This window comes from Setaria viridis, chromosome 3, assembly GCF_005286985.2.
Source record: "Setaria viridis chromosome 3, Setaria_viridis_v4.0, whole genome shotgun sequence".
Classification (NCBI taxonomy): domain Eukaryota; kingdom Viridiplantae; phylum Streptophyta; class Magnoliopsida; order Poales; family Poaceae; genus Setaria; species Setaria viridis.
Window position 1 is genome coordinate 18,550,459 of NC_048265.2, and position 69,148 is coordinate 18,619,606.

General features: G+C 46.3%; 6 protein-coding genes and 1 non-coding gene across 9 annotated transcripts; 2 read left to right on the top strand and 5 right to left on the bottom strand.

Annotated features, from left to right (window-relative positions):
• Positions 1-25,823: 25,823 nt before the first annotated feature.
• LOC117850271 (peroxidase 2) lies at positions 25,824-27,320 on the bottom strand. The gene is made up of 3 exons (XM_034732091.2): positions 26,659-27,320; positions 26,373-26,535; positions 25,824-26,260 (listed from the first exon to the last, which is right to left on the bottom strand). The coding sequence occupies exons 1-3, from the start codon at positions 27,115-27,117 to the stop codon at positions 25,908-25,910; spliced, it is 975 nt and encodes a 324-aa protein (XP_034587982.1). The 5' UTR covers positions 27,118-27,320; the 3' UTR covers positions 25,824-25,907.
• Positions 27,321-28,127: 807 nt separating this feature from the next.
• Positions 28,128-30,895, bottom strand: LOC117847367 (uncharacterized). The gene is made up of 3 exons (XM_034728567.2): positions 29,907-30,895; positions 28,801-29,311; positions 28,128-28,553 (listed from the first exon to the last, which is right to left on the bottom strand). Exons 2-3 carry the CDS (start codon positions 29,197-29,199, stop codon positions 28,392-28,394), a joined length of 561 nt encoding a protein of 186 aa, XP_034584458.1. The 5' UTR covers positions 29,200-29,311; positions 29,907-30,895; the 3' UTR covers positions 28,128-28,391.
• Positions 30,896-33,451: 2,556 nt separating this feature from the next.
• On the top strand, positions 33,452-33,533 carry TRNAS-CGA (transfer RNA serine (anticodon CGA)). The gene has a single exon. It is a non-coding gene; the product is annotated as a tRNA-Ser (tRNA).
• A 916-nt stretch (positions 33,534-34,449) lies between these two features.
• On the bottom strand, positions 34,450-36,395 carry LOC117846821 (small ribosomal subunit protein eS12). Its single transcript, XM_034727914.2, has 5 exons — positions 36,282-36,395; positions 36,147-36,192; positions 35,085-35,376; positions 34,763-34,828; positions 34,450-34,666 (listed from the first exon to the last, which is right to left on the bottom strand). Exons 2-5 carry the CDS (start codon positions 36,149-36,151, stop codon positions 34,607-34,609), a joined length of 423 nt encoding a protein of 140 aa, XP_034583805.1. The 5' UTR covers positions 36,152-36,192; positions 36,282-36,395; the 3' UTR covers positions 34,450-34,606.
• A 15,975-nt stretch (positions 36,396-52,370) lies between these two features.
• On the top strand, positions 52,371-57,768 carry LOC117850879 (UDP-glucuronate:xylan alpha-glucuronosyltransferase 1). Its single transcript, XM_034732763.2, has 5 exons — positions 52,371-52,644; positions 53,244-53,407; positions 55,220-55,417; positions 55,527-56,164; positions 56,345-57,768. The coding sequence occupies exons 2-5, from the start codon at positions 53,367-53,369 to the stop codon at positions 57,361-57,363; spliced, it is 1,896 nt and encodes a 631-aa protein (XP_034588654.1). The 5' UTR covers positions 52,371-52,644; positions 53,244-53,366; the 3' UTR covers positions 57,364-57,768.
• A 1,561-nt stretch (positions 57,769-59,329) lies between these two features.
• Positions 59,330-63,664, bottom strand: LOC117850881 (protein trichome berefringence-like 7). Of its 2 annotated transcripts, XR_004639383.2 has the most exons (5): positions 62,521-63,664; positions 61,377-61,535; positions 60,341-60,618; positions 59,579-59,719; positions 59,330-59,494 (listed from the first exon to the last, which is right to left on the bottom strand). XR_004639383.2 is itself a non-coding variant. In XM_034732767.2 (4 exons), the coding sequence occupies exons 1-4, from the start codon at positions 63,420-63,422 to the stop codon at positions 59,697-59,699; spliced, it is 1,362 nt and encodes a 453-aa protein (XP_034588658.1). In that variant the 5' UTR covers positions 63,423-63,664; the 3' UTR covers positions 59,330-59,696. The 2 variants fall into 2 exon arrangements, 1 of the variants encoding a protein (XP_034588658.1); XM_034732767.2 differs by having other exon boundaries at positions 59,330-59,719.
• Positions 63,665-64,197: 533 nt separating this feature from the next.
• LOC117850880 (DEAD-box ATP-dependent RNA helicase 17) lies at positions 64,198-68,879 on the bottom strand. Of its 2 annotated transcripts, XM_034732765.2 has the most exons (10): positions 68,521-68,879; positions 68,050-68,122; positions 67,857-67,966; positions 66,863-67,006; positions 66,665-66,773; positions 66,200-66,570; positions 66,036-66,109; positions 65,585-65,889; positions 64,887-65,133; positions 64,198-64,695 (listed from the first exon to the last, which is right to left on the bottom strand). In XM_034732765.2, the coding sequence occupies exons 1-10, from the start codon at positions 68,651-68,653 to the stop codon at positions 64,447-64,449; spliced, it is 1,815 nt and encodes a 604-aa protein (XP_034588656.1). In that variant the 5' UTR covers positions 68,654-68,879; the 3' UTR covers positions 64,198-64,446. The 2 variants fall into 2 exon arrangements, with proteins under 2 accessions (XP_034588656.1, XP_034588657.1); XM_034732766.2 differs by lacking the exon at positions 68,050-68,122.
• Positions 68,880-69,148: the final 269 nt, after the last annotated feature.

Genomic DNA, 69,148 nt, shown 5'->3' on the forward strand with positions numbered 1-69,148 from the left:
TGACCTAAGCTTGAAGGAGGACTCCAAAAGATGAGAAATACGTTATGGGCACGACGTGTTTCTTTTTAGTCTCGTTCGTTTGAATAAGCCTTATAATGTTACCGTCCCTGACTTTAAATGAAGTGGTTTGTTTTTAAACACTCTTAGGTACTGGTATTATATGTTAAGACAACTCTCTTATGGTTTGTAAGAATCTGCTACTGTAAATTATTTGTTTAAAGTAGTAATGTCTGTAACAAGCTCATGCATGTGAGATCTTGGATGTATGGATGAAACAGTAATGTGGAGTCTTTGGGTGAGTTGAGGATGCTCGATAGACTACCGGGTTTATACTGATTCAAGTACGCAGCGTCTTAGAGGCCCAAAGCCTAACTGGCGTACTTGAGTCAGTTTAAACTGGACGGTTCTGCCACAGCTGGTATCAGAGCCATACGTTCAGGAAGTTACAGATATTACTTGTTTTTAAAACTCCTATGGTGCCCTATGTTCCTTAAAATAATCTATTGTGAATGTGGTCTATGTGAAAGCTAAATATAGCGTAGATTTACTTCCTGTTGAAAACTTAAGATTTTGTAACGACGCACCTCCGCTAGATAAAGGGTTAAATTCTGCAAAAATATTATATCATGACTCTGACTTGCGCAACTTGTTTGCGTGAGGGGCTCCGTATGTTCAAGATACGGAGGGCAGCCTACTCGAAAGAGGAAGCTAACATCTGCCTCTTGATGTGGAGAGCGGAGTTCCCGCCGTGTGATCTTATCATGGTCGCGTTACCCTAGGACGTGGCCTACTCCGGGGCATCCCATATGGCAATGATATGGGACGCAAACATCAGGCCGTGCGATGCTAGTCATGGCAAAGTGAATACGTTGTTCAATGTATGAAGCGTTATTCATGCAGCGATGAATGCATGGATGCCATTTCAATAGTGAATGGTGATGAATGGTCTTTTGCAGGTGCGTTAGTTGCTAACCACGTCACGAGTAGATCCGTTATAATTAAGAGACGCACGAAGTACCACCGACTTATAAACGAGTGTTATAAATGGTTATGGAAGGAACATAGGTTTTCGTGCATCATGTCATCTCATGCATGTTTGGTTTTTGGGTTAGGTTTTAAAAAACCTTTTTGTTTTACCTTTGGCCTAAATTTCATTCTGGTCTGTTATTGATGGACGCCCCATGGAAAGATGCAGAGCGGTGGACCCATGGTTACTATCAGGATAAATCGGGATTCATCAAAGTTCTATGGCAGACTCTTAATGGTATGAGTTTTGATAGCTATCTAGAATATCAGTGGAGGCGTATGGATGTGAGGCTATAATTCACATGCCAGGGATAACCAACCACTCTAGGTTTCCACCAAAAGATGTGCGAGTGGTGGGTGTTGAGATGAGCGATGCAATAGAAGTCGTTGCTTATAAAGCCCTAATTGAATTTTGTGAAGAACATCAAGCAGAAGTTGCGAATAGCGCCGCAATGTACTTTCCAATATCCAATCAAAGGAATCGTGCTTAGGATCAGCGCATGAAACAAGTCCAGGACCCTGGCCATATGAGTTATGATCCAATCCATGCTGATTTGGCTAACTTCATGACAGCAATGTACAACATGCAAGAAGAAGAATTTGAGCACAGAGTGAAGATTCGTGAAGCTACCGAGGCTAGACGACGAGAGCTGGAATTACGTCTAGAAATAGAATGACAACACCAGCGGAATGGACAACTAGAGGATATTATAGGTAATTCATCTTATGGACCTCCCAAAAGCCCTAACACTTTAAAGATGGAGTTAGATGCCATTCAGGAGCAAATTCATCACCAGGAAAGAGAAGCTCACCGTAGAGAGAAAGAATTGCAGATCGAATGTGACCAGGCGAGAAATTCTCTATCTTAGCTAGAGAACTGTGCTCAAGGTTTTATCTTAAATTCAAACTCTGATGTCAATCAGTTAAGACGGACGGACCAAGAGCAAGAAGATACAATAAATCATCTAAGGAGCCAAATTGAAACATCAATGGATTATCTGAATTTCCGGGAGTCGAATGCTGATGAAATCATTAAGGAGCTTAATGAGAAGATGGATCAGCTAAATCAAGAATGCTTTGCTCAAAGGGATGAGATTCTATCACTTTGCGTGGCCTTGGAGGAAGCACAAGCTCCTGTGCCACAGCCTCCTGCTCCGATCGTGGTTGGACCAGATTTCTATCCAGTGATCCCTGATTCACCCCCTGAACTTCCACCACCACCACCACCTCTAGCTGATGCATATTATGAAGCAGTTAATGAGTTTGTGGTAGAAGAAGATTAGGGAGAAGCTAATCTTAATCATGGAGATTTTTTCTTCGAGCTCGAGTTTGAAGATGAGTGGCTCCTAGGCCATGGTGATAATGTCGCAGAAGAAGAGAAGGAAGATCCGTCGGAGATGTAAGGTATTTTCGGAGTTGAGAATCTGTCTGAAGTTTCAATGACTGAATCGGATGAATTAGAGGGAGAAAATTCCATGAATCAAGCAGCTGATGACCTTGTTCCAGAGGTCATGAACCTTATAAGGAATAACCAGTAGGGTATCCAAGAGTTTTTGGATAGGTTGGGTTAGATGCGCTCATAGCACTAACAGGATGTTGGGAACTGCAGGAGGAGATGTGTATATGTTTTATAGTTTGGGGTTGTAGGATTGAATAAATGAGAACCCAGAGTGTCAAGTTATGTAAATTTGTTGTAAACATGGCTGAGAAAAAGTATAGTTTGTACGGTTTGTAAAACGTAAGTACTTTTATGGTATATGAGCTTGGAATAAGTACTTTTAAGGTATTGTAATAACTAAAGTTTCTTTGTGGTTTGACAACTCATGGAGTATGATGAAATGAGTAATGTATCTAAGAAGTTGTACAATGATTATATTCTTCAAGGATGAGTGATACAAACTGTTATGTACAAATATTATGCAACCTATTGATATGGTCAGTAAGGAAGATGAATGTTGACAATTTTCTTTCTCTTGTCTTGTAGAATGGGAGAACCATATGATCAATGTTGACAGTTTTCTTTCTTTTGTCTTGTAGAATGGGATAACCATATGATCAAAGTGTCAAGGTGTCTCCCAAGCATAAACAAGACCTCCAACCTCCGCTCAGTCTAGCAGATGCTATCGCTAGCATGCTCGAATTGCGTGAATAGATGAATTGATTAATGCAAATGATAGCGCAAACACTACCACTGGACAATGTGGATGCCCAGAACCTGAGCAGGGGATATCTTATCCAGCTTTTCTGGAAGTCAAGCCCCCACTTTTTCTTAAAGCAGAACATCCTCTTAAAGCGGATGAAGGGCTCCGTACCATGGAGCAAAAGTTTCGACTTTTGCCCCGTTGTACCGATGCCCAAAAGATGGAATTTTCTTCCCAACAACTCCAAGGACCCGCAAGAACATGGTGGGCTAATCACATGGCCATGTTTCCTGCTGGAACTCAGCTCTCTTGGGATGATTTCAAGGCAGCCTTTCACGGGTACTTTGTACCGGCAGGACTCCTTGAAATCAAAAAGGAAGAATTCATGAAGCTTCAGCAAGGCAATAAAACGGTGTTGGAATACACCAATATATCCAATCACTCGTCACAGTATGCCCCTACCGATGTGGATTCTGATGAGAAGAAGAGGGAATGTTACATGAAGGGGCTTAATGATAAAATGCAAGATAAGTTGTTGACCACCACCTTCAAGAACTTTAATGAAATGGTCAGCTTATCAGTTAAGGCCGAAGAGAAGAATCGGATTCATAAGGAATCCAAGAAGAGGAGGAACCCCGCCGCGGGATCATCTAACGTGCCACCACAGAGGATGAGGATGGTGTATCGGATGCCACCTAGGCCCAGATTGTAACATCCCTAGTTTGGTTGGTCTCTTAAAAAGCCTAATTAGAGTGTTTAAGGGTTTGAACTTAGCACTTAGATTTCAAATCTTGTCCTTGATTAAGTGCAAACTCACTCAAGCACAGCAAACATCACAATTAGAGGCCAAATTGAACCAAACCAAGTCAATACAAAGGTTGAATATGAAAAATACCCAAACCATGTTTGAATGGTAGCAAACATCTCAAAACCCCAAAAGACCAAATTGAATTGGAAGTTCAAACACTTAATTTGGTGAAAATGCATTAAAACGGCTTAATTTGAGGGCAGTTAATAAATTCAAATTTTATATGACAACTTCACTTCTTGCCAATACAAAAGTTGTAGAACTTTTCAAAATAAACAACTTTGCTTAATTAAACTTTTTATAGTTTTGAGTGGAACACCTTCAAAATTTGAGTCAAAGATTAGCCAAATTCAAATTCCTTCAAAATTGCTCTTAGTCCTGAAAACAAGCATTCCTTCAAATTTAGATTTGAAGTTTTTCAAGTTTGGTTTCAAAATTTTGTGAAAACCCCTCCAAAAACCCTATCCTCGCGCGCCACCACGTTCCCAACCCACTGCCAATGCGCGGTAACCACCTTACCGTGTCACACCACGCCACGTGCATCCTCAACGTTCGTGCAGGCCCGCCTGCCTATGCACACCGTCGACAGGATAGCACAGTGCGCCCCTTCGCCCAATGACCCACCAGCGTTATCTTATCCCCTGGCTCCGCATCCTCTTTGCCCTATCCGCACGCCAAGCACCCGTGCACCCATGAACGCCACCGCCACCACGTCACCGCCAGTCACCAGCACTCGTAGCTCGGCCTATCACCACCCCTGAGGCGACAACACGAGCTCAACAGCCAGCCAACCAGCGTGCCCGACCAAAGGAATCCGCAACTTCCGCAATGTCGCCCGGCCAAATGTCGGAGACCACCCGCGCAAGCACCACGCCATCACCGGCCAGTCCGCGCTCACGAAGCTCTAGGCCCGTCACTTGCCACCTCTCTTCCCTCCCCCAGTCGCCTTGCATTATCGAGGCACCCCTCTCGCACCCCCTTACACTCTCCCGGCCTATAAAAGCCATTAAACAGCTTGCTGGTGCACGTCCCCTTGCCGCCCCTCTCTGCTAGAGTGCCACCGTGACCCTTACCGTGAAGCACCCCCTCCCGAGCCTCGCCGCCGCCCACCAAGCTCGCCTGAGCACCACACGCACCCACGTGCAGCTCACCGAGCCCCCGCCGAGCCCTCTCCGCCGCTGACCTCGCTGAAGAAGAAGCTCCTCCTTCGCCGACCGAGCCCAGCCACGAACAGCCACCTCCAGCCAACCTCCACCCTCGATTCCTTCATCCCGCAGGCCCTAGGTGAGCTCCTCCCCGCGCCCAAGCCATCCTTTCCACCTCTAGCGCCGCCGCTCGCCGGCGATTTCGCCGGAATCGCCGCCGGTGTGCGCAAGGACCACATTGCGAATCGTAGTTTCTTTTTAGGATCCTCTGCGTAAGATTCCAGGACCTATATGTGAAGTTTTAAAACTTTTGAGGGCCCCCGCGTAAAATGTTTTATCCTTTTTCTGTTTTAAATGGTTTAAATCGGCTGAAACTTTGAAAATGTGTAGAAAAATGATAAAAATGCAAAACCAACTTTGTTAGACTCCATGTGTTGTGTAGTTTCAAGAAAAAATAATTTTGACCAGGTTACTATTGTAGATTTTCTTCTAGAATTTATTTTGTGATTAAGCCTTTAAATGCCCTATAAATCACACAAAAATGGTAAAAATATGAATCCACCTCTATTAGTTTACTTGTGTCATGCTTGTTCTAGATATGATTTTTGTGAGACTAGTTTAGGTGTTGAACACACTGATTTAAGGCAAACCTTGTTATGCTAGGCAAGATCTTGTTATTAACACTAAAAATGGAAGGAAATAGATAAAAATGTGAAACCACCTTTGTTGAGTTCCTGATACCATTATTTCCCTAGGATATACTGGTTTTTGTTTGATGCATGTTTTACCTTGCTCAAACAAATGCATGTAGTTAAATACACTTAACATATGATAATTTGAGTTGTCTAAAAAAATTTCAAAAATAAGATAACTTTCCAAATGAACCTTGAGCAACCCTAAGCTGACCCCACCTTTCTTTGTGAAATATAAATTTCTAAAACCTTATATGTGTACACAATCACCATCTCAGCCACAACAACAGTACCAACAACCACCAAGGCAGTGGGTGGTTAGGCCGGCCACCAATGTGCCTCGTCTACCAGCACCGAGAAATGTACGTGGCATTACCGGCCCTCCAAATCAGCAGTCTTGCTTTAACTGTGGAAGGACTGGACACTTTGCCCGAGATTGCCATTTTCCACGGCAAAACTAGCAGATCCCAGCACTTCCTGCACCAAATCAAGCCCAAGGTTCTAGTTCAAGATTTGTGAAGAAGTTCCTGAACACCAGAACTGCAAATATCAACTATATGAATGTGGAGGAACTGACAGAAGAGGAACCCGTACTGGCTGGTATGTTCACTCTCGAAACTCATCAAGCCTTTGTTCTGTTTGATTCTGGTGCTTCACATATTTTTATTAGTAAAGCTTTTGTTCAAAAGTATCACTTGCCAATTGGGATATCAGATCATCGGTATATAATTCATGCCCCTGTTGCTACCTTAGTTACCAATCAAGTAGTGCAACAAGCCTCTTTAGATTTAAATGGTGTTAAGTTCCCTACAAATCTTTTGGTTTTGGACAATCAAGGAATAGATGTCATCTTAGGCATGAATTGGATGAAGTTCTATAAGGCTCTTATTGATGTTCCATCAAGAACACTTCACTTGAAAACCTTTGAAGATAAATCCCTTGAAGATCAGTTGCCTGATCAGCAAACAATCAAGGGAATGGTAAACAAGATACAGGCAATTAAGTTAGAATCAATTCCGGTGGTATGCAAATTTTCGGATGCCTTTCCAAATGATCTTCCCGGTATGCCACCAGATCGGAATGTTGAGTTTATTATTGAACTTGAGCCTTGGACTGCACCAATATCAAGAAGACCTCATCGCATGCCTCCAAAAGAGTTAGCATTGTTAAAAGAACAACTCCAAGAGTTGTTGGATAAAGGATATATCCGATCAAATTCTTCACCTTGGGGTTATCTTGCTTTATTCGTCAAGAAGAAAGACCAAACTTTGAGGTTATGTGTGGACTATCGGCCCTTGAATGCAGTTACAATCAAAAATAAGTATCTTGTCCCCAGGATTGATCTTCTCTTTGATCAATTAGCTAGTGCTAAGGTTTTCTCAAAGATTGATCTGAGGTCTGGGTATCATCAAATCAAGATTCGAGCATCAGATATACCCAAGACAGCATTCTCCACTCGATATGGATTGTTCCAGTATTTGGTTATGTCCTTTGGACTAACCAATGCTCCTGCGCACAACATGTATTTAATGAACTCTGTTTCATGCTAGAGTTAGACAAGTTCGTGGTTGTTTTTGTCGATGATATTCTGATCTACTCAAAGAATGAAAAGGAGCATGCAGAACATCTTCGGATAGTTCTCAATCGACTTAGGGAACATCAGTTGTATGCCAAATTCAAGAAGTGTGCATTTTGGATTAAGGAAGTTCCATTCCTAGGACATACTCTATCAGCTGAAGGTGTTGTTGTAGATCCAAGCAAAGTAAAAGATGTATTAGATTGGAAACCTCCAAACACGGTGCATAAAGTTAGAAGTTTCCTAGGGATGGCCGGATATTATCGACGCTTCATTCCAAATTTCTCAAGAATAGCCAAGCCAATTACGCAGTTACTGAAGAAGGAAACTAAGTTTGTATGGACTCCTGAGTACAATGAAGCTTTTGAGCCTTTAAAGAAACTACCAACTACCACTCCAGTTCTATTACAACCAGATGTGGAGAAGCCTTTTGATATTTATTGCGATGCATTTGGCATAGGCTTAGGTTGTGTTTTGATGCAAGAAGGCTGAGTTGTTGCTTATGCTTCTCGGCAGTTAAAGCAACATGAAGAGCATTATCCAACCCATGATTTGGTGCTCGCTGTCGTGGTTCATGCACTCAAGATCTGGTGACACTACTTATTGGGAAATTTGTGCCGTATCTATATCGGATATGTTTGCAAGCTTGGATGAGCGCAGCAGGAATTGGGTACTAGCTCAAATTCTGACTGTAACACCCGACGGCAAGGTTAAATTCAAACACCCCTCAACAGAGCTAATTTACGAGAGGTTGGAACACCTCACCACGGAGCAAAAGAAGGGTCTTTTCAAGCCCGACAGGGAGAAAGATCAGCTAACCACCGCGATTGGAACCGTGGAGCACTCTGGGCGTGTTCGAGGGATGTCATCAACATTGCCCAGGGGCAAAGGATTCCCCAACGACCAAGCAAGCTACAGGAAGTACGACCGTTATAAGAAAAACCTTGAAGAGAAGATGAGAGAAATCACCAAGCTGGAGTTCTTAGAGTTCTTGGCCAATGATGGGATAAGCCAAATGATGGCTGACCCGACAGTATCCGATGGTCAACGATAGGCAGAACCAACCATGCTACTTGCCCAAATAGGATTCGTTGCTCCGAGTAGTGCTGCCTCTACTGCAAACGTAAGGTATCCCGTTGACGACATACAAGTGGATACACCATGCAGGTTGGTTAACCATATGGAAGGAAACAAAATAAGTTTCGAGAGGTCGCAACCAGCATGGCAGTAACAGGTTGTGTTCGCAAAAGCACCACCGCCAAAATACATCTAGGTGCAAATTGTTACGGTGTTGGATGAGTCGTGCGAGATACACAACCCTACTGATGAGGGGATTGAGGTTCTTGGTGATGCGATGAACCAATACATACTATGGCATCACTGAGATATTGTTCTGAATGCATCGCCAGAAACCTCACGGTCGAGCCAAGAACTACCCCTTTCAGATTCAAATATTAGCACGGAGCAGCCGAAGCTGTCACATGTGCAGGGAGCTAACAATGAGGATGAGTAGCCAATGCTATCACATGTCCGAGAAGCTCTCAATGAGGACGATGGAACATCACCACTACAAGGCGATGAACGCGTAGCTGATTTAGAAGTTAATGATCCAACATCGCCTTCGCCAACATCTCCACCTCCCAAGAGGCTAGCAGTACCTCGTATGGTTAGCATATATGAAAAGGCTCCATCAGCAGACGCCGACAAGTTTTTAAACGTATTGAAGAAGAAGGCTTCATCTTCCAGTGAAAAATCTGTAACTCGCAGCGCCTCTCGGCAAAAGGAAAAGGATCCAAACCTCAATTTCTTTGCGTCAGATGATGTCCTAATGGATTATGAGCATGGCAAACCATTCTTGTATTGGTGGAATCTACTGGAGGGCCCATGAGAACTGAATAAGCTGCATGGATGGATCATGAATGCAATGAAGCAAGGCATTCGAGCTATCACCGCGCATGTCCCAACTATGGTTTTCCTTGGCGTTCTCCCATACCAGATTGTGATCGATTTCGAGGAGTTGCACAGACTTTACTGTTGACAACACCTCGACGTGAATCTCATTTCCGTATGGTGCTTGTAAGTCCACATGTACTGCATACATGAGTTTTAAATACATACGTATTTTATTCAAGTACCTGAGCAACCTATTCCGCAGTATGCAATGGAGGGAGGAAGAATTGACGCATGGCAAGTTCAAGATAGCGTACCTTGACCCAGCACAAATAAGCGAGCCAAAGCACAAGCTCAAAATGATGGAACGATCAAAGCACAAATAGAAGCAACAGAGACACAAGCGGAGAAAAATGTTATAAAAATAAAAGCCCATGGAGATGAAATGCACAAAGTGTCCATATACATTACAGAAGTAATGAATAAAAAGGATGACAAGGATTATATCATGGCTCCTTACAGTTTTGAGTAAGCTAATTTTAACTACTATATATAGTGCTATTTAATATCGTCTATAATATAAATTATTTTAATATAATGCAAAGACCACTAGATTTGCATCATTATTTTACCCAAGCTAGGAGAAGCAGTGATCCTCGACTCAGCCAGCTATCACAGAGATAGGTACAAGGATTTCATAGGCATTATACAAAAGTAAGACATTCCTCGGCAATACTTAAATGCATGTTGATATTCTATGCATCTAAGTTGTATTGCTAACTCTTATCTTTATATCCTCAAAGTGTGTACAAGCTTTACATACTAAAAGGCTAAATCCACAATGCAAAGAGGACGAAAGCTATGAAAATAATATATCATAGATTTGGAATAACATAAAAACTTGGTTTTTTTCATATAATGTAGACTTGTCATTAATAACAACTCATCATTTTTCTATTTGTTTGCATTGCCACAAGCAACCTCCCGGTTCTATGCTATGCGGATATTACATGTGCGAGTTCATCAAAAACAATGGGAGGTACCGGACGAACCCTGAAGACGTAAGTCTCTTATACACTGCCATGTGCTAACTTCCTAATGGTAATACATCCTAATATTCATTAACTGTACACCTGCAGATGCCATCGACAATAACTATAGCAAGATCGAAGATAAACAAATCGACAACATTTGTACAAACATGGCAAGGTTCATCCTACGCGAGATTTGTCACGAGAATGGAGCATTCTTTGATAAAGATGGCATGTTGATGGCGGACGAGTGCACAAATCTTCGTAGATGGGCGTAGTAGTTTTAATATTAATGTGGCAAAGAATAGCTCTATTCTAAATGTTGGATTTTGTTGGCGCTAGAAATCGGTCAACCGAATCCCAGCGTCTGACACACGACCCGGGAGAATCTGCTTAACTCCTGTTCGGGTGATTGCCCTGGTGCGGTTCGCGCGGCGTGCCAGCCAATCTGACCTGTTGATTGGCAAGGAAGAATACGTGTCAGGTCCAGAAATTACGATCGGCTAAGTTTCCGATCTCGAGAGAGCTTATCAGCGAATCGGCCGATTTGCCGTAATAAAGAAATCGGCTATAAGGCAGCCGATCACTGTAGCCTTGTAGACAGAAAACTACTAGAGTAATCGACACAATGCTATAGCGACAACACTAGAAATAGATCTAATCGGCAATATATAAAATAGATGAATTTAATAGCAGAATGTAAAGAAAGCCGAGACCACCGATTCCTAGCTGGATAACTGGTGATAAAACTAGAAAGACAGGTAAAACCTATGATTCTAGTAAATATCGATAACTAGTGAATAAATCTAAATGAAACAACAGCGATACGCCCGAAGTTAAAGCTTAGAATGTATTCGGTAAACGGAACTTACAAGATTGGCCGGAGATCAAGTTGATGCAGCCCTACCAACCCGCACGAACTCGTGAAAAGAGAAAGTATTTGGCGAAGTCGCCTGCTTGAAAGTAAGTATGAGGAAAAAGTAGTTGGTTGTATTGATTTGTTCATGATTACAGATTTACAAAGGTAGCTATTTATAGCCCCATACAGATGACTTCTTAACCGACTAGAACTCTATCTCTAATTCAAACAGAAAACGAATATTTACAAGCACTATTCGTACTAGGTTGGTTATTATACGCTTCGTGGGCTGATCTCCCCTTCATCCTTCTATTCCTTTTCAAGCCCATACAGGCCCAATTATCCCAACCTCCTAATCGGCCGATTCCTTATCGGCAAAAGGCAACCGATCGGGCACCCGGCGCGTTCGATCCGAAGCGAGGCAGAAGTCATCGGCCGATCTCGCACTGTAGCACCATTCGGCCGATTCCCAACTGTACTTTTCCAGTTTCCTCTCTTCTTGGCGCCGATTTTACTAGTGACAAAATCTGGCGTCAACACATGCCCCCCAGTTTCGGAGTAAAACATAGTCTTTTACTTCGAAATTCTCTTCAACTTCTCCTCCGAAACAGCCGCAATGAAAATATCCTTCCGTTTCGCGGTCTTCCAGTTGATGATTGCAATCTTTTCGAAACGGGCGCCCACGACAACCACTACTCCCGAAAAACTCGAAACGCCGGCGCGGTAAAAATTCCATGTTTACCCCTCTTCTGGCGCCCTTTAAATAGCGGTTCACTCCGCACTTCATCTTCAAGCTCACGTCTTTCTTCCCCCGCGCGCGCACCTTCTCCTTCCCTCGGCACTTTTCCCTTGTCACCGAAGCTTCCTAGCACCATCCTCCCGTTGCTTCTTCCCTTCCTCTCCAATGGCGGCTCCTTCTGGCAGCTCTCCAGCACGCGATGCTCCGGAAGTAGCACCTCCGGCGGTAGTGGCGACGACAGTTGCTCCATCAACAGAAGAAGGAGATTCATCGAAGATCCCAATGGCGATCCCCATCACGGCCTCATCGTCCGCATCTGCACCGGCGACCACGCCGACCACACGGAACTTCATCCCAGAGGTTATTACCGAATCCTTCTTCTATCGGCAATGCATTTACTTTAGATCTGTTTCTTACCTTTTTACACCCCCCCCCTTTCCTTTTTTAGGCGGTTAGGCATCGCATTACCATCCATCTTACGGGAAATCCCGGCCTTATTTGTCTCGGACCCATGGGGAACCCAGATCCGATAGAGCTTATCAATTTAGAAACCCACAGAATCCCCTTCAAACAATCCGGCATGGACCTGGATCACTGGTTGGGCACTTTTAGGTCCTGGCCGAATGAAACCCCAGGTTGGAGGGAGTGGTACCAACGGGTAGCCGCGTCGAAGAGTGTCTCATGGGACGAGCTCAAAATCGGTCAGTGTATCAACCTGTCCTTATCCCAGATGGAGAGAAACGAGCCGTTGGTAATAGCGGCTTCTTACTTTTGGTATGATGCCCTTAATGCTTTCTTATTTGGTCACGGACCTATGACCCCAACACTGGCCGATGTGGTTCTGTTGACCAGCCTTGACATTTCTTCCCCGGACACACCTTTCCACCTTTTAGCCGCAACGTCACATCGGCTGGACACAAGGGGAATCGGCGGGTGGAAAGGATTCATCAGATGTAATAAAAGAGCGGGGTCTGTTGAGAATAGGGAGCACACGGCCTTCTTAATGATGTGGTTAGAAAAACACTTCTTTTGTGGAAGAGCCGCCGGCCCATCAACCAACACCCAGGCTTTAGCCGAAGCACTGTCCAGAGGAAACCGTGTTCCCCTTGGGAAACACTTGCTAGGGGCGGCGTACCACATGCTCCACCAAATCGGCGTCAGACTATCCAAGGGAGAGCCGATCGGAAATCCAGGCGGACCCTGGTGGTTCATCAACCTATGGCTGAACCTCTATATGAGCGAGATCACTCAGCAGAGGGTGGACCGTATGATGTTCCCCAACATCGAATCGGCAGAAGATCCTACCGAACGTCGCCGATGTATGTCTTTTGGTGAAGCAGCATCGGCCTTTCCAGGTTGCACGTATTCTACTACAAAAGTAGCCGAGTACTTCCGATGCTTTTATAACGGCTTTAATGAAGATGCAACCATTTGGTTTCCTTATCGGCGGGATGACCCAATCTTTGAACTCCCAACCTGCTTCGATTCAATCACTGGCCGATTCGACGAAGAACTCAACGATGAGTTAATCAAGCCAGGAATCTTGCCAGCCAACTTCTTTTCGGGGAAAGATGCCCCCACGTACGAGTTCTACAACCCTTCTGTTGCAGCACGTCAGTTCGGCATGGGTCAGCTGCCGATTCAAGTGTATTTTGCTGGCCGAGTCAAGTTCAGAGATGAGCTCACAACCGGTCTGGACTACAGTCGGGTACGGGACCGGATTCCGAACTCCAACACCATTGACCTGAACAACTGGATAGTAGCTCCCTTTGCTGTCCAGCCATTCAAACTCTGGTGGGCCGATTGGAAACAATTCCTCTTCTGCAATTCGGCATCGGCATACTGCAACCTCCTGGATCCAGCCAACATCGACCCGAATGCCGAGGTATCTTCCTTAGCCGATTTTTACTCCTCTTAACGCGACTGAATACTTATGGTTTTACTATTTCTTCAGGCCGAGAATCATACTCCTCCAACACACAGCCGGAGTGGTCGGCTAATAGAGGGTCATCATCCATACACCTCCTACCCTCTCATCGGTTATGATGCTCCGTCCGTGGACGTGATTGCTGGCCGATCGAAACAAGTTCAGAAGAGAATCGCCAAGAAGACCAGTCGCCGAGTCCGAGCCCGTATAGAATCGGCGGATCCTCCTATGCTCGTATCGGCAGAGACTCCGGCCGCGCCACCCCCTCGGGCCATCAAAGATGACGATACCCAAGTCGTCGCACAAGCTGGGGCAGCCGCCGCATCATTGTTGTTAGAGGCTGTTCAGGTAAACCTAAGTCTTATTCCTTCCGATTGTTGTTCTGATATTAATCCTTCTTATCTTAGACTGCACAGAGCATTCCCACGGACACACAACAATCGGCAGCAACCCAATTGGCCATCGACGCGCCCCCGCTTCCATCTGTTGAGGTATAGCACTATTTCACCGATTTTCCCTGGTATTTGCATAATATACTTATTCAACCTTCTGGCACAGGTCATCGGTACGCCAAGCGCTCCTCAACCAATGGTCTTCTCTCAGGGAGCTGGTCCAAGCACCACGCCGATCATCGTGGAGTCTTCCTCTTCTGATGAACCCATGGTACAAGCCCCTGAGCAAGGCACGACGGCTTCCCAAATGCAACATAAAGAAATTCGCTTCAAAGTGGTAAGTTATCTTCCAGCTTTATTTAGCCGATTTGCTTCCACCATCAGCTGATTTATTTTTCCTCTTTATTATCTCCAGGAGCAAGACACCCCCAACAACAGCCTCTTCTCTTTCGCGGTTGCCCTCTCCGACGATGAAGAAGTCGCTTCCCGCCAAGTTGCCTTGAGTTCCATCCCTGACGACGTCCGAGCCAAACTTACTAGTATCCGATCCCTTCTTCAAGGGGACATCGGCCGATTAGTAGAAGATGCCTCGCCGATTCGGCAGCTTTTCGGTGACGTCAGCGGACGAGTACCAGAAGAGGCGGAGGAAGCCTTGGCGCCGGCGGCATTCATCGAGTCCATGAGGATCCCGGTCTTCAGAGCCCTTCGTCATATGGCCGATCGCGCTAAGCTGGCCAAGACTCGTGAAGAGGAAGACGCGTTCAAACGTCAGGCTCAAGAGGCGCACCAGCGTATCCATTTTCTAGAGGACTCTCGCCCAGGGATCGTCGGTGAGATAGACTGCCTCAAACGCCGGAGGGCAGAGCTCGCCAAGGAAATGGAACAAGTGACCAAGGCAATCAGTGCCGAAGAGAAAAGGCTCCAAGAACTCCCTTCTGTTATTGCCGATTTGAAACAGGAGAGGCAGCACTTGGCCCACGAGGCCCTGAAACTCCACCGCAGCGCATCAGAAGTCCCTGGATCGGCGGATGACGACCAACGGGTCCTGGATTCTGCCGATCAGATCCGGCGTCGGGCGATCGCGGCTATCGATACCCTTCTGGGTAATCTGTAAAGACACTGACTATTTGTACGAACCTTTAATAACTGCTTTGACCGTCCTTCGCGACGCCTCCTTTATTTATTGCCTTTCCTATTTCCGACGGGATGCACCCTTACCAAAATTTCCACGCCTCTTTTTCTTATAAGTACCGGCCTAGACACTTCCTTCTGAGAGCACCAGATTGGCTTCGGTTTTATTCATCCATTCTCGTCGGCACGACCTTCTGTCATGTCTTCGTCGACTTCCTCTTCCTCTGTCAACCAAGTGAAACCCTGGCCTTGATTCCCCTCTCTTTTTTTAGCTCTTGCGTAGAGGATGACCCTTTTTAATCTTTCCTTCCTTCAGCCTCGGTGTCTTAGCCCCGAGCTCGAACGCGCCATTGAGCTCATACACTCTGATGACCCGTTGTCGTCAGAGGATAAGGACCTGATCAGGGCTCATCGTGACGAACTTCAAGAACACATCACTGTGGAGGCCCGTGTGGTCTTGGACTTCCTGGAGAGCAACGGTCGCCGGCGACCTCCAACTGACAGGAGTCATCCGCTTCCCCCGCGAGTTGCCCTTGAAGACATGGCGGCAGGGACGTCACGTCCGGCGGTGGACCGGAGCCACCCTCTCCCCCGTCAAGTCGAAGCGGAGGCTTCGATGAAGGAAATAGAAGAAGAGTACATACGTCTCATGATAGAGTTAGGCCGAACCGAGAGAGAGCGTAAGAAAAAGAATAATTAGTTATTGTATTTTTTGTTCTAAGGGCGACTTGTGTTTTGTCGGCCGTGTAATCTATCGCCCGTACCGAATGAATACATCGGCCGATTTGGACGACTATGTGTTTGAACCGTTTTGTATCGACTGTGTGTGATTGTATTACGGTCAATCCCTTATGCTCCAACCCATATACTAGGGTAGTATCTTTTTAAGTACCTTCCGTTCAGAGCCCTAGTAAATTCTTCTCCCTCAATTGTTTCCAAAATGTAAGCATTCCCTGGAGCACATCTGCCGATTTTATACGGCCCTTCCCATGTAGGAGACCATTTTCCGAATTTAGGATCTTTCGACCCAATCGGCAATACTAACTTCCATACCAAGTCCACGGGGGAGAATTGTTTGACTTTGACCTTCTTATCGTACCACCTGGCTACTTTCTTTTTGTTCTCTTCAATGCTTATCAACGCTCTCAACCGCTGGCCAGCCAAGTCATCGAGTTCCCTCTTCATGAGCGACGAGTAGTCGTCGGCTGTTAATTGGTCCTGGAGCGAAATACGCCTTGATCCCGCCCTTGCTTCCCATGGTAGTACTGCATCGTGACCGTACACCAACTGATAAGGGGATAACTTGGTGGCTCCATGACAAGCCATCCTGTACGCCCATAAGGCCTCAGTCAAACATAGATGCCACTTCTTTGGCTGCTCTTCGATTTTCCTTTTGATTAGCTTAATTATCCCTTTGTTAGAGGATTCGGCCTGACCATTGGCTTGGGCGTAATACGGAGAAGAATTCAACAATTTGATCCCCATATTGGTTGTAAACTCATCGAATTCACCCGACGTGAACATTGTTCCCTGATCGGTCGTTATAGTCTAGGGAATGCCGAATCGGTAGACGATATGATCCCTTACGAAGACGGCCATGATAGCCGATGTCACGGCTCTTAACGGGATCGCCTCTACCCATTTGGTAAAGTAATCGGTAGCCACCAGAATAAACTTATGCCCTTTGCTTGATGGTGGGTAAATTTGGCCGATAAGGTCTATTCCCCATTCCCTGAACGGCCATGGCTTGATAATGGGATTCATGGCCGATGCGGGCGCACGTTGGACATTTCCGAACTTCTGACAATCCTGACAACCCTTATAATATTTGAAACAGTCTTCGAGGATCGTTGGCCAGTAGTACCCATTATTCCTGATCATCCACTTCATCTTATGGGCCGATTGGTGTGCACCACATACCCCTTCATGGATTTCTCCCATTAGAGTCTTGGCCTCCTCTGTCCCAAGGCATTTGAGTAGAACACCATCGATCGTTCGGTAGAACAGGTCGTCTTCGAGCAGTACATATTTAGTAGCATGAAAACGTACTCGTCGTTCCACCTTTTTAGACGGATCTTTCAGCTAGTCGGCAATTTCTTTTCGCCAGTCATCGGCTACGAGTTCTAGAGCCATAGCACCTAGAATTGGCCGATATCCAGATGCGTGCTAGGCGAGCTTGTTGGCACCCTCGTTGTGGTCCCTTGGGATGTGCTCGATTACTGCCGATCTAAATTCTTTTAAGAGCTGTAAGCAATCTTCGTAATAAATTCTTAATACGTCGTCTTTGCATTCGGACCTTCCGGTCAGTTGATCCACAATAAGCATGGAATCTCCGAAGACTTCAACCGATTCGGCCTTGACTTCTCTTAATAGTTGTAGGCCCTTCAATACAGCTCGGTACTCCGCTTGATTGTTAGTAGCGGTGGCTTCTATCGGCAGAGAAAAATCATAGCTTGCCCCCCGAGGCGATATGAGAACGATGCCGATTCTTGATCCGACCCCACATGACGACCCATCAAAATATAATGTCCAAGGTGCCGGCTCTATGAGGGCAATCTCCGGTCCGCAGTGTTGAGCGACGAAATCGGCCATGACCTGACCCTTGACGGCTTTTGCCGATTCATACCGCAGGTCGAACTCTGACAACGCTAAGATCCATTTGCCGATTCGTCCTTTCAAGATCGGTAGTGATAGCATGTATTTTACTACGTCGTCTTTGCACACGACCACGCATTCTGCCGACAGTAGATAGTGCCTGAGTTTGGTGCATGAGAAGTAAAGACATAAGCACAAACGCTCCACCGGAGGATATCTTGTTTCAGCGTCCAGAAGTCTTCTACTGACATAATAAATTACTCGTTCCTTGCCTTCGAACTCCTGGACTAGAGCCGACCCAATAGCTTTTTCATCGGCTGATAAGTATAGCTTAAACGGCTTACCAGTTTGAGGAGGAACCAATACCGGTGGTGAGATCAAGTATTGCTTGATATCTTCCAATGCTTTGCGCTGCTCCTCCCCCCATATAAATTTCTGGTCAGGCTTTAACTTCAACAATGGTGTGAACGCCTGAATCCGCCCAGATAGATTAGATATGAATCTTCTGATGAAATTCACCTTGCCGATTAAAGACTGCAATTCGGTTTTGTTCTGCGGGGCCACGACTTTGTTGATGGCTGCTATGGTCTTCCGATTGATTTCTATCCCTTGTTCATGCACCATGAACCCTAAGAATTGTCCGGCGGATACGCCGAAAGCACATTTATTGGGGTTCATCTTAAGCCCGTGTTTCTTGGTGCACTCTAGTACTCTTCGCAAATCGGCCAGATGCTCTTCATGTCCTTTGGACTTGACTACGACGTCGTCGATGTAGATTTCTACCAGAATGCCGATAAGTTTGTGAAATATGTAGTTCATGGCTCTCTGATACGTGGCACCGGCGTTCTTCAAGCCAAAAGTCATCACCACCCACTCGAATAGACCAAGGTGGCCCGGGCATCTGAAGGCCGTTTTGGATATATCCTCTTCAGCCATAAGTATCTGATTGTATCCAGCGTTTCCGTCCATGAAACTGATAATCTTGTGCCCCGCGGCAGCGTCGATCAGCACATCGGCCGTTGGCATGGGGTAACCATCCATCGGTGTGGCCTGATTAAGATTCCTGAAATCAACGCAAACACGTAGCTTTCCGTTCTTTTTGTATACTAGTACAATGTTGGAGATCCACTCGGCATAACGGCATTGCCGAATAAATTTCGCTTCGATTAGCCGAGTTATTTCGGCTTTTATGTCTGGTAGAATCTTGGGATTGCAGCGCCGTGCATGCTGTTGGTATGGCCGATACCCTGGTTTTATAGGTAGCCGATGTTCAACAATAGATCGATCTAAACCGGGCATCTCATGATACTCCCAAGCAAAACAATCCTTAAATTCTCTTAACAAATTTGTCAATTTACATTTGTATTCTGGGTCTAAATTTGCACTAATATAAGTCGGCCTTGGTTTGGTACCATCGCCCAAGTCTATCATTTCTAGTGAATCGGCCGACGTGAACCCGTGCCCTAACTTCCCATCTTCTCGGGCGGATTGATCCATCTATTCTGAGCCTTCGGAGCCGACTGCTCGGATCGGCTGCAGGCCAAAATCGGTGACCTTCAGGAAATCGATCTCCCATACTCTGCCGCATATGCACCTGACGGTTTCGCAGCTCCACTGCTGCGTGTCGGCTGCCGCGATGCTGTATGCGGAATCGGCGTTGACTACCTCGATGTTATCGCCGACCCATTGTACAAGACATTGATGCATTGTTGATGGGATGCAGCAATTTGCGTGTATCAATTCCCGGCCGAGTAGCATATTGTAGGACCCCTTGCCATTAATAACAAAGAAAGTGGTGGGAAGGGTCTTACTGCCGATGGTGAGGTCAACGCAGAGAGCACCGCGAGCGTTTGACACGTCGCCTTCGAAGTCCTTGAGCATCATGTCCGTCTTGGTCAAGTCGTCGTCGCTTTTTCCAAGCTTCCGGAGCACGGCGTATGGCATGATGTTGACCGCAGCTCCTCCGTCTACCATCAATCTAGTGAGGGGGCGGCCGTCAACATGCCCTTTAAGGAACAGTGCTTTCAGGTGTTGTCGTTTGTCATCTTCGGGCTTCTCGAACGTGGCCATCATTGGTTCCAACGCCAACTGTGCCGTCTGTTCTTCTATCGCCGATATATCCTGTTGATCGGCGGGAGTCATGAATTCCATCGGCAGTATGAAAACCATGCCAATATCGGCTGCCGATTCATCACCCGCCGATTCGTCGTCCCCTTTGTCGTTTCTTTTGGGGCGCCACACCCGAGGCCTTCCTTCCTTCTTGTCCGTCGTGCTCTGTTGTTCCTCTTCCTACTGTTCCCATTGGCGGAGACGTTGGATTCTTCGTTTTTGAGACTTGGTCAATCCATCAAGACACCACCTGGGGTTTATTAGTTTGCCCCCTGACTCAGCGCGTTCCCACTCCGGTTCGCGTCCTAACGGGTTTTCGTCTGTCACCCGAGCATCGGACATCTCTTCGAGCCGACTGTGAACGTTGGCCTTGTTTTCTGACCGGTCATGTCGATCAGTCCTGCCCCCCTGCCTGTCATGGCGTCTATCTTCCGACCGATCATATCGGCCACTTCTGCCCCCCAGCCGATCACGCACGGGAGGGCGCTGGTCATCTTGGTTGCGCCAATTCCTGCTGATCGGTTCTGGAGTTCCGTCTCTGGAGCGAGACCTGTTGAACGGCCGATTGCCACGATATGGGCCATTGCATTCTGGGCAATTATCGGTCGAAGGTAGCCTGAGGTTGTTTTCCCAACAGTGGATGAAGAACGGGCACCTCCAGTGATCTTCGTGCCGTCGCATCGCTTCTTCCCAGGATCTTGAGCGTTCATGCTGACGTTGGTATTTCTGGAGCAGGAACTGGGAAGTAATGCGTGGCTCTTTCGATTCGCCATCGTCGTCCTCCATACGCCGCTTCCCCTTGACATCTTCAGGCGTAGCTTGATTTCTGGGGTCAACGGCACCATTCTTTTTAGCCGATTCGGACGTCAGCACCTTTGTTTGGAGTGAATTCTTCCCCGTATCAACCATGTTGGTGGGAAAGGGGTGCTGGTCGATCTTCATTGGTTTGGCCGATTTTGTCGGCACGTCAAATTTAAGCCTGCCTTGCTCAATGGCTGACTGTATCTGCTGCCTGAAGATTTTGCACTCATTAGTATCATGGGATGTGGCGTTGTGCCACTTGCAATATTTCATCTTTTTCAGTTGTTCGGCAGAAGGTATTGTATGATAGGGCGAGAGTTTGATCTGCCCTTCCTGGAGGAGAAGGTCGAAGATTTTATCGGCCTTTGTTGTGTCAAAACCGAATGCTTCTGGCTCCTTTTTACCGAACGGGCATGATATTGGCTTCTTTCCCTTGACCCATTCCGCAAGCCCGACCTCAACGTCTTCCTCATCCTCCATCTCTTCCAGGAATGCCACTTTCTTCTGGAAATTCCTTCGTGGGTCGAAAGGACGTACCTCCTGTCCAGACAATCGGTGGACGATTTGACTTAAACTCTCGAACTCCTGTGAGGCGTATTTTTCTTTGATGTGGGGCAGAAGGCCTTGAAAAGCTATATCGGCCAACTGCGCGTCGTTTAGAGCCAGGGAATAGCACTTGTTCCTGATTTCTCGAAACCTCTGTACATATGAGGATATCGGCTCGTCACTTCTCTGCCGGAGGCTGGTCAAATCGGACAGCTTCATCTCATGCACCCCGGCGTAGAAGTATTTGTGGAACTGTCTTTCTAAATCGGCCCATGTGATAATCGAGTTTGGCGGCAATGTCGTGAACCACTGAAAGGCCGAACCAGACAAAGATGATGAGAACAACCGTACCCATAGAGCATCCTGCGTAGCTGCCTCTCCGCATTGGATGATGAATCTGTTCACGTGCTCTACGGTTGAAGTGTCATCCATCCCCAAAAACTTGGTGAAGTCAGGAACTTTATACCGATGGGGAAACGGCAATAGGTCATATGTCGACGGGTATGGTGTCCTATAGGTGTAAGTTTGTACCTTCGGCTTTAAGCTGAATTGTTCTTGAATCACTTCTGCATACGTGCCGACCAATCTGGCTGTTGCTGGTGAACTGTTGGCTGAGGTATTGGCACGTGTTGGTATCCGGAGGTGGAGTAGCTTGATGCTGAGTGAAAGCAGGTGGCATCTGAGTAAAAGCCGGTTGTGTATTGAAAATCGGCTGTTTGAATGAGCCACTTGTTTCATCATACAACATGAGCTCTGTTGTTTTATTCATCTCTGGTGCAACAGGCTGGTATGGCGGCACGGTCGGCCGAATGGCCGCTTGGAAAGATGCCTGGAATGGAGGGTTTCCTTGACTGGCCGATTGATTCTAACCGGCCGTGGCTGATGGTGCCCCCCAAGGTGATGGGCTAACTGGAGGGAATGGTGCAGAAGACAGTTGGATGGAGTTATACCCCATAGGAGCTGATGATGAGGAAGCACCTGAACCCCCGACAGAAAATTGGATCGGCTGTGAAACCGAATTCGAATAATTCTAGTTTGGTGGAATCGGCTGAAAATATGCCGGTCCCCTGTATCCTTGAGGTATCCCACCAGCGAAGGAGTTGACAACGGCGTTGTACACCATATTTGAAAGTACCGGGGACTGATCAACGAAGGCGTGATAAACGGACTGTTGAACCATATCGGCCATTTTGGCCGAGTCCTCAGAAATCGTGATCTGGCGGGGAGCGGGAAACGGAGTCTTCTTGATAGTCTCCCTGCTTCTGGAGCGACTGAAAGACTGTAAGCAAGCTTTTCGGAACTGTGCCGTATGCTTATCCAGTTCTTCCTTCTGGTCGTCCTTTAGATCTGCTTCCGTCACCTCGATGACGTTATCTTCGGAGACTTCAGCAGCTTTCGACATGATGGCGGTTGTACTGGTCCCACTGGGCGTGCCAAAAGTGTGTTGGCGCTAGAAATCGGTCAACCGAATCCCAGCGTCTGACACACGACCCGGGAGAATCTGCTTAACTCCTGTTCGGGTGATTGCCCTGGTGCGGTTCGCGCGGCGTGCCAGCCAATCTGACCTGTTGATTGGCAAGGAAGAATACGTGTCAGGTCCAGAAATTACGATCGGCTAAGTTTCCGATCTCGAGAGAGCTTATCAGCGAATCGGCCGATTTGCCGTAATAAAGAAATCGGCTATAAGGCAGCCGATCACTGTAGCCTTGTAGACAGAAAACTACTAGAGTAATCGACACAATGCTATAGCGACAACACTAGAAATAGATCTAATCGGCAATATATAAAATAGATGAATTTAATAGCAGAATGTAAAGAAAGCCGAGACCACCGATTCCTAGCTGGATAACTGGTGATAAAACTAGAAAGACAGGTAAAACCTATGATTCTAGTAAATATCGATAACTAGTGAATAAATCTAAACGAAACAACAGCGATACGCCCGAAGTTAAAGCTTAGAATGTATTCGGTAAACGGAACTTACAAGATTGGCCGGAGATCAAGTTGATGCAGCCCTACCAACCCGCACGAACTCGTGAAAAGAGAAAGTATTTGGCGAAGTCGCCTCCTTGAAAGTAAGTATGAGGAAAAAGTAGTTGGTTGTATTGATTTGTTCATGATTACAGATTTACAAAGGTAGCTATTTATAGCCCCATACAGATGACTTCTTAACCGACTAGAACTCTATCTCTAATTCAAACAGAAAACGAATATTTACAAGCACTATTCGTACTAGGTTGGTTATTATACGCTTCGTGGGCTGATCTCCCCTTCATCCTTCTATTCCTTTTCAAGCCCATACAGGCCCAATTATCCCAACCTCCTAATCGGCTGATTCCTTATCGGCAAAAGGCAACCGATCGGGCACCCGGCGCGTTTGATCCGAAGCGAGGCAGAAGTCATCGGCTGATCTCGCACTGTAGCACCATTCGGCCGATTCCCAACTGTACTTTTCCAGTTTCCTCTCTTCTTGGCGCCGATTTTACTAGTGACAAAATCTGGCGTCAACAGATTTTTAATAATATGAATTATATATTATGTACGATGCAGTTTTTAATAATGTGCATTATTTATTATTCAAGTTTGTTGTTACGTGGTTGGAAATACATATTTCAATTTGATGATGGCGGGAAATAAATTTATAAATAACTCACGGGAAATAATATATTGAATACATATTCCTGGCGGGCGGTATAAGCAACTGCCAACACAAAAACCATCCGTGCTGGCAGGTGGGTAACGTCACCCGCCAGCAGAGAGCATTCTGTGCTAGCGGGCGAGCACCCACCAGCACAGATGGCATTTGTGCTGGCTTAAGGTTGCTGCTGGGTGCGATACCCGCCAGCACAAACATATTCTAGCCGCCAGCCCAAATGCTTTTTGGCGTAGTGTTCCAAATCCGTTGATGTCATGCGATCTCCAAAAGTATTACTCTACTTATAAAAAAATATATAATCGCTGAACTTGTCATAAATATGATATATTTAGAAATAGAAAGAGTATCTTAAATGGAAACTGAATGATACAGCCCTAAGAATACATGGTATCATGGTGTCGCTTAGGAATAACAAAATTAGCATATCGTTCCCTTAAACATGTGTATAACATGTGCATGGTTTTCAAAAGTTTGTTTTTATGCTCCAGCTATACCTTCATGGAGATACTACTACTTCTACCTCTCTCCTATTTAATTACTTGACGCGCCGGTAAAATATCATAGGGTGACACTTTTTGATCTATGATTTACAAGGTGTATTTCGTTTTAGTAAAACGAAACTTTTTCTAACAATTAAAATATGCATGAATAATGAGGTACAAAATTATAATAAACCTTTTCAAACAAACATAATAACATGAATCTTAATTTGTGTCACAAAAGTTATACATTAATACAACAATTATTGGTCAAAGTATTATCCGATAAAAATGAAAATGCACCTTATAAGGATAAGCGGAACAAGTAATAGAAAAAATAATACTCTCTGCGCTATCCATTCAAGGCGTATTTGTTTTCATTATGTCTAAGAGCAGCCCCAATGTTGTTTTTCATTGATGCCTCAACAGATATTCACAGCATATTCCCTTGCAGGCGACGCTTGATTCAAAAATATGGCATCGAGACTTCTAAATCCATCGGTGCCGAGTGAATCAAATATTGCGAGTCCACGATAGAAGAGCCAGCATAGGTGGTTGCCGAATGAACATCACTTTTTATACCAAGTAAATATTTGGTAGGACGCATCCAAAAAGAGGGAGGTGATGCTTGTACACCACAAAATAAAGAAAAAGCAGGAACCGATGCTGGCTTGATGTTTCAAGCTTCGGTACCCTGACTTGCATGATGTGGATGCTCTAAGCCAAAAGAGATGAAGTAGGTAGCCTAATAAGGCAAAAGTGTCTTTGATGTTACTGTCGTATATATTGTCATATGTACGTGTTTTTAGAAAAACATCACAAAGTTCGTGTGTGCCACTAATCCAGATTTTGTTGGAATGGTATAGAGCTAATAAGCTATTTGCAAAAAAAGTATTAACTTGACCCTCTAACTATATATTTCAAACGGATTTTAAATTGGCCAACTCGATCAGTTTGAAACATAACCGTATGTTCGAATCTTGAAATTGCACACAACTCACTTGTAGCAGTGATGCTAGGTTTTGTCTGCGGGTTTACATCTAGTGATCTAGGAGACTTATGCAGGGAACTTCTTTCTAGGAAATCCCACATAATTATGTAGGGGACCCATTATGCATATGCCAAAGAGATCAATAAAGTTGAGAGAAACTCTCGTTTGCATATGATCTTTCATAAAAAAAATATATTATTCAATTTTCTTTAAATGGGCATACGACCCTTATAAGAACATTTCTACATTTGCTTTCGAAAACAGAAAAAAAAAAGGAACACCTTGTTGGTAAAAAAATGAGAAATTGAATAAAAAGAATGATTTGCACAAGCATCACATTTGTTTACAAAAAAAGGAATCAAATCCGAGTTTTTCAGTAGCCTTTGTTAACCCTCCGGCAGTTCTTCCTGATCTCCCCATCCTTCCCTGTCAGCGGGCTAATGTTTCCCATTTTAATCATGGACGCCGCGAAGTTCCTGAAGAAATCCTTTTGGTTGCTTGCGAACCGATGGACAATGGGAGCAGTGGTCGCCGCCGCGGCAGGGTCCGACAGCATAACCTGGTCTGACGGGAGCTGAGCGCGGCCCTCCAACAGGTTGCCGTAATACTTGTTGTCGAACCGGTTGGGTGTGACCTGGTCCAGGTTCTCCAGTGCACCTCTGGATTGGCCGGCCGTGCAGTTCTCCCTCGTGAACTGACACTGCACCTTACCGAATGTGTGCGCACCTGATCGCGAAGTACAAATTTAGTAAGGCCCATCGTACGCTACCAGAAATTTCTAGCAAGATTTGCACTGTGTCTGCTGAAATGGTGTTGCTTGTGTGAGCACGTTAATTACCTTGGAGAGCGACGAGGTCAGCGTCGTCCAGGTTGACGTTTCTGAACTTCTCCTGGAGGACGTTCAGGGGGTCGAAGAAGTTGGGTAGGTTTCTGGCGCTCTGGATGTTGGTCGCCGTGCCGTCTCGCCGGCCGAGGAGCACCCTCCATCGTGGCCCTCCAGCCTGCAAGCAGTTCCATGGTTTCGTCAGTCAAGGAAAACTAACTAAGCCTTGAACAGCGTCGGGAAGCTAGTTATGATCGTTCTTCAATGGAAGAACTCAAGATATCTGGTGTCTGGTGCTTACGAGTTCGACGGAGATCTCAGCCGCGAGAGCAAGGATGTCGGCGCAGGAAACGATGCCTGGGCACGCTTCCTCCAGAGCGCTCTTGATGTCGTCGACCACCTCAAAGCCGCGCGCCGATTTGTTGTTGGCCGGCACAGTCTTCTCGGTCTTGATGGCCGGGAGGTCGTCGTCAAGGAGGAGCGAGCCGTCGCAGCCCTGAACGAAGCAGTCGTGGAAGTGGAGGCGGATGAGGCTGGCCGGGATGCGCGGGTCGGAGACCCTGGCGTCCTGGATCACGCGGCGGACGACGTCGTGGGCGCTGGGGCACGACGCGTCGTAGAACGTCGAGCTCAGCACCGAGCCGGCGCTACTAGGAGGGTGGCCGTGAGCGGCTCCGGCCAGGGCGAGCATGAGCAAGACGGCGCAGTGCGCCGCTAGCACCACCGCGGCAGATGAGGAGGAGGAGGAGGAAGCGGCCATGCGCGTGTACGTGTATATGGCTCCTGAGTTGCTGGCTATATATCTGATCGCTCAAGTGAGTTAGGAACCGGCAACTGACGCTGCTTGCTGCCTCTGGTGGTTCTTGCTGCTGACGGATGTAAGCTTGCAGAGGTGAAGGTGAGAGCTGGGTGCGAGTGGACGGCCGGATGCGGCAGGGTTTTATAGTCTCAACGAGCCATCGGCGCGCGGACTTTTTCGCTGGGGCGTGAACGGGATTGGAGTTGCGCGTTTGACATGTTCCTCGTACCGGTGCAATGTCAACCTGAATTAGCTATCAGTTTCCGTACAAGAAAGGTGACGACGGACGACGACGGCTGCGGCGCGCGCACCTTCTCCTTCGCACGCGGTTGCTGCGGGCACACTCTTCGCTAGATGGAGAGCGGTGGTACGTGGACGATGGCAGCCGCCCGCGGGGGAGACGAGGTCGTGGCGAGTGATTTGGTTTGCTGTGGGCAGGTGCGGGTGTTCGTTGCGCCTGCGCGCGGTGGGAAAGCGAGAGGTGCTCTCGATCAAATCCTTCGCCGCTTGTTCCAAGCAAGTAAAGTAGGTATACGTAACCGAAAGAAAAGTGCAGTGAGTGTACGGTGGTGCCAGTGGGGTCCGAGGTGTTGTGCACTTTGTGCTGATGATGCCGGTGGCGGTCGGCGACCAACCAGGCCTCTTCGGTTGCGAGGAAACGGCCAATGGAGTGGCCGGGTCAGGGAGAGGCGTGGAGGTCAATTCTGTTCCTGATCAGCACTTCAGCAGCCATGCCCATGCTTGCCGGTTCCGGAGCAGGACGTCGGAGCTTTCGTAGGGTTGGTGGTTGGCAACGCGAAAATGGCCCAACGGATGGGCCATCTACGGCCGATACTCTTCTTCTAGCCACGCTTACGCTTGTATTATAATCTAAACGAAAATTTTTTAGCTTCTCGCTTTTCACTTCTAGTAGTTCAACTCTCTGAAGCGATTTAATACATAAGCAAAAACCAGTAAAAATAAATAAAATATTTGATGGGATTCTCATTTATTTCCACCGATAAGCCGCTTATAAGCGGAAACAAACGGGGTCTACATGGGCTAGCTGGCCTGAACTAATCCATTTGATTTTCCGGGACATGTACAAATTTACTAAAATCATGCGAAGCATTGGGCCATAGAAGCAGCCAGGCCCGTCGGCCCAGCACACCAATATTCAATTTTCCACAGGCTTGGCAAGCAATCAGCCAGCCTCTGTACAGACAGACTACAGAAGAATAAGAGAACTAAAAAAATCATGGCGGCAGAAATGAACGAAGGTGCTCGTGGGGAGGCCAGCGCACGCCTTCCCTGGGGCACGGCGCGAGCGGCGCCGGCTGCGCGAGGAACGTCGGGTACCGGTGCCCGGGCATCAGCACCGTCAGGTCCGGCGCGGCCGCCACGGGGTCCTCGTCCACCTGCAACGCAACAAAAACCGGCGAGCAATTCAGGTTCCGCACGCCACGACACCTCGCTGTCCGCACTCGGACAGTGTACGTGTGTTACAGTACAGGTACATGGATACATCACTGTTACTGCAGCCACGAGCTTGAATGAAAGACAGGGCGTGTCGCTTTCCTCTGGTACGGTGCACGTGAACCGGACGCACGAGCAGTGGAGCACGAGAGAAGCAGAGGGGGAGCAGTGGCAATGCGGGTACTGTACCTTGGGCGAGTGGCCGACCTTGTCCGGCGACGCGTCGTGCTGGTGGTGCAGGCGAGCGGGGGGCAGACCCATGCGGCGGCGGCCGCCGCGGCCCTCGCCGCTGTCGTCGTCGGAGCGTGGGGAGGAGGACGAAGACGAGGAGGAAGAGGAGGCCAGGCCGGGTTTGATGAGGTGCTCGAAGATGGCCATGAGGAGGAACATGGAGACGAGGACGGCCGTGGCCGCGAAGCCGAAGGAGATGGCGCTGGCGTTGGTGGACGCGTCGGCGCCGCCCCTCATGGACGAGGCCGCCGCGGCGTCGTCCCTGGCGGCGACGCTGTCACCGGCGTGCTCCGAGGGGGTGCCGACGCCAGCCATCCCCACCCACGGCCTCGACCTCTGCCCCGCGAAGCTGCTCATGGCTGTCTAGCTGCTGCTGCTGCCGCCGCCGCGCCCGGTCCTTGGGCTCCTCCCGGTTCCTGCGATGCGCCGCGGAGGAGCTCGTGATCAGCGCGGCCCCCGTGGCTGGGCACTGGCAGAGGAAATGCAGGCATCAGAGGCGGTTGATGGCTCGATGCCGTCTTATCTCCTGGCCGTTAGCATGTGAGGCTCGTGAAAGACATATCACGTTCTACATGTGAAAGACTGAAGAGGTAAAATAAAACAAAAGTGAAAGCAAATGCAGCATGGTTTGTTGCTCCCGTTCCTGCTTGTTGCTTGTGGGCGGGAGTGGTTGGGATTGCCATTGTGGCGTGGCAATCCGAACCGGAACGGGGAACAGCGATGTCACAACACCACGCACGCACGCACGCATTCTGTGTTGGAACGATTTGCTATTCCAATGCTGCTCAGCCAGGGAAGTTTCAGAAAGACAACCAATACTCACACCGAAAACCCCACAATGCACCCTCGATCAGTTTACTTTTACTACCATTTTTCTCATCTTGTGCTATTCGGGACCCTAACTGTCATCAAGTGTAAAGCTGAAAAAGCACGGCAAAAAGGAAAACGGCAGAGAACAGTAGCCGCAGATAAACTGAGAAAGTCTGAAATCTGAACAAGTACAACACCACTCATTCTTGAAACTGATCCGTGGAGTACGTAAACTGCAGGCAAAGGAAGCTCACCTTTAGCGATACAACTTCCCTGCAGCAGCAAACCGAACCGCCTGAGCCTGCAGAGGACGAGCAAAATGGCCTGGTTCAGGTTCTCTTCTTAAATGGAAGGAGATCTGCCTGGGGCCATGGTGAAGGTGTGGAGTTCAGGCATTGTGCAGGGGTCAAGAGGAAGAGGACGGGGAGCTGCAAAAGCGAAAGGTGGAAGAACAAAAAGAGCGCAGGGATGAGCTGCGACCTCGCACAGAAAACATGTGAGGCCTCAACAGTCGACGGGATGGCACTGGCAAAGTGGCAAGGATGCAAAAAAAAAAAGACGCTAAATCCTTCCTGATGAAATCTCTTCAGCCCATGCACGCAGTTGTGCCGGGAGCCGCGGAGGAGGGAATGATTCCAAAGGGTGGAAGGGAGAAAAGGCAAAGAAAGATGCAAACAAAGGAAAAGGGAGAAAAGCTAGCGCATGAAAAGGCGTGAAGTCTGGCCCCTTGTGTAGGATCCGATCAGATTTTGAGAGTCAGTGTCTGAAATTACATGCCAGCCAGGTCATTCAGGTCCTGCTGCTGCTGTAAATTGGCCCTCACTCACCTGACGCCTCACCTCCCCTCTCCTGCGGGAAATCATGGCCACATCTTGTCATCTTCACATCGGGAATGGTGCGGTGCCAGTCTGCAAGTGATTGCGAGCTCAGCTCAGACAGAATGGGCAATCTTATGTTTTCTGTGACAGCAACAAAGGAAAAGAAAAGGAGAGCGACAAGAGATGCTTCAGATAATTGCGAGTGACTGACGGAGCGAGCGTGAATGAGCAAGAGCGGAGGACAACGACAACGAGGCATGGCGTTTTGAGGCTCCGAGGCAAGCCGGGGCCCTATAGGGCCGGACAGCCCGGTGGATCATTCAGGAGCTGGGAGACCACACGGAAATAAAAGGACAGCGATCTAGGAGTATGATCCAGCGGTATTGGCTCATCTGTTCTAACCATGATGCCCGAGCATGCCCGAACAGACTGAGGCTGTCCCAGCTGGTGCTCACGGAAGGATTATGACTCAACAAGGCTCGTAATGAACTGCCGCAGGAGAGGGGAGCCGTCGGTCGTGGGAGGCATCAGTCCGCTCCAACATGCCACTAGCCGTGTCTGGGGAAGTTAGTGCATGTGTCCGCCCCCCCCCCCCCCCCCCCCCCCCCCAGGTCCCCAACTCCTAACCAACATTCAACTGGGAATTTTAATGTATAAAAGCGAGCTCTTCAGCTTGATGCCCCGATATGATTTCCTCAGGTACAGACAGGTCATGCTCTTGGGTCGTTCCAGAGACGAAGTGAACAGTGACCGGAGAATGAAGCAATAATGAGATACCAGGATGGGAGTAGCCTGTTCTGCAGGGAGAGAGAGGATCCCATGCATGTGAAAACCTCACTTTGGATCCTCTCGGAAAACAGAACAGCAGATCCGCCGAAAAAGGTGCGTCTGACTGGCTAGCCGGAAGCAGTACCGCAGTACTTCCTCAGCCCCTTTTTACCTCAGTCCCTATTTACGTGTCGTTTGGAAGCGTGCTTGCGAGGGCTCCCAAGTGACAGCAGTATGTAACAACTGATGGCGCTCATCATGGTAACCGTCTTATCTGCTTTGTTGAATGTAAGCATTGGACCTTGTAATTTTTCAATTACTAGGGTGAATGATTGATGACAACTGATGACTAGCCAGCCATGAAGTTTCCTAGCAGTTTATTACCTCATCCTAGTGCTAGTGGTACGAGCTCCCCGCTCTGTATTGTCAACACTGCCTCAGCAAGAACAGCTACCATTTCGAATGGAACAAGGAAGTCTAGCAACCTATCAGATCTTGGTGATCTTGCCTCCAAAGAAGCGACTGGCGAGAATATATACGGAAGTGCAGCTTCCACTATCTCAGGACTCGGGCACGCCATGGCCTGATGGCCATGCTTTAGCCGGTAGCAGCATGAATCAGCGCCGCTGCCGCGTAGCTCCTTGCACAATTAGTTTACGAACAGCAAGAACGTGCGCGCCGGTGCATTCCTGCAATCCCCTGGCCTGACCATTCTCTCTTTCTTTGGGAGTGGACATTCCATTATATGCGAGTACCGAAGGCGCCATCGTACGGAACAGACGGGCTAAACTTGTTAGGGAAATCTCGGCTTGGAGGTGGTTCTGTGGCTTTACGCAATGCAAGCATGCTCCGATCCTTACCCCGACACAAAAAGAGTAATCCTCTTGATGACGCGGTCACTTTGTTTCGAGCCCATCCCATCGCTAAGTATTCATGTAAAAACTTTATCCTAGAGGGTAGCAGCGGCAGCAACTATAGTTGCTTCCTCGGTGGAGGTGTTGTTTCGGAGATTTTGATTGGTGGTGTACTTCGTGCGAGTATTGTGGTTGTCCAACTTGGACTCTTCAACAGCTACTGGTATCTTACTTATCCCCACTGCCTATGTTAGTAGAAGTGTAGATGGTTTTGCTGCGGTCTTCAGTTTGTGGTCAGAGCGTCAATCAGCAGATGGAGTTGCTTCTCTTCCCCGTTGTTGGATTGGTTCATGTTTTGGTTTCAATTCACCAGTTGAGGAGAAGTCGGTTCATTTCAAGGTGACTTTGCGAAATAAGACGTATTTGGAGAATTTGAGTTTTTATTTTTCTTTGGTACATTAGATCTTCTGATGTTTTAGCTACATATTCGTTTGGAACATGTGCCATTTGTAATGTTTGTGGCGCATTCTTATTCTATTGTTAAAAAAATTTAGTAGTCCAAAAAACGGCGCGAACAAAGCAAGGAAAGAAAAGCCAGCAGAATGAAAGGGAAATAAGACAGCATCACTTATCAGAGGGGAATGCCTAGACCAGATGAGGAGCCAGAGGAACTGAACAGCGGAAGAGATTGTCGAGTGGAAGCAATCGTCTCGTCGAGCAGCAAACCTAGGAACTAATGTCAATAATTTTAACAATGAACAATTGGATCGTTCAAAACCCTTGTCAATGTCACTGCCATACTCCACCAGAACCGAAGACGATAGATGATACGCACATGCACCGGTACAGGAGAAAAACTATAGGGCGTTGAAACTTTGAAAGGGGGCCAGGAGGGGTCGTTGTTGCGTGCTATCTTTTCCTCGGAACTGCAGCCGGGGTCGACGACCGCACATGGAGGTCGGGCCTCGCGTGTCCCAGGGCCCCCGGCCCCGGCGTCGCCGTCCTCACGAACCCACCCCACCACGGTGAAATGAGGGATGGGACAAAAAGAACGAAATTGGGTGACTCCTGACGTGCGTGCGTGTGTATGGAACAGTTTTCCTGCGTAAGCCAGTTCCTCATAAACTTTTTTTTTATGAACCGGTAGGAGCGCTGCCGTATCTATAAGAAGGATGAAGAAGTCCAACATTACATAAGTTGCGGTTACATAAATAAAGATACACTCGCTCGAACAACACCCCTGAGCTACATTATTCATAGACTTTGATCTCTACGGACTCAGGATAACTGATTGCTGAACTTGAAGAACTTACCTTGTTTATTTATATAATAAACGCCTTATACCACCTGACAAGTAAGGTCGATATGTCCGAGTGGTTAAGGAGACAGACTCGAAATCTGTTGGGCTTTGCCTGCGCAGGTTCGAATCCTGCTGTCGACGTTTTTTTAGCGTCCTCGCTATTTTTTGGTTCTCCGCAAAAACAAAGACGCGTGGATACTCATTTTGGGCTAAGGCGTGTTAATTGGCTTGTAACAGAAGGCGGGTGGATATACTCGTTTTGGGCTAATGTTGGAACAATGGCACAATGCTACTTTCACTTATTAATTAACTGCTCGCTTCAGCTTTTTTGCGGCTGGCAGCACAGCCGCTCGGCTGCCGGCTCAAGCAGCCCAGCGAGCACAAAAGCACTGTGAAATATTTGAAAAAAGACTGGCTGCTGTTGCTGCTAGTCGGCTAGCTGCAGATCCTCCTGTAGAGGCTGCTGCAGCGGCAGCGGCAGCACAGCCGCAGCCATGTTGCCGAGCAGGCCTATATTAGGCATTATTGCTTTTCTTTCACTACCAATCAAACTTCTCATTCAAGCTGAAATGCCACAAACGAAGAAGCGAAGATCACAGCAATGATAATCTCTTTTTAAGAATCATCGACTCAAATCAAATGCATCTTTAAAGCTGCTTAACTAACCAATGGCGGTAGTGTCAAGGAGCAATCCATGAACATATTCGCCACAAAAAAGTGTAAATTTAAAAAACATCCACTTGACACATGTTGGCAAAAACTTGCGCATGTTGCAGAAACATGCGATTATTTTTTAAAAAAAAATAAACATGCAACTATTTTGACAGTTACATAAAACTACAGCATTCAACCATACGTAAGGCTGAAGTTGTAGCTTTTACAGCATGTCAAAAAATTGTTTCTTTTTGAAATTTATAAACAACAAAATGCAAGCAAAACTAGGCCACCATCACATGTGCCCCGCACAATTCTGCATCAAAAAGAAACAGACACCGTCGAACAAGCCCAAAATATACAATGGGAGTAGGCACAAATCAACACAGAAAGACAACAAACAAACAAGCAAGAATACCAGCCCTTGATGATTTGTATTGAAAGCAGATGACACAGCGCTTAAAGCAAGAGATATCTGGATCGTTCACATCAATCTTTGGCTCGCACTTAAAATTGTTCTAAACTCAGGTCTAAAATGTAGATGCTGAAACACACTGCATCTAGTGCGACTTGACGTACTCCTGCACTATGTTGAGGCCCTCAGATTCTTCGCCATAGTCCTGGTAATTTCAAACAAAGCAGCCAAAAAATCACCCTTTTTTCTGTATAAACCAAAATAGTTGCTACAAGTAGTACAGTAGGAAATCTGTAGTTACCTTGACGACAACACAGGAGCAGCCTACAACCTTCCTTGCCTTGCCCTCAGAGTCAATCTTGCAAAGCTGCAAAGGACCACATATGAAGGTTACTACAATTCACAACAAATACTGAGTAGTGCAAAGCAAGGTGGAGAATGGCATGCAAAAGATTTATTTTTTAACTCGCAGTTCAACTAAAACGGAATGTATAGGCCCATGAACATTCCAAAACCCTAACATATTCTCTACATCAACATTTGGCAGAGCAATGTAAATCATTATCTGAATAATATGCTTGCACCACTAAAGATCAACATTAAGGAAGCATTCTTTAACCCACCCCTGCCCACTCGCCAAGAGTTTTAGCACTAGGCACAGTAACCAGGTGAACATTGTGCTCAGCACAGAGTGCCTTCACCAGCTTGACATAATCAGGCTGGTCACAGTCCTCGGCAAGCACGCACAGCTGGGCAACATGCTTCTCGATGGCCTTGGCTGCCTCACGAAGACCCTTTACGAGGCCATCATGGGCACCTGATTTCTTCATGACGAGCTGCAGAGCAGTCATCAAGTCCATCGGCTCCCCAAGAACTGGGGTAGGTGCCTCAACTGCAACTGGAGTCTCCTGATCCCTGCCAAAGCACAAAATCATGGTGAATTCACAAGCAGGGCATGAGAAAACTTAGTAGAACCTCCAACCAAAACGCAAAAATGGTAACAAATGCCCATTACACATAGCTCGAGAGGCAGGATAATTAGAGGCAATCTGCACTTGGACTAAACTAGTCATCAACGAGCAAAATTGCATAAGGTTGAAGAACCATATCACAAAGTTACGTAAATTCTCCATATGAGACCGAGTTATCAACTACAAACTGAAATAAGCTCCCAGTATTGGTTAAATAAACTAAACAAGGCAACCCATAGAAAACAAAACCTAACTTTTGATGCCAGAATTGCACAATGGAAATCTAGAATCATTTCCGTTTTCTGATATTAGCAGCTATTATCCCATAGTGAATCACTAAAACAGTCACCAAATAATCGGATTCACGATACAAATCCACCGAACAATACAAGAAAACATCGATCCCGTCTGACGGAATCGTTTCTCTCTAGATCAACACCACCAGGCGAGCCTCACACGAGTACACCATAATAGCACATGCATCCAATCGTTAGAAAAGGAGACCAAACAAACAGCCACTCGATAATCCTTTCATCCGAAGCCGCATAGAGCACAGAGTAAAACTGATCTACCAAGTACAAGTACCAAGCCATGACTCCGTAAATCTTGAAGCGAGCAGGCTAATATCACAAGATCCAGCAATGGTTCATGGCGAGCATGAAGCAACTAGAAAGATTAGCGCAGCAAACAAAGATTTCGGTGGGAGAAACTTACGCCATCTCCCGCGCTCCGAGGACCTGGCCGACTGCGAAGGAAATACCTGGAGCAAGCAAGCGTAATGAGCGTCATTGGCGATTAAAGAGGGAGATCAGGGGAGGAGGCGGAGGAGGTGAAGGAACGCGCCGCCACCTGAGGGGTTGGAGAGCGGAGGCGGCGCCGAGCTGCTAGGGTTTTCGCGATGGGATGGGAGGTGACGGCTGGGACGTGGTAGACTTATATTTCAGTCGGGCCTTCTGGGCCAACGTGGGTGTAATCTTTTCCCGGTTCGGGCTGTTGCAGCGGCGGACCGCGCTGAGTAGCTCACACCGGCCTGCTTCTGCTACAGAAGAAACATTGAGCCCACGTCTAATGTCGCCCCAGTCCGTGTGCCAGTGTGTCGGCCTAACAGTTATCCTCGGGGGGCGCCATATCAGTCCTACTTCCTACACGGCCGTCGGCCCAATATTTGAACCTTGCCGTCATTTCATCAGCTTCTCGGCGCTTCCTGTCGGTTCTAAGGAGTTCAGGAGAATGTAAAACCACGGCCAAATCACCTGTCTACCTAGCGTACTTCCCACCAACCTATAATTATCTCACCATTAATTTAAAAATAGATAGCTGGGATAGCTCATACGATTATATGCACATGTGAAATATCCATGTTCACTGAATCCATAAAGCTTTGGGTATGGGATACGTCACCACCGTACATGTAGTTAGGGTCTGTTCGCCTCAGCTTATTTAGTCGGCTTATCAGCCACCAAACAGCTCCCAACAAATTAGTCGTTTCAACTTTTTAGCCGACTTATAAGCTGAAGCGCTACTAGTTGCCTGACTGGTCGAGCACTCAATCCTCGAGCTTACGGGCATCCTACTTTCATGTGTTCATCAATCTTGTTTGTAAAATTTCCTGTGTCAGCCAGTGTGTGCTGCGAGTTCCCTCCGGCTCAGGCTAGTCCATTGTTCATCAGGGGTAGCTGGTGGCACGTTTCCATCCAAACACACGCGACCGCCGTCCTTGCTGTTTCGGTTCAATTAATCCAGAGCATGTACGTACATTCTCGTACGGCTTCCCTCCGCCGGATTGTAGTAGCTCGGAAGGGCCCGGTCGTGACACGACAACGCGTGGTGATATAGTGGCATCGTGAAAGAACACGATTCTAGCGTTTGAAATTTATCCGCAAAATGAAAACAACTCTGGAATACAACAGCTGCGCGTGGATCCACCATTCAGTAAAAAAATTCACATGCGGAATACTCGAGAAAATACCATCGACAAAAAAACCACCGACGCCTAGCCTCCCTTTTTCCCTCGCCGCACAACACAAGAAACATCCAGAGCACCGCTACCCTCATTCGGTTTTCCCCATCCCAGGTACAGATTGCAATCATTGCATGTAGGGGTATATGTGTCTTTTTAGCTGTTTATTGATCTGTGTGTGTAATTCTAAAATGGTCCTGTTTAGTTTCCCCAAAATACCAACTTTGGCACTATGCAAAAAGAAGATTCTCCATCACATTAAACTTGTGGTACATGCATGTAAACGAAATCAAAAACTAATTGCATAGTTTTGTTGTACTTTGCGAGACGAATTTTTTAAGCCTAATTAGTCAATATTTGGACAATAATTCACAAATACAAACAAAATGCTACAGTTGCGTATTCATTTCAAATTGGGAACTAAACAAGGATGCATATTTTTATGGATGGAGGGAGTACGTGAAGCAGAGCAAACGTCGTCCCGGTGGCGCGAGTTTGAACATAAATGAGATTTTTTTTTTTTTGAGGGGGAACATAGATGGGATGGGATCGATTCCTACCTCCGGCAGAATATTCTGCACTTCTGCAGTGCTCTTCTCTTTCTGTTGGGCTGAGCCCTAAAACGTACGCTAAGCCGCCGTCGTATGAAGAAAGGTTGGTTAGTTAGGCCTAATCTAGTTAGGCCCAGATAAAATGATTGTCGCAGATCCCTCCTCATTTTTCACACGCGCGAGCAACCTGGGCGTGCGTGCATGCCGAAGGCCGGTCAAAGCTGAGGTGGCATGTTCAATTAAACTAGAGCATGAACCGAACCAGCGAGGACGTACATGCTGGTGACCTCCGTGGCCGGTGGTCCGGCAGCAGCACGGGCGCACGGCACAGGTCTGAAGCCCGTGCGATCCATCCAGCAGCAAGCTGGGCTGCTGCTGGACCGTGCCGAGCACATGGATCAGCCCGCCCGTACAGAACCTCACGGCTTTCGACCCCGGTCGCCGCGCCGCGCGCACATGGTGGGTGACACGTGGTTGGCCAGGCCCTGCGCACCAGACGGGATCCGCCCAGTCCGTCCGCACCGGCGCCGGCTGATCGGCGAGATTTCCCGGTCGAGGCCTCGAGGGATCGAACACCACCACCGGAAGCGGGTCCATTTTGGCGGAATTTACTTCGACTTCGGTTTCACCTAATTTGGTACCATGGAACTGTTATGCAAGCTCATTCTAAAATGAACTAGTAATGTGAAGCTACTATTTTTAGCTTCACTAACTTTGACTTCACTAGTGAAATTGTGTTTTGGGAGAACTCCTCCCAAACACCTCCCAAACAGACAGTCTACTTGATTCCTCCGGAAGAGATATCAATCCGTCTGCACGCTCTCATCACGGTCCTTTAGTGCGCTCCATCGGATGCCACCGCTGTGGCGCCACCACTTCACTCTCACCTCACCGGATTGACTCGTCGGAATGATGCGAGCTAACAGAACGTGGAAAGGGGACAGTCACGGCTGGCCCATCAGTGTAAGAGCGCTTGCTAGGCAGAGCCTTCCGGTGACGGCCTTTAGTCGATCTTTGTCGATGCAGAAACAAGGCAAAATTAGCTCCCGGACACCGTTCGATTATGACTTTTGCTATAAACCACTATAAAAAAATATAGCTTTGCCAATAGATACTCTTCATAGGACATTATAGCCAATATTATATTCTAACTTTAATATAAAGCCACCGGAATAGACTATCCTAAACTTACATGCACTTGAATCTCATTCTCCCCCATTCGACTCTTGCTCCAGAAAAACGTGAGGCAAAGAGAAGGAGAAACGGATCAGTGCCGGCTCCTCCCAACACGCGCAGTCGAGGGCTCGAGGCGCCCATGGTGGCCTCTACCTGCGGCGCGCTCCGCCTGCTCGAAGGGGCCGCGGCGCCCGTTCCCGTTGGCGCGCGGCTCGCGCTCAAGGCGCCCATTCCCGTTGGCTCTGCACTTCCTGTCAGTTCGTTGACATCAAGCTAGCAGCAGCTCAAATCCAACATCAAATCCCTGACCTCGAACTAGCTGCCGCCCAAATTAAGCTTCCCACATCGGCTGCATTTGAGCTCTTAGCTTAGCTTTGCGCCGGCCAAATCAAAGATCTCTCCGCTGGTGGAAAGCTCCAACGTCAGGCCCCTTTTCCTTGCTTACTTTGCCTAAGCTAAATAAGTCCATCGGCTTGTTGCTCGGCTACAGCTACTGGTGGCGCGGCTGCTCGGCGGTGCCGTTGGGAGAGGAGGCGGTGCGGCCGGAACTTCGCTCTGGAGCCGGTGTCAATTCCTTGAGCGTTTTTTTTCCCTGTTACACGAGTCGAGTCGGGAACAAGCTAAGGGTAGAGTAGTCAATTTAGTGGCCTTCTATTAAAGTTTGAATATAATATTGAATGCAGTGTCCTGCAGCAAATTACCCATCATCGAAGAGTGTAAATTTTGCCCGAAAACTATCAGGGGCAGAATCAAGAGACATGAACACAGGGCCGCAGCTGCGCGCGCGGTGTCGCGATGGTGATCCAATTGGACGCGGATGACCGAGAACTGCACACAATCATTACAAAACATCGATCGATCGCCAGGTCGTCCCCGTCCCCGGGCGCGAAATGAATGCGGTGGCCAGATTTAACAAAAAACGGATGACATCTCACCAGATGATTCAGAACCCGCAATTATCTGTAAGTACGACAATATTCTGCGAGCGGATCATCTAAAATAAAGACGAGGAGTCCTACAGTGACACGATGAGATCAAATCCAACCATCCAAGAGGGGAATCAAATTATGACAGGCATGTTAGCTACGGCGTCGCTGTACAGACCGCGAGGGCACAGGGTGTTCGGTGTCCACGGCTCGAGCCGCGGTCTACGTCATCGCCTAGACGCCTACCTACCCCAGAGCAAGGGACAGGCGACAAGACCAGGTACTATCGCTGCCCTCGCACTTGGGCCGGCTACCGGCCCGGCATATAGACCGACGCATGGTAATCTGTTCAGGACGAGATGCTCCTTCAGAGTTCAGACCTACTCCAGTTAATCTAGGGTGAGTGACTGTCGTCACTGAGCCAGTTCTTGCTCGAAAACCCCTCGTCGGTGAAAATGAAAGAACTGTTTGCAGTCTTCGTTTTTTTTTTAACGAAAGTTGTCGCCGTCGTTGGGGACGACGACCGGCGGAGACGTACACGTACACCCAACCCAACCAACCTTGCCACGTTTACGACTAATCAATCCAACCGTACGTCTCTCTGGGAATTCAATTGCCTATATGGGTTAGCCGTTGATTCTGATGTCTCTAAACCCAATTTTAAAGGGTCATTAGATGGATGCATACGAGTAAGATCAGAGCAGGATGTGTACGGTGCACCAGCAAACAGCCTGATCGAACGAAGTCACCAGCAGCTAAATAAGAAATGGAATCACTTCTAGGGCCTAGATCCACCTTATTTTACGCACTGTCACAACAAGCAGAGAGAGACAATCAGCAGGCTTTGTACTATCCCGTAGATCAGCTAGCTGCTACGAGGTTAGAGTAACACAGTGATAGATACGGTACCACGCATCACGGAGTAGACGCTAACAGCGGTGTCGCATGTAATGTCCTAAGAACTGTAGCTTTATGGGACCGAGACTGGACGCTTGTTTTCTCTGTTCTTGGGATCGTAAACAGTAATGACTATGAGAGCATCGCGCAAGAAGTCATAGCCTATGAAAATTCTATTCGATCGGATGCGTACTTCCGAGCTACACGTAGTATTGTAGTGACAAAGAATCCGGCCATATAGGGCTAAAATAAACCAGGACGGGTGGATGGATCGGAGATTCGGAGTCGGAGCCATCCTCAAACTGGTTCCGTACACCGTACGTACGTTTTAAACTCAGGGATGAGACCTGACGCAGCACGCATGCCGGAGCGCAGAACACGGTAGTGAGTTAGGCACACGCACTCTGATTTCTCTGTCGCCGTTCGTCAACCAGTGCTTACGTGACACCCCACATCATAGTTTCTTCGATTTCCCTCTCGCTCGGCGCTCCGTTTGACGGCCAAACTTTTCTTTAAGTAATTGTTAAGTTTGACAGCCAAACTTTGTCTCTGGCATTTGAATTTGCGTTGCGTGGTAAGCGTGCGTGCGTACTGGACCATCCAATGCAGGAGTTTCCGTGCGTTCATCGATTGATCATGTTTTTTGAACTGAAATTTGGCAGGGAGGCGACGGTAAGCAAAGTTGTTGGCTCCGGGAACGTGCTATGCGCACTACACACGCAGCTTATCAATATCGGTCGATCAATTTTGGGTACGTTCTCCTGCGATCCCTGTATCCCGTGTGTGCTATGTTGCAGCTGCAGGCACGGTGATCTTAGCTTGCCGCTGACGTGCACAGGCAACTTTCAGGACCCCGGCCGGATTTGCCCCGCCGAGTCAGCATTTCTTTCTGAGCCAACACATTCCGTAAAGCGATGTACGTGGGGTTCGGCAGTTAGGCGATGGCATTGACGACGTAGTACGTGCTACCCCGGAGCCCGGATCAACTACATTGAGCGAGAAAAGACGTACGAGCACGACGGTTGACGTCGACACAATTAAAACGCATACGAAGTTTCATTCACCAACGAGATTTCGATCGATCAACTGGTCAATGGCCAATCCGGCCTGCCGGGTACGCAAGACGAGCGCGCGCGGCCGGGGCGAATACGACTGGATCACGACCCCGGCCGGCCGGCCGGCCGTTTCCCCAGCAGATCGAGAGCGACTAGCCGGCCACGACGGGCAGCCAGCAGGTCGCGGCGCGCGGTGGCATCGGCACCGCCCGACCAGGCGGAGGAGCCCAAACTTTCCGCTACTGTAGCTGTCCAAACTCCCACGCATATGCAGGCGGCGCTCCCACGAGTTTGGTACAGTACGGCCGCATCGGAGTCTGAGCGTGCGCGAACTAACCGTGAACCGACGGCCAGCGGCGCGTGCCCCAGGCTCTCGACCATACCTGCCGGGTGCCGGGTGCCGGCTGCCCTGCCCTGCCCACCAACCCGCCAGGCCACCGCCGCGCTCTCCGCCTGCTCGCCCGACTCGATCGAGAGCCAGCCACCACGCACCGCGCGCGGCCACCTACAGCCACGACGAAAATGCTTAAAATCTTAGCTGCTCTTGGTTTCCAAACACAAATTGTACTGCCGATGTAAACGTGCTCCCGGCCGGGTGGTGCCTTGCGTGCCTGCTTGCCACACCATTTCTGCTTGATGACACACCACCACCACCCACTAATTGAGCGTATGTATAAAAACTACCCGACACCAAACTATAGATACATATCCCAAATTCAATAATGTGGAGGCTCAAGCCTTTGTTGACGAGCGATGAACGAGAGCAAAAGCCCAACCGATACGGCCGTCGCATGGGCTACTGAGCCGCCGCTGTACAAACTGTCGGTGCGCGTGCTGGCTACACACCACACTAGACACTGCCACCAGCTAGTCCACGTCTGATCGCCGTGTGGGCTGCTGCTGCCTGCGTGGATCATCCACGCCAATGATGGATGATGTGCCCCCCAAAAAAGCTAGCCGAACCGCTCCACTACTTTGAAGTAAAGAAGGAGAGGAGTTTTGGAGAAGGGTCACGCACGTCACGCTGGAAAGGAGCAAGAGATTGCAAAGGCATGCATGGTTCGATGATCCATGTATGCATGGCCCATCGTCCATCGAGCGAGCTAGCTAGCTAGGGGTGGCTTTTATTTATTCAGGGTTTGGTGGCTGTTAGATTGTGTCATGATACGCTCGTACTACGACGTGCAGTAGTAGTAGCACTACCATGGAATCATGGGAGCCAGCCAATCCTCCATTGATCGTCGAATACCCTTTTTCCTTTTCCCTTTCTCTCTGTTTATAATGTCCATCTTTTATCCCTTCATTTGATACTGTATCAGTTCATGATAGTTGTATGAGGAATTAATACAATGACCGGGTCATGGAGAGCACCTTCAGTGTATGAGTACGTTGTGTCCTGTGTGCTCCTTGTAATCGATGAGAATATTAGGTCCTGATTCATCTTGATTTTGTATTTTTTTTATCAAAATGTTCTACTGTTACCGTTATTCAAACTTTATTTAGTTGGGGAAACATTAGGTCAGAGCTTGTAATAGTAGTATCAGCAAGAAAATTTGTTACTTGGACATGACCTTTGAAGCTTTAATTAATTTCCTTGGCACCGACGAGTCTAAAATGGTGCTACACAATCAACCTTTTTATCTTCGAAGGACCTATGTGTAGCAAACCTTTTAGAGGCATCAAATAAGAATTTTGTTGTTCGGACCTACACATTTATGATCCTTTGACCACTGAACCGCACTGACACGAGCTTAAAAATGTTGTAAAAAGCGTGACGTTATGGAAGTACTATAACTTTCATTAAAGAAAGCTGTTTATGCCAACTTCTGCATGCTCGAATTGCATTTTTAGACGCTTCTTTTAATGGAGGAATATATAAAAGCGGTCCTTCTTACATTCCTTTCATATTAAATTTTGCCACTGTTGACAACTAAACATGAGCGATGCACATTAAGTGTGTATATTATAGTTGTTGGTGCAAACCAAGTCAAGGTATTTAGTAGTGTCTATTAGTATTAACATACTCCCTCCGTCACAGAGTAAGTGTTCTTTAGAAAATTTTAGACGCATTAGTAATTGTGATAAACCATGCATCAACATTGAACCGCTCAACATTGAACAGATTAGTACTTTTTCTACCTTATCTTAATATTAAACCCCTCATTAACCTAATTTTATAAATAAACCATGCATCAACATTGATGGTGTGGAAAATGAACATTTCGACACCATGATTGAGGAGCTTGACATGAATTAGATAAATTAGACAATCGGCTAGCAATATGTTTAGAAAATACATGCATAATAGAACTTTGTGAAAGGTCTATGATTTAGGAGTTAGGGATGGCTAGTGTTTGATATATTTCTCTACTTAATCCTAGTCTTGTGCAAAGTTATTTTGCTTGTTTCTTCCTTGCACTCATGATATTTATATATGCATCGTGATGCATGACGTAACATTTCCTTTCTTTCTATTTGAGAGAGCTAAATTTAGAAGTAGGTGGTTGGATTCTTTGGGTTACTTTTTCCCTAACGTACAAAGTGTGTAGTTTAGAAGCAAGTATTTGAGTATGTTGGCTTTATCCTTTTCAAAATGCTAAAGGTTGGTAGTTTAAAAATATGTTGGACATAATGTTATCTTACTATTACTAATTAGATACTACTCCCATCATTCCAAATTGTAAGTCGCTTTGTATTTTTAGTATACATCTAGATATACATTATGTCTAGATACATAGTAAAAAGTTATGTATCTAAAAAAGGCAAAACGACTTGCAATTTGAAACAGATGAAGTAATTCAAAGCTTCTATGTTAATCCTCACAGGACACGTTAGAAAATATAAATCAAAGAAATTCTTACTAAAACAAAAATATCTAGCCATAAGTTCGACATACTCTAATTATCATTGATAAATAATAGACATTAGATATATTTTATTTTATAAACTTACCTCCTTCTAACGCTCATGCTTACAATTACTAGTCCGTGTAGAAGCACGGTTGATATATTAGTTCTTGTTAGGCATATGATCTATTTTCCTTCAACAAATGCATCGCATGGTTTTGGTGGAGAAAATTAGCCCTCTATCAAGCATCAATACATATCCAACCAGAGAACGACTTGTGGGCCTGGGTCAACTTAATTTGTGAATTGTGAGGCAATGGTGGTATGATACCGAGCAATGTTGCTCATTTCCATAGCAAATTATAAAAGCACTCAATCAAATTCACAAAGAAACAAACACGTCGTACGGTATAGTATGCAATAAGCAAGATGTCGACAAAATAGCAGCACTGACACTTGTGTTCTTTCCAAAACAAGATCATCACATTCACAGCCCTGAATGCGAGCAGTGACTCAGCTGGGCTCTGCTTGCCTATTTTGCACCAACCGCTAGCCAACCCTGCGAAGCGCAGCACTGACGAGGCACTGTCGCACGGCTCTCAATTTTTTGTCTCTCCTTCCAGCCCAAGCCACCCACGCATGGTCCCTGCACTGTTCCCACAACGCCCCTGTGCCTTGCCCATCGGCATCATCACCAAATCTTTGGTTGCCCGGGCATCGGATGGAATCTGTTGCTAGTGTGTGTGAGTGAGGGCATGGTCACGCGCCACCACTGGTTGTCAAGTTGCCAGTGACAAGCTGTTCTCTTTTGCTGTTCGGAATCACCGGACTCGATCCGTTCGTGTTGGGGCAGACTGTTTGGCCTGCTACCTGCAGCTAAAATCTCCACTGGATTGTAACAAACGCCTTGTTTAGTTGCTCTGAATTTGGGTGTCCAAAATTACTGTTGTAGCACTGTAGCACACTGTAGCATTTCATTTGTATTTGTGAATTATTGTCCAAATATTGACTAATTAGGCTCAAAAGATTCGTCTCGCAAAGTACAACAAAACTGTGCAATTAGTTTTTGATTTCGTCTACATTTAGTACTCCATGCATGTACCGCAAGTTTGATGTGACGGAGAATCTTCTTTTTGCATAGTGTCAAAATTGGGAGTTTGGGTGGAACTAAACAAGGCCAAAAATATCGAGTAGTGGCGTTTCAAATCAACATGTATGCTACTAAGCTAGGTTGCTTGTCGTAGTCGACAATGAGATTCAGGACGTTGTTGGTTTGTTTCTGAAAGTTGCCAATGAGGATTCGGTTAAAGTCTTGCACGAGAACGAACCAGCCAGCTGCTGCCCGCAGCATCAGCATCAATGTGACTTTACTGATTCCACACAAAAAATAATGTGACTGTACTGAGGTCAAGGTCAAGGTCCCGTGCAAGAACAATGTAAGCCTATGGCATTGCAGAGAAGCGCCAACCATGAAGATCCAAGGCTACTTGTAAGCTTCTGGTTTGTGTGCGTGTGGGGTCAGGAAGTGAATTGCTGGAGGACAAAACAAAGTACGAATCAGTAATAACCACACAGTAGTTGGTGCCCAGTCGTCGTGGGCACGGGCGGCCGGCACGCACATATATCTAGAAGAAATCATCAGTGGCCAAGCAGCAGGTTGTGGCTGCCAAAGACGCCTGGCCAGCCATACTGAGATCAGAGTGCCATGGATGCCTGCACATGACAAAAAAAAATATACTATTGCCATCACCAAACCATAGATGGAGCTGGAGCCATCCTTTATCGTTGAAAAACTCCATGTTCATGCGATTTTTATGTTATCTTCAGGACTGCAACTGAAACCTTTGGGCTTGGCTTTGGAGTTAGTAGCTTGACATGTAATCTTTCCATGCTATATATCCTTTTGCATTGGAGTTGTGTGCTCGTGCTGCTTTTGAAAATGGGGAGAAGCACTTCTTCTCATCGTGCCTCCATGGCTCCTTTCCCACACCCTTTTTCCTCATCCTCCAACCACCTCCAATACACGCAGTAGTGCATAATAATTCGTAGGATGTTGATCTTGATCACTTTTGGCCAGTGATGGATGGAACATGGAAGTCGTGCTGCTGGCCATTCTGAGAGAGAGAAAAGCTCTAAATTCTTGTGTGTGCGTGATGTATCCTACTTGTGTTGATGTGCAGCGCTAGCCGGTAGCCACGCTGTGCGGGCAGCCCATCAGTTGGTGCCCCATTTGCTTCTGGACGAATAGGAATTCAACCCCAGGGATATTATTAGTCACATCATACCAGCATGTATTAGTAATGTTGAGCAAGACTTAATGTGAGAAAGCGAATGGTCATGCACTCTATGTAGGCAGTCGGTGTGACAATGACATCCCGGTACGTATAGTTTCTTTTCCGTAGACAAGTCCCTTTTAGGGCTATATTTTGAGTGGTTGTATAAATGTGGTCCGAAAATAAAGGAGAAATGTATTATTATTAAAAAAATGATTATAGGGGTCTAGCCCCGGCCATATTTGATGGCCAAATGAAGATTCGAATTATGGTTTCTAGCTCCACTCTAAAATGAGCTAGCCAACATGGTAATTTAGAAAGGTTCTTAATAATAAATTAGCAGGAAATGTTAATCTTAATAATCTGATAGCAATTTGAATTTTAGTGTAGCATTTTGGTTGCGAAATTTGAATTAAATGAGCACAGAGTATGCAAGAAAATAGAAGGGCCACACAAGGGGTTTCCTTATATAGGGGAGGAGAAAAGTATTCAGCCCCAATTCCCAAGCGAAGTCCCTATCAGATTTAACATTTCCGAACAGGAAACGGGCTTGGGTAGTTAGCAACATTCATGGCGTGAGTGGAACTATCCACCTTCCAATTCCAGGGTGACGTGCGCAATCTTCAGAGAATGTATGGGGAAAGATAGCAAGATATACTGCTCCTTTATGCACATATACCCTACTACTATATATATTGAAGTTGCATCACAGGGGAGTTGCTCTTGTGTCCCAGTCATATGCATCTGCCTTTGGCGATCCAGTTTTCTCGACTTGACACCTACTTAGTATTATTCTGAAAAAAGATTGGATAAAAATTCTTAAATAATGGGTTACAACCGCCGGCTATTATTCGATGTCATAGGAAAAAATCATATGAAGTCTGAAGATGTGGCTCACATCCGGCTTTTCGTGTGAAAGGCAGTTTGAAGCCTGAGCCCTGAGACTCTGAGAGGATGATGCTACACACATAGGAAATGACACAAAGCTGGATAAAAATCCAGCATATGTCCTGAACGGGTGATACGCCGTCTCATCGCCACATTTTTCTCAGGAGCACAACACACGATTGATTGCTGTATTCCATCAGAGGACGTGTGTGATGCGTATGCCTGACATGATCGGACAAATTACCAATTTACTGTTGCCATAGTAGTACCAATGAGTCGGTGGCGCAATGAGGGCGCACAAGTACACGATCATGTCCAGAGTACCTCAGAGTTCAGACTTCAGAGTTGGATTCATCAAGCCTGTGTGAGCTGGCTGCCCTTGCGTGCGTGCATGTGGTAAGTTTCTTTATTACCATCGCCGTAAGCCTGGTACACTGGGCCGCCTGCTATTTTTTCTGGCGCAAAGAACCAACGTCTTTCGGGCATCAAATCGGTGAATTCGTATCTCTGCACGCCAGTAAAAATAGCACTGCCCAAGACATCTCGACCCCGTTTGATCGCAATGTTCCGTGGAGAGAATCACTGCCTTTCCTAGTGGATTGTAGAAAAGCTTCTAAAAAAGGTTAAAAAATGATGATGCATATAATTGCGCCCTTTTTGGAGGACATCCCAGCGGCCATAAGTTGTTCAGCATCAAATTTTGGTTGAATAGGAAAAACCGTATGAAAATAAACAATGACTGGATATATTTACAAGACGTGCGCTTGTTACCGAAATTATTCGACATGCCACCGAAAGCGAGACCAAGGATCCACCTGAAGCAGCGACCTTTCGGAGCTCTGACACCCAGCACCGGAGAGAAGAGAAACCGAGCCAAAACCAGCAGGATTCACCCTTCACCTGCGGCAAGCGGAGCACGCACGAGAGGGAAAGCGAGCCGCCGAGCCCCACGGCCCCGCTCTCACTTCACCTCTGGTGGCCGATCCGCCGCCCCCGCCTCCTGGTTTCACGATTCCGGAAGGGATCGGAGCGCGCACGATGGGCGAGCGATCCCCATCTCCGAGAGGGCCAGAGCCCCATGCGGTGCCAGTGTGCCACCATGCCCGCAGTGATTTCGCAATTATGGGGGTGCGCTGCCGCCTGCCGCTGCGTCGTCGGTCGGAGCTTTTGGCAAACTCGGGAAGCGTGGTTCGCGCAGGAATCTCGAAAGGGGAGGGCGGGTTGCCACCATGACTCCATGAGTCGGCGTCCATGTTATGCAAGTTTCTTCGCTGCGACTGCGCTGTAATTCAAACCGAACGAGACCTTCCATCCAAGCTTTCCACAATTTCGACGTGACTTATTTTGGTTCGTTGATGCATCCGTCCGTGAAACATACTCGACGCGTCCGTCAAGTTCCGGCTAATTTTTTTTTAAAAAAAATCAATTTTTATGGCACGGTCAGTTTTTCTTGAAACATACTACTTTTATAGAGTTGAAGTTCTGTTGTATTTTACAATGGTCAATCGCAAATGTTAGAAACCGTGTCATGTTCAAAATGTCGTGCCCTTTGTTTACCAAATGGAGCATTTTCAAAACTTTTTAGGTTATATCTCATTACCCTACTTACTGATGAAATCCGCGTTCTCACTTCCCGAGAATTCAAATGTAATCAACTTTGACCAAATATATATATAAAATATTAATATTTATGATACATAATTAGTATTAGATCGTTGAATCTATTTTCATAATAAATTTATTTAAAAATATGAATGTTGCTAATATTTTCTACAAATGTAGTCAAATTTAAATAAGTTTAACCAACACGCTTCCCACGACGACAGATATTAAGGGACAGAGGAAGTACTTAATTTCACAAAAGGAAAGAAATTGACCCTAGTTACATAGAGAGGACGGAGAAATTATGACTAATTCAACCAATTTGACTCCACAAACTATAGGCCACAGTGAATGCTGACTGATTTTTACTGTGTTTGGTGGTGGTTTATGTTGAATCTCAACCTCATGTGATTTTTGTTTCCACTGTCAAGGTTTCTTTGCAAACCTCAAGATTTATTAAGAAACAATTGCTACAAACTACCAAGGAATTGAACTAGTTCGTTTTTTACTTATACAATCCTAAAGGAAAGAATCTGATGGCCACCAATCCAAAGACATCATGAATGTTTCAATGAACGGAATACTCCACTCACCTACTTTTTGTTTTTGATTTTTTTCCAAATCGTATTAATCAACAGTCATTGCTTCAAATACCATCAAACACAGTGCATATCCAGTAGAAATGTGAGCACGTGTATGTACATCATCCCTCCACTGCCATGAGTGCATTGCCTTACTTACTACAATTTTCATGTTTTCATTGTGCACTAAAAAAATATTTGCAGACATTCCCAAGAATTGAATTCACTCCACTCAAGGAAAAGGAAATTGTTCTATTTCAAAGTATATGTAGAGCTCTCATGCTCTTTCGCCTGTGGTATTTAAATTTAAGGGGATTCTGCCAGTGGCAGATCCAGATTGTGAAAGGAGGGGTGCTCATCTTCCCCTTCCTCTATCTCCCTCATCTGTTTCTCTTCTTCTTCTTCTTCTTCCTCCTCCTCCTCCTCATCTATGGCTGAAGGTTTTGGTGGTGGTGGGGGGGGTGCGTTTCGGGGGCTCCATGAACTTCATGGGTAGGGGCTCCAGCCCCCACGCTGGATCCACCCATTCTGCATTCATGGTACAACTTTGATGGTAAATCAGACTAAGTATTTTTTGAGTTAGATTGCATTTTGGTATTGAATTTCTATTGGATTTTCAATTTTTTATGATGCTTTGTTTAGGCTCTAGAGACCCAGCATGCTCCTCCACCCTTCCTTTACCATCCTAGTCGACTCCCATCTTCCTAGCGGCCCCCGAGCAACCACCCTAACTTCTAGTGTTGTTCGAGGTTGCCTTGCTACACTCTACCCTGCCTATATCTCTACATAGTCAAAGCAGCTACGCCTTTGCATTTTACTGCCACAACAGAACGCTCACCATCTCCCATTGCTTCTCCAATTCTCCATACCTTATAGGGCACCAAGGAACCAATGAAACGGCCCTTAACTTCGTGCCTGTTGTTGTTAGTAATAAAAAGGTGGTAACTAGCCCTTTGAATACACTCGTCACTTGTAGTGAAGCATTTTGCTGTTTCTTTAAACTTGTGCTGAAAAGGTAGTAGTAGTCTCATACTGCACTTTTTATCCGATTTTGTTGACATACATTTTTGAATATGAAAAATATTTTTCTTACTACATTGTGAATCGTATCCTCCAAAAGGTATAATTTGGTTCCACAGACGTCTTTTAATCACATATGTAAGTTCAATAGAACAATAACTTAGTTAGATAGCGAAGGTGGTACCCTCTATCCACAAGAGATCTAACCTAAGTACCAAGTATGGATAATGATGGACGACGTGTCTTATGGTAGCTTCATCAATCTTAAAACCTAATAAGTCCAACCTCATATTTGCGTGGGGCTAGTGTGCGCGTGCCTATCAGCTTATATTAGTGTGAGTGTCGGCATCTTTGTTTTGCATAAACAAATTAATCATCCTTTGTCCTAAGTCAAAATTTTATTTTTGATTAAAAATATTTAGAATTTTGTATAGGAGATCGGTATTACTAGAATCAATTATGAATCAATTAGCTTAATAGTAGGTTGTTGATATTTTCATCAATTGCATTTATTAATGTTTTGCTTAAGACAAATAAGTGTTCCGCTCAAGAAAAAAAGATTCGCTAAAGAAAAAAATGCCCCATGTCAAATGAAAATGTTCTAGAGGTTAATCTCAACAATTCAATGTAGATCCAATTGTCCAAAAGGAGAGGCTTAACGATAAGCAATATCTAAATCACCTTATAAGGATATAGACCCTTAAGATAATATATATATTTTTGAATAGATATTGCTATTTAAAGTTTATATTGAAATCCATGTTGACTTCCTAATAAATTAATGTTTCTAAAATTAAATGAGGAAGTACGTATTACTATTACTACTTCAAAACATCATTAAATATATTGAAAAAACATATATGCATTTGCAGATTGTTTCTGGCCTGCATGAGTGCATCGTTCAATCTACAACCATTAAGATAGAGTGTGGATGATCAGTACATAATGGTTGTACATATCTCCCTTCCAAAAAAGATATCTCAAGATAGAACGACTTCGCTCGTTGAACTAGAGCAGAAATTTGGATGCCTTTTCCATAGAAAACATTAATTCTTGCAAGGCAAATTTCCCACCAAAATCTATTGGCATGCGTTATTATTCTCTCGTCTCCCGGATAGCGCATGACCCCCCTTCTAGTCATAGAGATTAGGCCTTGACCCGTAGAGTACAGGCCAGGGGCGCGCGCCTAATAATTGGCAGAGGCCCGAGAAAATCCATCGCCATTGCCGCCCCTCGCGCGGCTGCTACTGCTACCGCCCGCAGTCGCATCCTCCGTTCCGTCTCCCCCGCGCTGGATTGCGCAATTCATCCTCCTACACATATATAAAGCTTCTCCCCCCTCCTGAGCACACACCACACCGAGTTCTTCCAGAGAGAGAAAGCGCGCGAGCGCCAGCGAAGCAGCCACGCCTTCCTCCCTCTCGCGGATTGAGCCGGGTAACACCACCGCGCTCTTCCCTTCCCCGGCTGTTCTCTCCGTGTGTTGTTCTCGGCCCTTGTGGTTTCGATTTGGTTTCGAGGTGTTCTTCAGCTCCTGTGAATTCAGAGCCCTGCTGCCTGATGAGTTCTTGGTTCTGGAATGGCGCCAGCATTCGCTTCACGACTTGATCCTCGTTCCCGCTCTCTTTTCCGCTCTCTTTTTTTTTTCGCGGTTTGTTTATTTGTTTTCTCGGGGTTTCCGATGCTCGGCTGGCCTGTGTCAGAGCCATGTCTGCGTTGGGTCTCCAACTCCCGGTTCCTTCGCCTTTTCTTTTTCTTCCTCTGCTCCCTGTTGTACGGTGGCACAGTTCTTCCTTGCTCTCCTCCCTGCCCTGTTCCGTGTTCTGCGTTCGTGACGCGCCACGTTAATGCTTTTTCGCTTCTTTGCTTCTGTTTTTCTCTCTCTCTCTCGAGGAATTAATGCTGGCATCCATTCTCTATCATTTTCACTTTATATATTTCTGTTGTTGTTTGCTACTAGGGCGCTTGTCCTGGTTCCGGTGGCCTGCATGTTTCACATGACATTGCCGCTCTGCTTCGTGTTGCAATTTCTCCAGGTGTGAAGCGGCGCAACGGCGGCGGCAGCGGCCGAGGCCGAGGCGGCGATACGGCGGGTGATTACCTTCCCTTCCCTTCCTTCTCAGGAGAGGGAAGCGTGAGCGGCGGCGCGACGAGCACCGATGGGACCATTGGAGCCGCGCTACCGCCCCTCCGGCGCCCCGTAAGATCTCTCGCCCCCTCCCTCCCTCGATCCCAACCAAAGCTGTTTCCTTTTTCTTTCGTTCTTTCTTCTTCCACGCCGCACCGGCGGGCTCTGCATGCCGCATTAGATAGCTCCGTCCGACCTGACCCGACCCGACCAGCCGGAGGAAGACGACGACGACGACAGCGGTGACGCGTCGCTCCGCCTCTCCGTCTTCTTAACTGCTGGCGCCGTAGTGGTTGGTGGTTATGCCTCCTCGCTTCGGTCTCGCATTAACGGCAAGAAATCTCCCCTGTGCTCCCATCAATCCAATCCTCCAGTGGTTACTGATCAGCACTCAATATCACATCTCTAGCTTGCCGATTATGTCCGTCCAACACCATTATGTGATCATTAACAGCCTGCTTATCTCGCTTGGTGATCTCCTATTCTCCTCCAGTCCTCTCCGCACTATCGACTGTCCCTAGTTGACCCCATGGGCTGCTCGTCTTCCTCGCCAATCCATCGAATTCCCGGACGCGTCCGTCTCCACAGGGTGGCGTTCTCGTTTTCGCCGCTCGTTTTACCTGGTCGGCTGTCGGCGACCGCTGTCCTCTGCTGCGATGCTGACTTGTGGCACTGGGCTTCCGATTTTGGCAGACGCCTGACGTGTAAAAGACGTGGCCTTGGCGTGTGCTGCCGACGGATGATTTCAGCACGCTTGGATCATCCGATTATCTGCACGGTAGTGCTAGCAGTTAGTCTGACGGTAGTGCTATCTGTTAGTCTGAATTTTTAGCGACTGTTGGTGGATGCCCGATCCTAAACGTCCCCCGGCCCGCGAATCGCAACAGTGTCAAATAGCTAATCATGCTTCGGATTTGGAGAATCGGTCAAGGCCATGTGATGAGTTAGGTACAAAGCTGCCTTTGCGATTCAGTACAGTAATATGTGCTGATGCTTATTGTTCCTTAAAATTGTGGCTGGTGAATGGAGCAGGAAGGTTGTGAAATACAAGTCCGATCCTAGCGATTTTCTTCTCTGAATTTTTCTCGGTGCTCCGTGCTTTCAGTTCCTTTACACTTCCTATTTTGATTGGCAAACATCTTTTGGTGTGGCTCACTCTCACATCCAACTATCCCGTATACTGCATTTTTCTCTTTTTAAAAGGGTGTGCTTTGAGTGCTTTCATTTGTCATTACTATGCATTTTCTGCCCATAAAGTGGCTGTGCCTGTCAGCATTCCACAAACCTAAAGGATGATATCATAGCACTGCCTGTAGACGAAAACGTTATCTAGCCTATCTTCTGACCTAATCATAGGGGAAAGTAGGACTTAAATGCGTTGCTTGTTTACCAGTTGTAGCTGCTGTGTTCAGTATTCTTGCAGTTGTTCGTAGCAAGTGCTTCATGAAACGTTTTGGTTACTTAAGTTTCCATTTGTGCTGATGACCTCTTTACTAAAAGCATTAGTGCTTCCCTAAAAGAGATGGCCATTTGTCTAATTGTCTCATACAAAGATGGTCATCTAACCGTTTTACCTTGCCTATACATATTGGTTTTCGCTTTCAAGCGATCATGTTTTTACCTCTCCGTGATTATGACGCAAATCAAAGTGAAAAGGAAGAAAATGACATATACCTTTGTGTTCAAGAAGGAACTTCAGAATCTGTCTTCTTGTAGAATCAGCATTTGGTATTTTATTTTATTTGGCAAAGCGAGCTAAGAAAGATGTCTCCATTGAATTCCATTCTGAATTCCACGTGTCAGGCATAGTACTTTGATGGCTGATCTTGTCTGATAAAGGAGCTATTGTTTTTCACGACTAAGTTTGCTTTCTACCTTCTGCAGTGAGGACGCAACTAAGAGAAGGACCTCCAAAAGCAAAAGCTTCAAAGATGTCGAAAGTTTTGAAGTTCTGGTCCTTGAAAAGAACTGTGGTTGCAAGTTCAAATCTTTGAAAATCTTGATAATAGCTATCATTTCTGCAACAGTTCTTACCCTCATAACCCCAACCTTATATGAGCACCAATTGCAGTCAGCCTCCCGGTTAGTACAATACAATTAGTTTTGCTAAAATATTTCTGTTGTGGCAAAATTTGCAATGCCTATAAACCTATGACTATGGTCTCATCTAGTTCATATATATGCTTTGCAGGTACGTGGATGTAGGCTGGATGTGGGACAAAACAAATTCTGACCCACGATATGCGTCATCTGTTGATGTTCAGTGGGAGGATGTATATAGAGCATTGAGAAATCTAAAAAGTGGGAATCAAGATCTCAGAGTTGGACTCTTGAATTTTAATAGCACCGAGTATGGGTCTTGGACACAGTTGTTCCCGGACAGCCATGTTTCCACTATAAGACTTGAGCATGCCAAGGACAGCATTACTTGGCGGACACTGTATCCTGAATGGATCGATGAGGAGGAAGAAACTGAGATACCCTCTTGTCCATCTCTTCCTGAGCCTAATGTTCGAAGAGGCGTACGCTTTGATGTCATTGCCGTGAAGCTTCCTTGTACCCGTGTTGCTGGTTGGTCAAGAGATGTTGCACGACTCCATTTGCAGCTCTCAGCAGCAAAATTGGCTGTGGCCTCTTCGAAGCGCAACCACAAGGTTCATGTGCTTTTTGTAAGCGACTGCTTCCCAATTCCGAATCTCTTCCCTTGCAAGAACCTTGTGAGACATGAAGGCAATGCTTGGTTATATAGTCCTGACTCGAAAGCATTAAGGGAAAAGCTCAGGCTTCCAGTTGGATCCTGTGAGCTTGCTGTTCCGCTCAAAGCAAAATGTAAGTCGCTTATTTACTAAGCGCAGCACACTCGATACAGCTTTTTTCCACACAAATATATTTTCTTTTATGTTTAATATTTTTTTTGCACCCTGTGTGAAGTGTCCATGCTGTTTCTACTTATTGTTCTGATCATAAGTACAAACTTCCAGTAGGTAACATCTGTTCTTATTGCTGCAGCGAGACTTTTCTCAGTAGATCGGCGAAGAGAAGCATATGCAACAATACTGCATTCAGCAAGTGAATATGTCTGTGGCGCTATCTCAGCAGCTCAAAGCATTCGCCAAGCAGGATCAACTAGGGATCTAGTTATCCTTGTTGATGAGACCATAAGTGATCACCACCGGAGAGGCTTGGAAGCTGCAGGGTGGAAGGTCAGAATAATCCAAAGAATCCGGAACCCAAAAGCTACGCGTGATGCTTACAACGAGTGGAACTACAGCAAGTTCAGGCTGTGGCAGCTGACTGACTACGACAAGATCATCTTCATCGATGCTGACCTTCTCATTCTTAGGAATGTTGACTTCCTGTTCGCAATGCCAGAGATCACTGCAACTGGCAACAACGCAACGCTCTTCAACTCCGGTGTCATGGTCATAGAGCCTTCCAACTGCACGTTCCAGCTGCTGATGGACCACATCAACGAGATCACGTCGTACAACGGTGGAGATCAAGGTTACCTGAATGAGATTTTCACATGGTGGCACCGCATCCCCAAGCACATGAACTTCCTGAAGCACTTCTGGGAGGGCGACGATGAGGAAATGAAGGCGAAGAAGACCCAGCTGTTTGGCGCAGACCCCCCGATGCTCTATGTCCTCCACTACCTAGGCCTGAAGCCGTGGCTGTGCTTCAGGGACTATGACTGCAACTGGAACAACGCCGCAATGCGTGAATTCGCTAGCGATGTCGCGCACGCACGGTGGTGGAAGGTGCATGACAAGATGCCACGGAAGCTCCAGTCCTACTGCCTCCTGAGGACACGGCAGAAGGCCGGCCTGGAGTGGGACCGGAGGCAGGCTGAGAAGGCCAACTCTGAAGACGGCCATTGGCGCCGCAACATCACCGACCCCAGGCTGAAGACCTGCTTTGAGAAGTTCTGCTTCTGGGAGAGCATGCTCTGGCATTGGGGCGAGAGCAATAACAGGACGAAGAGCAGCCCTGCGACGGTGACGACGCCGAGCTTGGCAAGCTCATGATCTGTAGATATACAAACAACTTCCGATGTGGCAACCATACATGCATAGCAATAGCTTGTATAGTTGGCTATGCTTAGGTCTTTGCTATACAAAATACACCCCTCCCTGCTGCTGTCATGGCTTGGCTCTATATCAGCTGCCGGCCTGCCTCGATAGGTAACGATTCTTTTGGGTTGGCTGAGATAATAAGTTACTGGTGCATGTAAATTTCCCTGCTGAAATTCTGTGAGCGTGTGTGAGAAAATGCATTTGTATAGGGCGGCAATAATAAGGATTACTGCATGAAAAAATATGGCTAGTTGTACAGTGTACACCGCCTGACTTGTATAGTTCGACACCTTACCGGCAGTGCAGAAACAGAACAATGCACTGTAATACTAGACATGCAGATTTTTGCCAATTCAACTGACAACGTATCAAGTGATGTTTGTACATACATGCTGAAACACAAATATTATTTTTGACAACATATCACTTGGAACAAGAGATTGACACAATTATTTAGATTGAGGGTAACCGAATATATAACTTGTATATAAACTCTCTATTACTAAACCTTGAAGACTAGAATGCCTGAACAAGCTAAAAAAAATGTAAACGAGCCGAACTAGTAGCAATCGGAAGGGTCCGCAGAGGAGCATTGTCTCCAAGAATACTTGGTTCAAAATTCACATTCTTCAACCAAACGAAAGATCCTCGAGACCTTTACAACAATACGATTTTTCTTAGAATTTACAAGTCCTACAAGAATTGAGATATCACTGCACAAAGAAATTCCACAATCTGAAATTTTAGGGCAACCAAAAAAATGATCAAGCCAACAACCTCCATTGGAACGTTGCCTCTAATCGACACTCAGCACAAGCTACTACGACTTACTCACTTACATCACTACAGTGGAGGCCTCACCTAGTTTTTTTCCCCTTGAATATCAGAGGGACAGTGGGAACACAATGATCTAGCACCTTCCTTGGGCTACAAAGCACAATAACATCGACATACAAAGCACAATTCTTGGCCTGCATTGAAGCGCTAATGATTTGCCTGCCGAAATGTAAATTATTCGCATAGCTCATCACCCAAAATCGCATATGGACCTCAGATTGCCTGGCCAAACGCAGCTGGCCACGTAATGCTACATGCACTCTCTGCAGGCAAACCATGAAATCAGGATACCACCTACTGGCAAAATGCGGATTCACGAGAAGAATTTGGAATCTGATGGCTCAGTGGATGGCACAGCCGAACCCACGCTTCGTGGCGTGGCGAGCCTCAAGTAATGCACTTGGATTGGTGGACCAGTATAACAACGATACCGGAGTCACCCCACCTAACACTCCTGATAATTTGAGAAATATGGAAGGAACGGGATGCGAGAGTTTTCCAACAGCAAGAACCCTCATCGATGACGGTCATGGCAAGAATAAAGGAAGAGACGGCTGCATGGTTTTTGGCAGGGGCAAAAGACCTAGCGACTCTTCTGGCACAAGAATAACTTTTTTTTGCCTTTTTTAACAGTTCAGCCGTAATTTCTTGTCTATCAATAAAATAGGTATAATCTTGTGCCCGTTCGTAAAAAAAAAATGATCTAGCACCTTTCTTGATCCTCTACTTCTCCAGGTTCCGTTTGTTGATTTATTTGCTGCCTTTTCCCCCCCTAAAACTAGCAAGGATCGGGCTGAGTACTTTAGCGACATGTACTGTGTGGCACTTTCCCCTTGCTATAATTCTAGAAAAAAGAACTTCATGATCCAAATCCCAAACATGTCATATCAGTATTCCAACTGAATGCCTTCAACAAGCTCTATGTATACCGTATACGCACTATGCAATCATCCATCCGAGCTATGGATCAAAAAGTCAGCTTTAGTCTCTCTCGAAAGAGCCCAATCAATGGTAATTATACGAATTTCTCGGGTGGGAGAATGCACCGGTTGTATTATGCTAAGCAAGCAAATTTTGCAACTTAACTGAAGTGGACACTTGTTTCATAAATTTGATTTTTGACAATATAAAATGAACTGTTAGTACAGACGGTAACAGAATGAATGTCTATGCTCTGAAGCTATCTAATCCTTAGCAACGAAAAGAAGTGATACAAAATCTACAGCTCTCGATGCCATGCTTCACACTGTATACAGGTCAAAGAATAAAATTCGTTTAAAAAATGTCAAAGAGGTCAAAGAAGAAAAGAATGTAGAAGTCCAGTGACCACCTAGAAGATGCCAGATGCAGCTGCCCCGTCCAGGACGTATGTTAATCCTCAACTATACGTGATAATGTCAAATATCAAAATACACAAGTGGGAGTAATTGAGTATGCTGCCACAACATTCACCCTGCCATGTTTCGCCAACCTGTGCAATTTGGACGTGAAAAAAAAAACAAGGTCAACTCACCATCCAACTAAAATGAAGACAAGCTCAAGTTAAGGAATGAAAAACTCTTCTGTAACACTTGAAGCAACTCAAGCCACATCACATACTAACACAGGTAAAAAGATACTATCCTAGCAAACTCACATATTGGACAACAAATGATAAATATGTACAATGGACAATATTTGGAAGATTGCAACTTGAGACTTTCCAAAGTTGCATCAGTAAAGAGCGCTTGATCACTCCAGATGGATTGCTTGACTGAAGGTTATCAAGGGTCAACTATCATAGACTAAGCCATCTTCTCTCGGAGCAACCTCTTATTCCCCCCTTCAAGTAACTGTGAATCTGACTATTTGTGATTGGAAAATTTCATGTAATGTATGACATTCCATGGGTATTATGGTTCAGTAGATCTAGCAAGTGCTTATGCATTGTGTCTGCAAGTCTTTAAACTTCATCATACTATAGTGCAGTGAATAACACTATTTGTTGCAGCTGAAAGCAATTTGTGATATGGTCTGTCTTTTTGAAACACATCATTTTTTCTCACAGTATTCATAGAAAAGAAGAAACATCTTAGCATAGCTAAGAACTCACCATTTGTCAAAATGTAAGAAAATATGAGTTCATTCCAAGCATCCGGGACTCCTGGGAGACACCAGTGGCTGCAATCAAGTACAGTCGGAGGATAACTCCAAGTGCCAACATGAGCATCACTTCTGAATGCTCCCATTAAAGTTACATTTAGAACTGTTATAGGAACTTTCATGTTGGCGACAACATCAGCAAGTATAGCCCCAAATTCACTCTTATCATTTCCTTTGGCCTCCGATGAAGGCTGCTCTGTTACCTCACATACCTTTTGGCTCGTGTCCCTGTAAATGGGAAGAGCCTCTTGTCAGTTCATGTAGGATAGCTACAGCACAGCAAATGAAGAAAAGAATTGATAGTGCAAAAATTCTTGCAATAATGCTATCTTTTGTGGTAATCATGGTCGTGCTAGACCATATCATAATTTTAGGAATGGAAAAAACGAAGTTTTTTCCTCAATGAAGCATAACTTCCAGCCTCTGCACCAACTAGAGAGATGCATACTGCCATACAGAAAAAATGAAATACAATTGTGTAGCATAACAGTGAAATATCACATGAACAGGTTTGTGAGATAAGGTATCTGTATTAACTAAATGCAGTGCAACCACAATTTGATCCTGCAAAGCATAAGACGGTTTAGCAGTTTATTTACGTGAAGCAGTTTACAACTCTTGAATCATAATGTAGGTCAAATCAAGCATATACATCATTACATATGTCTTGGTGGAGCTATAAGACACATTGCACAGCAGAGTAGACTGATTATAGATTACATGTAGTCAAAATAGATTGGGATCTCAACCTAATTTTGCAAAAAAAAATAAAGACACCACTATAATTAAATCTCTGCAATTATCTATGGCGCATCTATCAATTTACATAAGTAAAGGCATAGCAGTATATTATCTAATAGGACTGAAAAATACATGGCTATATTGGTTATCATTTATCAAGATACATGGATGAAGATAAATTTCTATTTTTTCCATGAGATTCAAATGCCCGACAACCATGATAATGAGTTTGTTATAAAACATACCCCCAATGAGATGGCTCATATGTGCGAAAGAAGACATGTGTTCGGTTTAAATCAACTCTTTTTTCTACCCACGAGGCCCAGGTCTCCAATGCCATCCTGAAACCTGCTTCGATGGATGTACCTAGTTTAAGAGAACGTCCGGCCTGGAAATAGCAACCCCTGTTGGGAAAACAAAGTCAGAAAACTGCTAAACTGTCTACCTTATGTTTCAGTTACATCAGTAAATAAATTATGAACACATAAAATCTGAAGACGAAAAGGCAATGTCAAATGCCACTTGGTGATGCTAGAACAAGCAAAAGAAACTTGACTAATGATGTGAACACAGTGTTCTGTGGAAACAAATGGAAAATATGTTGAATGGGAGGAGCTTATCATACAGCAAATAAAATAAACAGGTTGGCAATTTTAATGATGCCATTTCAAGATCATGTACGACTGTGCTTACAGTAGGTCAGATGAAGCTCTTTTGATAAGTAGATTCCTATGAAAAAGGTGGGTATTGCACGGTATATGCAAGGCACTCACATTTTCCCCTTCATTCGTAGGAATTGTATCCCCCCACCCTGACACCCAAGGGTCTCTCGTATAATTGGTATCCATGCTAAATAGACACATACATCGCTTCTCGAAATGCAAAATGGTACCAGACTCTACCTCTAACTAGAACATGAGCAAGGATTCCATCTCTACATCTCTAAAACAAGGTCCAGTATAAAAAAATACTCAGCAGCAATACTCAGCGGCAACCAGAGTATCGAAGTGAACAGACCCATTCCTCCATTGTCTTTTCCGAAAAAAAGGGTATCTCTAAAATAGGGTGCAGTATTAAAAAAAATCTGCAGCAACCAGAGTATCTAAGTGAACAGACATATTCCTCCATCGTCTATGCTCCATATTCACAGTTGATAGGTACACAAATGTGCAATTATCTATATAGGTACACAAGTGTGCAATTATCTATGGTGCCTCTATCAGTTTACATAAGTGAACGGACCTATTCAATCATTAATGTACACAAGTGTGCAATCCTAAGAAAATGTGAGTGGCAAAGCAGACATACTGACAAAAAGTACTGAAACTACTACGACGTTTTTCAAGTTTAGAACTAAAAGGCATGGTAAATCAATGCAAGGGACCTTACGTATCAAACAATTTGGTCGGTGTCCACCAATGCCCGGTGTTGAAAACCAGTATGTCTGAATTCAGCCATTTCCGGCTGAGATTATCCATCCTGTCCACCCTCAATGTGGATTTGACCCTCTTGGGGGCATGCCGCGGCGCAGGGTGCTGCTGCACGAGGAACACCGAGCGGAAGAACTCCACTGTGAGGCCATGCGACGCGAACCTGACCGCCAGGTGCCGTATCGTCTTGGTGATCTCGTTCCCGTTCACCTCGAAGACGGTCCTGGGGTCGTCCACCGCGGTCATGAGCATGCAGATGAAGGACTCCCACTGCGTGCGGCTCATGGAGTCCCCCACGAACACCATCCGCTTCCCGCGCAGCCGCTCCAGCGCCGCGCGGGCCGCGAACCGCGGCACCTCGCACCGGCGCGGCTTCCACCGCCACCTCAGGTAGCCCGTGTCGTTCCGGCCGTTGGCGAGGCAGTCGAACCCGCGCTCCGCGAACGGGCACTCGGAGCTGTTGTAGAGCGGGTGGCGTCCCGTGTTGTCGGGCACCCATGCACCGTCGAACACGTCGCACCGCTCGGCGCCGGCGCCGAGGCCGAGGCCGAGGCCCAGGCCGGCGTCCCCGACGAAGCCCGCGGCGTCGACCGCGCGCCCTCCCCGGCCGAGGTAGCGGAAGACGTAGAGGTAGAGCGCGCAGGAGAGCACCAGCGCCGCGGAGGCTAGGAGGAACGCGTGCGCCGCGCGCTCCAGTGGCGACGCGCCAGAGGGCGCCCACCGCCACCTGCGGCGCAGCTCCGCGAAGGCGATCGCGGCAGGAGAGGCGCGCGGGCTCCCGGGCCCGGGCCCGGCGCCGCCGCCCCGCGCCGCGACGCGCGCGGGGGCGCCCCGGCTCGAGCCCGCGCTAGCGGTCACCATCTCGCTCCCGCCGCCGCTGGCACCAGATCTCTCATCCCTCGGTTCCCCCCGCCCACCAAATCAGCAGTATGCGGCGGTCGCCGCCTGCCCCGAGTGGCCCCGCGGAGGCTGCCCGGCGTGGGGAATCCCTGGAGGGGCTCCAAGCTCGCCGCGTGGCGTGGGCGCGGTTCCTCCGACTCCGAGCTGGCCCCTGAGCTCGCTCTGGCGGCGTGACGGCGGGAGCTGGTGGAGGCGGTTGGGGGGGGGGGGGGGGGGGGGGGGGTGGGTGGATCGTCTGGCTCCACTTCGCTGGACGAAGCGTGAGTGGTCACTGGCATGTGGGGTCCGAAGCCGCCAGGGCCCACATGTTGGATCAGGCAAAACCAAAGGCCTTCCGGAATTTGCCTGATTGGTGATTCAGCCGTGCAGACTTTGCGCTAGGGGAAGAATAGCCAGGTTACCTACCTGATCAGCATTGCAGCAGACCTTTTCCCCCTTTGCTTTTCTGTTTGCTGAAGATTTTGCTGGTGATCAAGTACAAGTACGGCCAACCACCTAGAGATGAAAGGTATAAAATACTGTAATGGGTGGTACATGAAACTGAAAGTCAGAGATCGTTAGTGATTGGGGCCTAATAGTTTACTCAACAGTGACACTGGAGGATTTGTCTATTGGGGACAAGAAGCACTTGGTTGCGTCATCAGTGACCTAATGGTCGAGCAATTCCATTGGACGCACATAATCAGGCTGATGGTTTCTGAACAAACCGTTTGTAAGTGGAGAGGCAGGCGTGAAATTTGCTAAGGAAACCCAGATGGGTACTCAAATGATACATAATCTCATCCCAACAGACATGGTGTATATGTGTTGCTAGTTGCTACATTCCAATTTCCAAGCCAACATCCAAATATGTAATTTAGCGAACAAAACAGCTCTTATCAGTGGAGCATTCAACTTCAGGCCACCACTGCTGTTAGTTCCAAAATCGGAGTGGACCATGACCCACGATCTAAGACAAGGGCCGAGCCACTTCGGATGTGCAAGCTCACTTCTTGGAGGGGAGCTTTCTCCTCTTGGCAGGCCGTTCACGCTTCTGCTCCTTCTTCCTCTTCTTCAGCTGCACCTGGTGCGACCTCCCCACCAACGATGGCTGCTCCTTCAGCCCGAAGCTCCTCGCTACGTGCCCTAGGTGGAGCTTCTTGACCATGAAAATCTTCTTCAGTTCGCCTCTGTGGGCAGTGTAGGCACGAACCCAGGAACAGAAAGCATCCCTGGCAAGCTTCTTTGTAGCATCCTGGAAAAGAATCAAGAATGCCACAATATATTATTCATTGATATCTGTTGCTTAAAGCTTAGTTTACGATATTCATAACAAGTAATCAGCAAAAGCATTCCACATGTACACGTCTGCTCATCATTGAAGGGTGAAACATAATATTCTCCAAACAGAAAATAGAGGTAGATGGAAAAGTAAATATGCATTACCTCAGCAGTGACAAAACCCTCCAGCGATCTCTGCAGAGACATTATCCAAGGGTGCATGTCTAAAGATATCATCTTCCTTTTGTGAGGTTTCTGTCCATTTACAGGAAAACTATCCAAAACCTTTTGAAAGGGATATTCTGTCAGTGATACACCGTGTGACTCCAGATCTTTCAAGTAGTCAAGTTCAATAGGTTGCAGAAACAGGAGAGCCTCCCCCTTTTCACCAATCCTTGCAGTTCTTCCAACCCTATAATGAAGTGGATAGTGTTTATTAAAACATAACTAGCAATGGCAAAGTAGAGTGCAAACTATGTTTGTTGCTTATACATTGGGTGTTTAGCATCTTCAAAAGAAACTACTCCCTCCAGTCGGTAAAACAAGCCATTTCTGACAAGTGGAAACAACTAGTGCCAGGCCAAAATTATTGTCCAAAGCGGCTTGTTTTATTAACTGGAGGTAGTATAAAACAGAATAGCAAGTAAGAAAACACTGCCAACTGCCTTAGTATAAGCAACCTGCTAGATAAAAAGATGTACTGTATCAGAAATGCAGTGAACACCAGAAACATAATACAAAACTATGTAATAGGCAAGCAAAATGCAAGCACATATTTTGTTCAGATCCAATACACAAAATTACAAACGAGATAATAGACCAAAAACCTACAAGGGCATCAGACAAGGAGATGCTTCAGGTACCTGTGAACGTATTCAGAAGCTTCTCCAGGAGAATCATACTGTATGATGTACTTGACTTTTGGAAAGTCCAAGCCTCTAGCAGCAACATCAGTAGATACAAGAATTGCAGATTTCTCAGAACCAAAACCCAGAAATGACTTTTTGCGATCATCCTGCTCCATATTACCATGCAAACGGAACACTTTACAGCTAAGAAACTTTTGCTTCTTATCCATATCAAGTTGGGGGCCAGAGCTCCATTCAAGCTGGCTGAGTACTGTATGGTGGAAATCAACAGAGTCACAGGTTGACAAGAAAATAACAACCTGCAAAAATAATAATAATGTAAGCTAACCCGTAATAGTTAGTAGTCTCAGGAATTCCTGGACCTATTTGTGCCAAGTGAAACTTTTGGTTAAAAATTACAGTTCAGTGAAATTTAAACCGCTTCAGGGCATAATATGCAACTAACCTTTTGAGAGATTTGTCTTTCAAATAGAGATTTGAGAATCGTAAGAAGAACTGCAAGCCTCGAGCCACATGAAACTAAATAAAAACAACACTTTGTTATATCACCTAAGTAACAAATGACAGGCATGAACTTTAAAAAGTTTAAAGAAAGCAACTTGTTGCTACCTTTAACGTATCTTTGGACCAGTTGTGCAGGAAGCTTGAAATCATCAACTGCATCTGCATGTTCCAATATATCATTTCGCTTTTCCAGTATCCTGTCCTCATCATCATCAGATAATAGAGAAGTATGACTGTTCCCCAGCCTGTTGGTTTTCCCTGAGGGCTTCTTTTGATCATCAAGGCCAATCATCACTGGGTTCTTCAAACTAATTTTAGCTAACCGATTCACCTTCTCATTAAGAGTTGCAGATAAGAGAAGGTTTTGCCTTCGGATATGCTCTCCTTTGTTTTTATTTTGATCAGGAGCACCATTCCTTGAACCCAAGTTTTCTAGAATATCCTCAACTGCTTTCCCAAAACCAAGTTCAAGAATGCTGCATTAATACAAACACAGGCGTGGTTAAAATTGTTCCCATAAAACAAGAAATCTTCTTTGAAAACCAAATGATGAGACCATTGCTATCAGACCTGTCAGCTTCATCAAAAACTATCCAGCGCAAATTTGAATAAACAAATGATGCAGTATGCTGCAAATGGTCAAGAAGGCGTCCAGGGGTAGCAATGAGAATTGATATTCCTAGAAACAAATGTCCAGAGTCAAAGCATGACATCACATAGCGGTACATTTGATTCCATAAATGACTTTATCGAACGAACAAGATATACCTTTCCGCAGTCTTGCTTTCTCTTTTGCTCTGTTTTCACCACCCATGACATACCCAGGGACAATCCAATGAAAACGATGAACCAGCTGCTGTGCAATCCCATAAACCTGTAAGCATAACTCTCGCGTTGGCACGAGCACCAACGCTACCATCAAAGAATTAGTGGTGTCGATCAGTATTAGGGGTTGTTGAGGGAAGAATTGGTCGGTAGAGAATTTTATTCTTCATTGTACAGCATGATGCAGATTTACTAGATAGGTCATAATCACTTAGTAATTGGTCGTATGTGGCAGATGATTTCCTCTGGATATGTTTTAACATATATTCCACTTGTCAGCATCATTAGGATAGCTGGCACAGCTAAGGGCCTGTTTGTTTGAGCTTCCTGGCAGTTTCTCAGCGTAAAAAGCCAGAAGCTCAAACAAACAGCGAACTTCTCGTGCAGCTTCCGGAAAGCTGGAAGCCTAGAAAAGCTGAGTTTATATGGAAAGCTGGAAAGCTCAGTTTTGTGAGCTTTTCGTAGCTTTTTGAGTTCAGAAAGCTAAATACATCTTCTAAAAGCTAGTGTTGGCTTTTCAGAACCAAAAAGCTAGCAGCAACTTTTTAGAAAAGCTCAAAAGCTGCAGCTCAAACAACCAGGCCCTAAAATTGCAATGGAAATAACCATAAATCCAAAGAACATGAAAAGATACTACTTCAATCAAAGTAAAATCCATGACACATTAACAATTTAAACTTGTCGTACTTTTCAAAGGTGACAACAAATGTAGCAGTGAGTTCATTTTCTTCAACAAACAAAGATGTAGAATACAAGAACAACTTCTGGAGAAGATCATATAATGATAGACAACAGCACTAGGTATAAGGTTATACAGAGAGGAAACAATGAGACTGGCTTTACTGAACTAAATTTGATAGATAGAGATATTAAGATAAAATGCAGCACGCCAGCACATGATCATAAAAAAAGGCTCAGGTGCCCAACAAGCAATTACCAAAAGTTCCATGAGTTCTATCGACACGAGGCTCCCTCATCTGGAGAAGGTGAACAATGGGTGCAAGGTACGCAAGAGTTTTCCCAGTGCCAGTTGCAGCCTTCACTAGCCTGAAATTAGCAATGCAAACATTATTCCTTTTTTTTAAGAAAGAAGTTGTCCGCTTAATGACTTGTGATAAATTAGAGCATACATGTGCTGTCCAGACATGGCGACAGGAATTGCCTGAGCTTGAATTCGCGTCGGTGTTTGAAAACCCATCTTATCTAAATTAAAGAAAAGAAAACCAATGCTCATTTAGCAAGCAGGAAAATGCACCTCCTTTTTGCAGGGTTTTGTTCATTTCTCTGCTAGTTATGGACCAGATAACCAGGGAGCAGTCATGTTTTATGCAGAATGCACTCGACAACATATACAAACACTCCATTAGGGCACCAATTTCATCGAGCTGCGCTAATTCGATTAACATCCACGAAGGTAGTTTGTTGAGATTTGTGTACCATACTCGATTGGGCATTCCCCAAATATAAGAAATCGTAACGAAGCTAATGTCAACAAACAGAACTTGATAGTGCTGGGAGCAAGATTCACAATCGAACTCCCAAATCACAACTGAACAACACGGGCGAAAAAAAAGGAGAGTGAAGGAAAGATAGAGCGCGACCTTGAAGGTGGGCGCAGAGGGTAGGGTGGAGCCCGAGGTCGGCGAAGGAGCATGAAGCAAACAGCTCCTCTCTCCCCTCCTCCTGCACCGCCGCCGCCGCCGCTGGCGGCGGCTTACCGAGCTTCTTGGACATAACGGGGAGCAGCGGCGATGCAGAGGAGAGGATGCTGGTGGTGGCGACCTGGGAGAGCTGGGCTAGACCGGGAGGGTATGGTCAGGGCGCCGCGACCGACGCAGGGAGAGCGGCGGCGTGGACGGCTGGGGTTACTGGAAAAGGCGGCGCATGGAGACTTGGAGAGGGGTGCGACGCGAGTTCCGGCGGCTAGCCAGTTAGGTTTGCAGTGGCGGAGGTTGCAGACTGAAGCACGAATTTGAATTGGGTTTATTTTTCCAAAAAATGTGTATAAATTCTTGTGACTCAGGCTCCGTTCGGAGACAGCACTGAAGTTCAGTAACAATTTTTATACTTAGAAGCATTAAATATAGATTAATTATAAAACTAATTGTATAAATGAAGATTATTATAAAACTAATTGTATAAATGAAGGGTAATTTGCGACACGAACCTATTAAGCCTAATTAATCCATCATTTGACTCTGTGATGCTACAGTAAATATGTGTTAATTA

What these genes read in the sequence shown, in the direction of transcription:
- LOC117850271 (XM_034732091.2), bottom strand. Translation starts at nt 27,117, where the DNA reads ATGGCCGCTTCCTCCTCCTCCTCCTCATCTGCCGCGGTGGTGCTAGCG. An exon ending in CTGAGATCTCCGTCGAACTC is followed by an intron (nt 26,536 to 26,658) that starts GTAAGCACCAGA and finishes AACTGCTTGCAG; the next exon opens with GCTGGAGGGCCACGATGGAG. An exon ending in TGACCTCGTCGCTCTCCAAG is followed by an intron (nt 26,261 to 26,372) that starts GTAATTAACGTG and finishes CTTCGCGATCAG; the next exon opens with GTGCGCACACATTCGGTAAG.
- LOC117847367 (XM_034728567.2), bottom strand. Translation starts at nt 29,199, where the DNA reads ATGAGCAGCTTCGCGGGGCAGAGGTCGAGGCCGTGGGTGGGGATGGCT. An exon ending in AGGTCGGCCACTCGCCCAAG is followed by an intron (nt 28,554 to 28,800) that starts GTACAGTACCCG and finishes GTTGCGTTGCAG; the next exon opens with GTGGACGAGGACCCCGTGGC.
- LOC117846821 (XM_034727914.2), bottom strand. An exon ending in CTCTTGGCGAGTGGGCAGGG is followed by an intron (nt 34,829 to 35,084) that starts GTGGGTTAAAGA and finishes GGTCCTTTGCAG; the next exon opens with CTTTGCAAGATTGACTCTGA. An exon ending in GCTCCTGTGTTGTCGTCAAG is followed by an intron (nt 34,667 to 34,762) that starts GTAACTACAGAT and finishes TGAAATTACCAG; the next exon opens with GACTATGGCGAAGAATCTGA.
- LOC117850879 (XM_034732763.2), top strand. Translation starts at nt 53,367, where the DNA reads ATGGGACCATTGGAGCCGCGCTACCGCCCCTCCGGCGCCCC. An exon ending in TACCGCCCCTCCGGCGCCCC is followed by an intron (nt 53,408 to 55,219) that starts GTAAGATCTCTC and finishes TACCTTCTGCAG; the next exon opens with TGAGGACGCAACTAAGAGAA. An exon ending in CAATTGCAGTCAGCCTCCCG is followed by an intron (nt 55,418 to 55,526) that starts GTTAGTACAATA and finishes TATGCTTTGCAG; the next exon opens with GTACGTGGATGTAGGCTGGA.
- LOC117850881 (XM_034732767.2), bottom strand. Translation starts at nt 63,422, where the DNA reads ATGGTGACCGCTAGCGCGGGCTCGAGCCGGGGCGCCCCCGCGCGCGTC. An exon ending in TATGAGCCATCTCATTGGGG is followed by an intron (nt 60,619 to 61,376) that starts GTATGTTTTATA and finishes TCCCATTTACAG; the next exon opens with GGACACGAGCCAAAAGGTAT. An exon ending in TTCTTACATTTTGACAAATG is followed by an intron (nt 59,720 to 60,340) that starts GTGAGTTCTTAG and finishes CAAATTGCACAG; the next exon opens with GTTGGCGAAACATGGCAGGG.
- LOC117850880 (XM_034732765.2), bottom strand. Translation starts at nt 68,653, where the DNA reads ATGTCCAAGAAGCTCGGTAAGCCGCCGCCAGCGGCGGCGGCGGCGGTG. An exon ending in GCCATGTCTGGACAGCACAT is followed by an intron (nt 67,967 to 68,049) that starts GTATGCTCTAAT and finishes TGCTAATTTCAG; the next exon opens with GCTAGTGAAGGCTGCAACTG. An exon ending in GGTCCAAAGATACGTTAAAG is followed by an intron (nt 66,110 to 66,199) that starts GTAGCAACAAGT and finishes GTTTTTATTTAG; the next exon opens with TTTCATGTGGCTCGAGGCTT.